We start from the raw sequence: 72,089 nt of genomic DNA, 5'->3' as shown, positions 1-72,089 counted from the left end.
TTTATTTAATCCTACGTCTTCTCCCTGTCTTAGCATTTTTGGCAAGCACAGCCGAATCTACTGTTTCATGAATTACATTTTTAAAGGATCAGAATCCGAAATACTTTAATAATCCCCGAGGGGGAATTAAGATTTTCAGATTAATCCCATTCAAGAGCAGACCAACATTACAGGATTGCTGATGGGTCTGCCAACTTCCGGTGAGAAAAGAAAATATTCAGTCTAAGCCTGGGCCCCTGGAGAGGGGGTCCAGACTGAGGCCAAGGAAAAACAAACTAGCCTTAGCACACATGAACATGTGATGCAACCAGCCACTTCTACACACAGCCACAAAAGGAAAAAAACAACAACAAAAATATATACACTGTGGTGGCCTCTGCGGTGTTCCACGCCATCGTCTGCTGGGGTGGGGGGAGCATGGCCAGTGACAGGAGCAGACCCAACAAAGCAACCAAGAGAGCCGACCCCACCCTCTGCTGCTCACCAACTCTCGGCCAGTGTCCAGTCCGCATGGATGAGCAAAGATACGTCCAAGGAGACCGAGGTGTCCGATACCTGCTCATTCAGCCAAGACACTGTGAAGCTTGTCCGTCCCAGCTCCGCAGCCCTGTCTCTTCATCCGCATCTCCTCCAGTCTCTCCAAACGGGCTCTGGTGTGGCATAGACCCAGCAGCTGGTCTCAATGACCAAAAGGATCCCGGGAGGCAGATCCAGAAGTTCACAAAAAAGCACCGCAGAAGTCCCAAAAGTCCCAAAGGGTCCCGAACCAAAAGGCAAAAACAAAACACATGCAAACAAGAGGGAAACATCAGGAACACAAAAGGATGAGCTCCTGCCACCAGCAGCCACTACAGCAGCGCCATCTTGGAAAAAAAAAGCAAAAGTTCCTTTACAAAATGATGGGTATGACATTTTAAAAAGAATACTACTGTTGGTAAAAATAAAATACAAGTTAAGCAACTAAAACAGTGACCACAACAGCGAAGGAGGCCAGCAGAGCACTCAGCAAAACGGCAGCTGCTTTCACGTCTTGTTCTGCAACACAAGAAGAGTGCATCTTAGGACTGCAACACAACCTTACACAATAAAGTAACCAACAGTTGGATTCAGCGCGCCTTGCTTGCCCCTTGGAGTCCGCGGGACAAAACCATTCACACTCTGAAGTTATTATCGCAGAAGCCAAATTCTAACTTCAGACTAATACCAAGAGAGCAAAGCAGTTTGATGACGGCAGCGAGTCGGACCGCAACAGGAAGTAGCAAGAACACAGCGAGAGGAAAGGGTTCAACTTTCTGCTCTTCTTTGTTGCGTCTTCAAACCGAATGAAATCTGAACATCGTGCAGGTGTTGATTTTATTGAAGTCGGACGAAGTGAACATGTGAGTAAAGGAGGAGGAAGACGCAGAGCTTAATAAAGCCCAGCCCTTCTCGCTGTCTCATGCAAGTTTGTTCTCTTCCTGTGTTTAACATGCACGTCTTCTGATAGAGAGAGCAAAGAACAGTTTTGTTTTATTTTTGTTTTAAAGTGCAACGACAATAAAGCTATCCTAATCTAGTTCTGCTTCCTCCTCATGCTTTGTCAACACCTCCACCATCAACCTGAGAACCAACGTCCTGTGTGGTGGACCTTTGTGTACTGCATAACAGGCCCTTTTTTCCCCCCCTGAAAAGTGTGAGTTTAACAAAAGACCAAAAACAAATGTCCACTGCAGAGGACGTAATGTAATACTTGGATTGTTTTACTCCACATATTGACACGCTCTATTTGTTTTGTGTTGTTCAGGCATGTAAATGTTTTTTTTTGTATTTCTGAGATTTATCCATCTATCTTCAACCGCTTATCCCATACTTGCAAACCTTGAGACTTCCAAATTCGGAAGATTTGGGGGGGGGGGTATATTTATAGCTAGAATTCACTGAAATTTAAGTATTTCATATATATATATATATATAAAATAAATACTTAACTTAACAGAAATGAAAATTAAAAAAAATGGCCCGAAAGGTGTTGTTTGATTTGCAGTTAAGAATTGGAAATAGAATGAACGGAAGGTACACGAACCACAATAAATATAAGTGTTTAATATAAATATAAACATGAATAAACGTTAAACGCAAATGTTAATCTAAATGTTAAATCTCGAAGTGAAATCTAAATGATAAAATCCAGCTCTCAATGTTAAATCCAAACATTAAATCTAAATATGAAATCCAAGTGTTAAATCTACATCTAAATGTTATTACATTGAAATGTTAAAGGCCTACTGAAATGATTTTTTTAAATTTAAACGGGGATAGCAGATCCATTCTATGTGTCATACTTGATCATTTTGCGATATTGCCGTATTTTTGCTGAAAGGATTTAGTAGAGAACATCGACGATAAAGTTCTCAACTTTTGGTCGCTGATAAAAAAAGCCTTACCTGTACCGGAAGTAGCGTGACGTCACAGGTTGAAAGGCTCCTCACATTTCCCCATTGTTTACACCAGCAGCAAAAGAGATTCGGACCGAGGAAGCGACGATTACCCCATTAATTTGAGCCAGGATGAAAGATTTGTGGATGACGAACGTGTGAGTGAAGGACTAGAGTGCAGTGCAGGACGCATCTTTTTTCGCTCTGACTTAGGTATAAGCTGGCTCATTGGATTCCACACTTTCTCCTTTTTCTATTGTGGATCACGGATTTGTATTTTAAACCACCTCGGATACTATATCCTCTTGAAAATGAGAGTCGAGAATGCGAAATGGACATTCACAGTGTCTTTTATCTCCACGACAATACATCGGCGAATGCAGATAGAAACAGAAGAAATAAACCCCTGACTGGAAGGATAGACAGAAAATCAACAATACTATTAAACCATGGAACTGTAACTACACGGTTAATGCTTTCCAGCTTGGTGAAGCTTAACAATGCTGTTGTTAAGGACGCCATTGAAGCTAACTTAGCAAAGGGGCCTCACTGAGCTATGATAAAAACATTAGCGCTCCACCTACGCCAGCCAGCCCTCATCTGCTCATCAACACCCGTGCTCACCTGCGTTCCAGCGATCGACGGAAGGACGAAGGACTTCACCCGATCATCCGTGCGGTCGGCGGCTAGCGTTGGCGGCTAGCGTCGGATAGCGCCTCTGCTATCCAAGTCAAAGTCCTCCTGGTTGTGTTGCTACAGCCAGCCGCTAATACACCGATCCCACCTGCAACTTTCTTCTTTCCAGTCTTCATTGTTCATTAAACAAATTGCAAAAGATTCACCAACACAGATGTCCAGAATACTGTGGAATTTTGAGATGAAAACAGAGCTTTTTTGTATTGGATTCAATGGTGTACCAATACTTCCGGTTCAACGATTGACGTCACGCGCATACGTCATCATACATAGACGTTTTCAACCGGAAGTTTAGCGGGAAATTTAAAATTGCACTTTATAAGTCAACCCGGCCGTATTGGCATGTGTTGCAATGTTAAGATTTCATCATTGATATATAAACTATCAGACTGCGTGGTCGGTAGTAGTGGCTTTCAGTAGGCCTTTAAAGCCCCACTTAAGAACTTTAAGTTTTGCTTGATTTTGGCGGCGCCACTGGACCAAAGCGGTAGTGTTTTGGCTAAAGGAAGACCACATTTTCCACGGGGGCAAGCGCATAGCTTCGTAAATTGTCATAAACGTACATACAAACTGACACGATAATACCACAATGACTCAGTATGACTGATCAGTTTGAGAATCACTGGTCTAAACCTATTTATTAACCTTTAAGAAAGACCAACAATTGAATAAAATAAATAACATGAGTAAATGTTTAATACATACGTGTGTCCACATGAGTTCCTTGTCTGAACAGGATCTGTCCACACGTGGTTACGGCACAGTAGTATGTTCCGGTGTCAGAAGAGTTGAGTACGGTCAGAGAGAGATGGTAGACGCAGCTTCTTAGGTCTTGTTCATCATCACTGTCGGAGTAAATGATGTGTGGATCAGACTCTCCCGATCCTGACTTCAACCAGTAGACGCTGCTTTGGTTCGGACATTGGCGGAAATTTTCTTTGCTCTCAGCGAGGACGGAACACTGGATGGTCACAGACTCGCCTCCTTTGACCGACTTGCTTTGCGGAATTTGTCTCACCTGGAAGGACTTGCGTCTGGGGTCTGTGAGAGTCACAAAGAGGCATTAACATGTTTGATTCAGAAGCCCTTTTATCGATAAACAGTCCACATACAGTTGTGGTCAAAAGTTTACATACACTTGTAAAGAACATAATGTCATGGCTGTCTTGAGTTTCCAATCATTTCTACAACTCTTATTTTTTTGTGGTAGAGTGATTGGAGCCATACTTGCCAACCCTCCCGAATTTTCCGGGAGACTCCTGAATTTCAGTGCCTCTCCCTAAAATCTCCCGGGACAACAATTCTCCTGATTTCCACCCAGACAACAATATTGGGGGCGTGCCTTAAAAGCACTGCCTTTAGCGTCCTCTCATCTGAAAAGGAGACTATTATATATGTCTCCGTTATCCATAGGTTTATCTATAACCCATAACACGGTGGCCGAATGGATATAGTCACTCATGAACGGTCAGAAAAGCACAAGGCAGCGGCAACGCAGTATTATGGGCCACCTTGCAAGCAACATCCCGTTCTCATTTTCAACAAATCCGTGAAGGATATGATCCCGGATTCAGAGATCGCTCGCCAGTACTCAAATGGTAGAACAAAGTCTACTCAAATAGTGAAAGGTAAGTGTTTTTTTTTTTTAAGTAAGCAGCAAGTACAGTACAGTTAGTAGAACAGTTAGTAGAACAACTGTGTTTCCATTACTCTGTACTGTACAGCCCTTACCTTTGGGCTGGTACCGAGGGCGACTGTGTTGACCAGTTTGACGCGTGTAAATGATAGAATGTCCAGTACTGTAGAACTGTGTTTGGATATGACAATCCGTTTATTCCAGCTATCTAAATTAAATCAAATGTAAGTTATATAACATAAAGTATGCTAACTTTGAATGGCACATTGTCACAGCATTGTCACGGCAAGACACGACACGTCACGTCACAAACACGAACACGACCACAACCACGACCACGACCACGGTCGAAAACTGTTTGTCCTCCAATCGCCCTGCCCATGCTCACACCTGAACCCAATTTAAAGGAGGCTACCATGGTAACCGCACCATGGCAACAGTCCCCTCCCTGTCAACACTTCCTGGTTCTTAACAGGAAGTGGGCGGAGCAATCTGCCGCAAAGGAACTTCATCATGCTGAACCCAACAATCAATTAGAGAAAATAAAAACAAAAACATTATAAACAAATAAGGAATTTTGGCTCCAACACTCCGGCCCCCAATTGAGAAGGGCAGGATGCCATGAACAATTCAAAATAAATAAAAATGGAGCCATAAATATAAACAAATAACCATCTTTGAGTTAGAGTTTTTTTCAGTTTTGATTTTAGCAGAACACACCAATCCTTTTTTATCTGGATAAGTCTCCATGACTCTTCCAAGTAACCAAGAGTCACGTGGAGCGGTGTTGTCTGCGATCAGTACAAAATGTCATTTGGGACGAGACTTCTTCTCTGTTTGCTCCACCTCTGCCGCTCCTGTAGCAAAGGTAAATACTCTCTTAACCAGCGTTTCCAGCATAGGTCAGAGATGTATTGGACTTGTCTTCTTTTTTAGTGCAGCTTTAATGCGCATCATTTCCTGATCCACTTTGTCACTTAGTGATTTCCTCGTTTGACTCATCTCCAATAGAGTCATTTTCAGGATCCAGGCGACTGACCTCTCAGGGTCCTCCGCTGCGATCCCATACTCCAACATATCAGCTGGCCATTCTTCCTCTGTTTCTTCCGAAACATTTCCTGATCCACTTCAACTCCTCTTGAGGCTTTGTCTGCAGGAATTTGAGTGGTATTAATGTACCGCCATTGTGTGACATCAGAAATCTTGCGTCTTTCCCTCCTTTTCCGACCAAGTATGCGTTGCCTAGCAGCGTACTTTTTGTTGGGCAGAGACACATCATCTTTTTTAAAGGGAAGTTCCAAATTGTTGTGTCCATTTTGAAGCTTGCACGGTTTAGTCATGACCTTCATGAACTTCATGTCATCTCTAGAAATGTCTTCTGGTGACCTGTCGTGTAAATCATGGTTGTATTGATTTTGCAGCAGCTCCTCTTGCTTCGTTATGGAGGTCCTGTTAACAGTAGTAGTGGAGCAGCCAATCTTACTCCTCTTCTTACTGTAATCAGGAAGGCCATTGATGACCCACCCCAATAGGGTCTTAACGGCATATGGTCCATTTCCATGACTGTTCACCACTTCCCAGGGTTCAAGCAGTTTAGACGCATTGGTCCCAATCACTAGCTCTACATCGGCTTGAATGCAAGGAAGAGTGACGCCATCCAAGTATGGCCATTTAGCCAACTCCTCTTTATTGATGTTTGTAGTTATGGGCATCCTTTTTTGGGTGTAGACCTTGGGAAGGTCGTAGAACTGTTGCCCAGTAAGGCTTGAAATCTTTAAGTCTGTCAGCATGTAACTGGAAATTGATGTTTTTGGGCCCATGGTTAGGAGATTGATTTGAGTTTTTCTTCCTTTCAAGTTGAGCTTGGTCATCAAATTTTCAGAACAAAATGTATCTGTGCTGCCCGGATCCAAGAATGCATAGGTTTTTATGACTGGGTGTCCTTTGCTGGACTTTATCTGTACAGGCAGAATTGACAGAATCCTATTTCCAGCCCCCGTTTGTTCACATGTTTGCAGCGATACTTGTGCATTGCTCACAGATAGTCCTCTTGCCTTATTTTGGTTTGGAATTATGTTGCTTGCTCTTTCCTTCTGACCAATATGAAGCAGACTTGGATGATTTTTCTTGCATATCTTGCAGGTCAAGCGCTTATCACAATGCCTGCTAAGATGTCCAACATGAAGACACCCAAAACAGATTCCTTTCTGTCTAATGAAAGTTAACTTCTCTCTGTGGGTCTTCTCCTCCAACTGAGGACACTGGTCAAGAGCATGATTTTTAGAGCAGCAAACACAGGCGTTTGTGGTATGAGCAGGTGCACTTTGCTTTGGAGCAGGTTTGAATCTGGTTTTATTTTCCGCATCAGGGGTTTCGATTTTAATGGTTGTGGCAAAACTGCTACCTTGGAATTTAGGTTTACCTTGTGATTTCATTCCTTTTACAGGGTTACTTCCTGTACTTTGTGGTGCATTCTGGATGTCTCCAAAGACTGGGTCTGAGACAATTTTGACCTGTCGCTCAATAAATGCTACAATGTCTGAGAACTGAGGTCTGCGATGGTGGTTTTCTAATATGTTGCATGCAGAGACTCTCCAGCTTTCTCGCAGTCTGTACGGCAGCTTGGAGATCACAGTTTTCATGTGAGCGGACATATTAAGTTCCTGCATATACTGCACGTTTTCCATGGCAGTGCAACATTCTCGAAGGTACAGTGAGTAGGCTTGCAGAGCTCGTACATCTTCAGACTTCACCACAGGCCAGTTGAACACTTTCTCCATGTAAGCTGCTGTTATCTGGTATTGGTCACCAAAGTGTTTTTCCAATAAAAACTTTGCCATCTCATAGCCTCTTTCTGGGGGCATGTGTTGACAGCTACGTACCAGTTCTTTAGGTTGACCCCTAGTGTACATTTCCAGATAGTACAAACAGTCTCCTTTGTTGCTTGTGTTTTTCTCAACGCATTGCACAAATGCTCTGACAAAGGTTCTGTACAGTAATGGATCACCGTCAAAATAGGGAATCTCCCTTGGTGGGAGTAGATGAGAAGTTTGCAACGACATTTGCAATGTTGCAATCTCATTTTGCCTGTGCAATAAATCAATTACAGTAGGGTTGCCATTGGTTGGAGGGAAAATGTTAGTTTGCTGTACAGGGGGGTCCATGTGGGTTATAGGGCTGTGGTCCTGCACTGTATTCCAAGAGACCTGCTGCTGCTTTGGTAAAGAAGGTGGTGGTTGCAGTTGTACCTGTATGGGTTTAGGGTGTGAAAGCATGGACTGTTGCTCTTGCCAAAAGGTGGGTGGTTGGATGGGAAGTGGTGTCCTATATTGTAGTTGCCATGCTGTTATTTGTTGTTGCTCAGATGGATGGTGTATAGACTGTTTTGGAGGTGGTGGTGAAGCTTGGCTTGATTGCTGCTGTGTGAGGGGTTGATAGTCCTTAGCCTGGGGGTTGAGAGTGACTGGTGCTGTAGCCTGGGGGTTGAGAGTGACTGGTGGTTCCTTGGTTCTCTGTAAGTAGGAGCTCATGCCATCAGATGCTGTATGGGAGGAAGCATGAAGGCTGGGAGCTTTTAAAACTGCTAATTTCGCATCAGCAGCTGCCAATTGAACATCCAGATCCATCTTTTCCTTTTTCTTTCTGATTCTTTCCTCCTCCCTTTTGATCTGTTCTTCCTCCTCTTCCAATGCATGTTTTTCCTTTAGAGCTGCAGAGCGGACAGCGAGGGCAGCCCTTTCGGCCTCTGCCTGTCTGCGAGCTGAGGAGGTGCTTGACCGACTAGAACCAGAGTGTGTGTGACTCCCATGTGATTTGTGACTTATAACATTAGAAATTAGAATTAGAATTAAAATTAGAATATAACATTTCAATTACAAGGTGGTGTTTTATGATTCCTTGTGCAAGCCCGTTCGTGGGTGAGGTTTGATTTGAACAAATGCAAATTAATAATTGCGGGTTTTGATTTTTGGTGTTTTGACTGACATTAACAAGGTTTCCATATATTTGATTTGATTTTGAATTTGTGGGTTGTGTATAATCATGGATCCTGGAAAAGGCAAACATGATGCTTTGGAAATGCATGATCATGCGTTAATGGAGGAGATAAAGTTAACGCATTCAATTGGTGACACAATTAAAGGTCAAATGGAACCCTCACAGGCTGAATTGTCAGAAATGACTGAAAATCAGTCACAGCCTGCAGACATGGAAAATCAGGTGGACCCAAATCAAACATCTGCTGTAAAAAAATGCACAGTGAAAATGACACCAAAAGCTCTACTGATGAGAATTGAAACACTTCAGAAGGAGAGAAGATCCAAATTAAACAAGGCAAGCAAAATGCAGAAACAAATCATGGAGAGGATGGAAATTGGAGAGGACAAAATGGAAGTGCAATCGTCTTTCACCAAATATCTCAATGTTGTAAGGGAAGCTGCAAGTGCACACCAATCCCTCCTACCAATTCTACCTACAGAGGACCAAATCAAAAACGACATATGGTACAAAGCCAAATTGATCAATGTACATGAATTTATTGAGCATGTTAACACCTGGATGAGAACACCAACCCTGGAAAATATTGAGGATTTGGAAAACGAAATTAATCCAACTGACAGCATTTCTAATGTTATAAGTCACACATCACATGGGAGTCACACACACTCTGGTTCTAGTCGGTCAAGCACCTCCTCAGCTCGCAGACAGGCAGAGGCCGAAAGGGCTGCCCTCGCTGTCCGCTCTGCAGCTCTAAAGGAAAAACATGCATTGGAAGAGGAGGAAGAACAGATCAAAAGGGAGGAGGAAAGAATCAGAAAGAAAAAGGAAAAGATGGATCTGGATGTTCAATTGGCAGCTGCTGATGCAAAATTAGCAGTTTTAAAAGCTCCCAGCCTTCATGCTTCCTCCCATACAGCATCTGATGGCATGAGCTCCTACTTACAGAGAACCAAGGAACCACCAGTCACTCTCAACCCCCAGGCTAAGGACTATCAACCCCTCACACAGCAGCAATCTGCCGCAAAGGAACTTCATCATGCTGAACCCAACAATCAATTAGAGAAAATAAAAACAAAAACAATATAAACAAATAAGGAATTTTGGCTCCAACAACTGTGTTTCCATTACTCTGTACTGTACTCTATATATATATTTATATACAAAACAAATACTTTAATTTCATGGAATTCTAGCTATAAATATACTCCTCCCCCCCAACAAATATGTGCTCCAATCACTCTATCACAAACAAATAAGAGTTGTAGAAATGATTAGGAAACTCAGGACAGCCATGACATTATGTCCTTCACAAGTGTATATTGTACTGTATATTCACCTTTCACCACCAGATGCGTGCCACCGGTGAACACCATGTTGTATGAGGTCCCAGCTTGGCAGGTGTACATCGCTTCATCGTCTTTGTGTACGTTTGTGATGTTTAAAACGTACATGTCACCCGTACGCGCGCTCACAAATCTTCCGTCCTTGAACGGTCCTCAAAGGGACATTTCCCCGAAATACCCCTCCACAATGGTTTGGACCATTGAGCCGAATTTCATCTTGTACCAGTAAAATATGTCACCTCTATCGTCGTGGCGCGGGCATGCCAAAGTGACGTTAACGCCATCTTCCACCAGGCTCAGTGTTATCGGAACGTAGGATTGACTCAGAACTGAAGAAAAAGACAGAAGAAGAGTAAATATGCAGGAAAAAGTGGAAAATACAAAACGGAGGTACCTAAACTCACCCAATGCGCCGAGAAGCACAAGTGCAGTCAGCTCCGCCATCGTTGTGATCGTCTTTCCACTAAGTCTCGAGGAGGTTTGCAAGTCAGAGACAATGGTGTTAGGCTGAAATGCGAAAAATGTATTTCCGCTGCATTTTTTTTTTCAAACTACTGACCCATTTTTACCAAGCGTACGTGACTAGACGCTCACTTGTGAGTCTAAAACCAACAAACAAAAACAACTATCCTGAGATGCAAGAAAAGTGCAGGTCGAAGTATTTTGTGCATGGATATAAAAATGTATTTTCTTCTCTTTGAATGTTGACTACGTAATTTGTCTATTCAGAAGTTGGCCTGCTTTTACCCTTTTGTTCGTGTTGTTTTCATTTTTCAAGCAATTTTCACAGGTTGAATTAATACACTGCAAAAACTGAACTCTAAGTAAGATTAAATATCTAAAATAAGGATGATATTTGCTTATTTTCTGTCTGATAAGATACTTCTTCTCACTAAGCAGATTTTATGTTAGAGTGTTTTACTTGTTTTAAGTGTTTTGGTCCTAAATGATCTCAGTAAGATATTACAGCTTGTAGCTGAGATTTGATGACCTATATTGAGTAAAACATGCTTGAAACTAGAATATCAAGTGTTGCAAAGCTGTGTCATCAACACTCACAAGTATAAAACTGCTTTTTCAAAGTAATAATTTCTTATTTCAAGCATTAACAAAAAAATCATGACTTTGACACAATTGTGTCTCATAATTAAAACAGATGACAGCCAAATGGACTTTGCTGTTTTATTTTCAATGAAACAAGAGAGAATACGTACTCATATAGTAGTACAGTTGGCACAGTACAGTAAAGGGACAGTTAATATTTAAACATTTAACATGTGACATTTTAAACTATTTTGAACAGAAATAGTTCATGCACATTCAGGTAAATTATTCCAAATTACAAAAGCCAAAAAGTGCAAAAACAATAATGTTCGTGTTGTGAATGACTGCTGGGCCCCAACATTAGGTACACCTGCAGACTGCAGCACGTATTTCATATTTCAGTCTTTCACAACTCCTCCAACACAAACATTATTGTTTTTGCACTTTTTGACTTCTTATTAAATAACTTTTTTTAAATAGATTCAATCTTGTACGTGGAAAGTTTAAGTGTGGGCTTTAGTCGATATAACACTCCCGTCAGGGGGTGCATTCTACGGCGGGGGTGCATTATCCGGCACAACACCACCAGGAGGCGGGATTACTGCGAGCCTCAGCCATTGCGTCTTCGCAGCTGTTTTATGATTGCTCAGCACACGAAATACTTTACACACTTACAGTTGTTGACAAAATACACTGTACATTGTATACCTCAGCTAACTAAACTATGGAAATGTATAATATAGTTCATATAGTAATATGGTCTCACTGCACAGCAGGCCAGCAGTTAGCCGAGTCATTGCGCAATCCATGGTGAGGCTCAACTCAGTGACGTGCCTCAACTGGCTGATGACTCACAACAAGTCTCTTCTCAGTATTTGAACGGCAAATGTGAAAATTCAGTGATTTTGAATAAAAATAATCTAAAACTGGTGAAGTTAAATAGAAGAAAACTGTATAGTATAATCACTGGATACATATAACAATTTAAATTTTTTTTTTTCTTTCTACATTTTTTTTCTTTCCATGATGGCACGTGAGGCCCCGCCTCACCTGCCTCCCCTGACTGCACATCACTGATATATATATATATATATATACATATATATAGCGGCTAGTAGACCCTGAGAGTAACAAGCGGTTGCCTTTCCATTAAGAAAAATAAACTAGTTTTTAGTGTAAGTTTGCTGGTTTCAAGAAATGTAATGCCGGGCGCATATCATTATGTCAAGATAATGGCACAAGCATTTATTTCATTTAAGAATATTTTTCAACATATTGAGAAAAAAGGTCTCATTTTTTTTTTCTATCAAGAAAAGTGCACTTGTTATTAGTGAGAATATACTTATTTTAAGGTATTTTTGGGTTCATTGAGGTTAGCTAATTTTACTTGTTTTGGAAAGTCTTGACAAGCCAAATTTATAAGCTCCATGAAGACGGACACATTGGTTTTCACGATCAAAAAGGTCTCATACATAAAGTGCATGTAAACAACACTGCATTATTTCAGTGACAGAAATTCAGATCCACGATGGGCTCAGAGGGACACTGTCTGACACAAAAACACACACACGCACGCTGCCTGATTGGCAACCAGGACAAACCTAGTTGTTTTTTCTCTCCCTCCCTCGTGAGTCCATTTTCTTTTGAATTATTAAAGAATAGGGCAGCACGGTGGTAGAGGGGTTAGTGCATCTGCCTCACAATATGAAGGTCCTGAGAAGTCCTGAGTTCAATCCCGGCTCGGGATCTTTTTGTGTGGAGTTTGCATGTTCTCCCCGTGACTGCGTGGGTTCCCTGCGGGTACTCCGGCTTCCTCCCACCTCCAAAGACATGCACCTGGGGATAAGTTGATTGGCAACACTAAATTGGCCCTAGTGTGTGAATGTGAGTGTGAATGTTGTCTGTTTATCTGTGTTGGCCCTGTGATGAGGTGGCGACTTGTCCAGGGTGTACCCCGCCTTCCGCCCGAATGCAGCTGAGATAGGCTACAGCGACCCCCAACGGTAGAAAATGGATGGATGGATTATTAAAGAATATTATTTTTGGGGGCTATGGGATGCTGTGCGGTGGGGGATGACGACGGAACGCTGCCGCCCGCCTCCATCTTCAGTGGGTTTTCCGACCAACCTCTCCTGCAATGGGTCAGACAACGCCATTTGCTAGACTTCCAGCCCAGCAGCCTTCCAGATCTTCAGGACAGTCGCTCGCTTGCCTCCCGTCATCCTCGTCTGCTGCAGAGGCTCCCGCCTGGCGCCCATACTCCTCATTTTTGTAAGTCGCATTGGTGGCCGGCTCATGGACATCCACCTCGCCAGCTGCAGCGGCTTTACGTTCGGCGCCATCACCTGAATTGTGCCCGGTATCTTCAGTGTCACTGGGTCTCCGGCTCCCATGACGTCATAGCTGCTTTTCCCTTTGCGCGTGTCCACCGTGCCTGGGACTTTTGCGGGGACTCACTGTCAGCACCGGACTCTACTCCGCTGGCTTCAAGGTCACGTGGCCGACATGCTGGCCAAGCATTAAGGCCGCAGTTTTGCAACCCGCCACCAACGTTCTCCCACGCCCTCCATTTTTTGGACTTTCACATCTGGATTCTGTTTTGTTTGGGGGGGCATATTGTCACAGCCTAGTGACGGTTTTGGACTTATGTTGTTTTTTTTCTGTGTGTGTTTTTGTAAGTTCCTGTCCTGTGCTCTCATTTTGGTACATTCACTTCCTCATGCCGTACACAGGCGTCTACACTGCTGCCTGATTGGCAACCAGGACACACCTGCAACCGGTTGCCAATCAGTCTCCTATTTAGGTCAGGCGCTGTCTCCTTTTCCCTGTGGTACGTTTCTGCACTCCACCTGAGCTTAGAACATCTGGAAGGAAAGGATACACACGTGCGGATGTTGTTTCTGGACTCCAGAATCCCGCGAACCTAGTGAGCAAACTGGCCCCCCTTGGATTCAGTACCCCACCATGCAACTGGCTGCTTGACTTCCTCACAGACAGACCCCAGTCAGTGAGAGTGGGCAACAACACCTCCAGTGCCATCTCCCTGAACTCCCCCCAGGGCTGCGTCCTGAGTCCACTGCTGTTCACACTGATGACCCATGACTGCTGCGCCAGGTCCACTACTAACCACATTGTGAAATATGCAGACGACACAACAGTAGTGGGCCTTATCCGTGACAACAACGACATGGACTACAGGGAGGAGGTGAAACATCTGGTTGACTAATGCAGAACCAACAACCTGGTCCTGAACGTCGACAAGACCAAGGAGATCATCGTCGACTTCAGGAGGCACCAGTCCAGCCACACTCCACTCTTCATCAACGGCACAGCAGTGGAGATGGTGAGCAGCACCAAGTTCCTGGGGGTGCAGATAACTGTCAATCTAACCTGATCCCTACACACCGGAGCTCATATAAGAAGAGCTCAGCAGCGCATGCACTTTTTGCGTCGGATGAAAAGAACACAGCTCCCTCCCCCCATTCCCACCACATTCTACAGAGGCACTACAGAGAGCCTACTGCATCTCTGTCTGGACCGGAGTGCAGTGCCTCAGACTGAAAGACTCTGCAGAGAGCGGTGAAGACGGCAGAAAAGGTCATCAGGACTCCTCTTCCTCCTATCCAGGAGATCGCAAAAAGCCGCTGCCTGACCAGTGCTCAGAAAATCTGTAGAGACTCCTCCCACCCCCACCAAGGACTGTTTTCACTGCTGGACTCTAGAAAGAGGTTCCGCAGCCTCCGTAGCAGAACCTCCAGGTTCTGTAACAGCTTCTTCCCTCAGGCCATAAGACTCTTGAACACATCATCATTGTTGGGGACAAGTGTTGTAAATTAGCTTTGGCTACAAACACTGTGATGCATGCATCGGATAACTGTTTCAGATGTCTATGTTTTTGTATCTGTCCCTATTTCAAATAAACCTCTATAATAATAATAATAATATTCCCCTCAATTCCCCCAAAAACCAGATTAACTCGCTGGACTATAAAGACAATGTAACATACATCCGTAACAGTGGATGCATATGCAAAAGTGCAATATATTTATCTGTACAGTAATCTATCTGTTCATATTTGCACCTTCTTTTGTAAATGCAAACACTCTGCACCTCTTTGTTCTTTGAGCTAACACAAATAAATGTTGATCTTATCTGTACTGTAAAGTTCAAATTTGAATGACAATAAAGGAAGTCTAAGTCTAAGTCTAATTTGCTCTGCCTGGCTGTGCCTATTGCTTCAAACAAAAAAGTCCCGTGTCTTGTACAATTCTGCTTGCACTTGCCTTCTTTTGTCCTTTTTTCATTCCTAGTTGTTTTTCCTCAACTCCTTCTAGAATGCATTTATTATATTTTGATGTATTAAAGAATATTATTGGCAATTGTTGGCAATAGCGTGTTGTTGGCTGCATCTTGGGGTCACGTTGCTCAAGCTGCCTTCCACGCTTCAAATCCCGACACACCAACTTACTGACACCAATGCTGCTTTGAAATGGTTGTGGTTGTGGTTTCTCTTTTGAAAAAAAAAGAAAAAACTCAAAGAAGCACAATCTTCAACTTCATGCAATAACCAAAAAAATGAAGTATGAAAAAAGTTCCTTCCTGTCAAGTGTGCAACAATGTCATACACGATTGTTGCAATGACTCCACAGAGCAAGAATACTGCAAAATGTCAGTACTTTTTATTTACTGTTTGCAGTATGAAGTATCATCAACATACACATGATATTGATTTTGGAACTAAACAGGGTGGACATTTATGTTTCAAATCAGCACAAAAGTACAATAAAAAATATTGCAAAATCTGGGTTAAATTTTACATTTTTGGACAAATCTGTAATTGCAGATGCACACATTGCAATATTCACACAGGTGCTTGTGTTCAGTCCCAAATTTGACAGAAGACAGTGACTGTAGAACAGCTTAGAGTAGCCTACCTGAGCGCGGTATTCGTCATCCTCCTCCTTCTTTACTGAACGTGTCTTCTTTGGCGCGTCCTGTTGGGGCCTGTTAGTGGTGGTGGATTTCCGTTCCGTTCTGTGCGGCGTTGGCCGTTTAGTTGTTCGATGGCCGTGTCGATCGTCTTTGACTTTGGGGCTTTGTTGTGTGCATTTTGTTGCGACTTCTCCATAATAAGTGTGAATGCATTTTGATTTACTGTGAACAGTTTATTTGGTCCACCATAACCCCTTTGGCAATTTAATTGGACTAATGCAGTGGTCGGCAACCCAAAATGTTGAAAAAGCCATATTGGACCAAAAATACAAAATCAAAATCCTTCTAGAGCTGCAAAAAAGTAAACGCCTTACATAAGTCTTACAATGCAGGCAACACATGATGTAAGTGTTTATATTGGTGGGCGGTCGAGGGTGGAGTCGGCTCTCTTGGTTGCTTTGTTGGGTCTGCTCCACCCCAGCAGCCGATGGCGTAGAACACCGCAGAGGCCACAAGGCGTATATGTTTTTTTGTTTTACTTTTGTGGCTGTGTGTAGAAGTGGTTGGTTGCATCAGCTCTGCTCTTCTAATGTCTTTAATTTCCTTTGTGTTATTTGATGTTACCCTCTTAAACACATGTTTATGTGTGATTGCTATGAGGTTTTTTTTCCCTTGGCCTCAGTCTGGACCCCCTCTCCAGCGGCACAGGCTTGGACTGAATTTTTTTTTTTTTCTCAAAATTAGCCAAAAAGGAGTGGCAGCTACATGTAAACAAACTACGGTGCGTTGAAGGGCCGCCCAAATTAGTAGGACAAAAAGGCTGCTCGCCAAATCCTCTCATCAGTGAAGCATGTTTATTATAAACAGTGGAATTTCTGCCAATTATGAATGTGTGTGTCACGTTTGCTCTCTTACAAAAACAATATTAAAACAAAAATTATATTTTTTCCACCATCTTTTCCATTTCCACACATTTTTGAAAAAGCTCCAGGGAGCCACGAGGGCGGCGCTAAAGAGCAAATTTAGTTTATGAACCCTTAAATATCTATTAGTAGCCGCAGCATTGTATAAAGTGCAGGGTTCAAATCGTGAAAACAAAATAGCAGCCTATAACCTGAAAATATAGTAAATTTTGGATTATCTTCATCAACAAGTCTTGCATCTCTCAGCTCACTGCGCCAAGTCTTACAGAAAGTCAATACAACTCTTAAGATAATACTTTGGTAAATCAGAGCAGGAGGATTTACTTTTGAAGACGCACGTCAGCGTACGTGCTGAATTCCTCTGCTGCCCTCCTATTTGTCTGCCTCGCTCTGCCAGTTTTCTTGGTAACAATGGTCGGCACGGAATAAACCAAAGAGTCCTCGTCTCTCTAAAGAAACAAATCATGTAAGACATTACAAGAAAAAGAAAACAAAGATGCAGAACTTTTCTACAAACTTTTTCTTACCTGCTGGACGCGACTGAATGTTTCATCGAGTGTTTGTGGACCAGCTAAAAAAAATTGAAAATAAATCATAGAAAAGACCAACCTATTGATGATTCCTAATGTGCTGTTTTCTTACCTTTGCAGGAAAAACTGTTTTTTGTCCTGATCTTGTTGATGAGGAAGGCTGACATGATGAAACTTAAGGCCAAAGCAGCACTCAAGATGATTATAACATACTTGTATGAATCAGAGCTGCCACCATCTAGATTGTTATGATAAAAAACACTAGTGAAAAAACACTTTTAATGAATCTATCAATACAAATCAATTCATATTTACCTTTAGTGTTGACTTTTATTGGATTTCCCATGAAAATCCTCCCACATGTGACCACAGCACACAAGTAAGTTCCAGCATCAGAGGAGTTGACGTTCTTTGAGAAAGTGTGGACACATTTCTGTGTGGACTTATCTTTGATCTTCTTGCATTCCTTATGAGCGTAAACAAAGCTGGGATGGACACTTTCTGGTCCAGTTCTGAACCAGGACACTTTGTGTCCATCCTGACAGGTTTCATTCCCAGAGTGGGAGAGGACTGAGCACTGCAACTTCACAGGCGGTCCTGGTTGGACTTCAGAGACAACAGACACGGAGGGTTCTGGTTCTGGGAAGAGTGCAAGACAAATTGAAGTCTTTCAGCACTGTGTGACTTTGATTCCACAGATCGACATTCACTTCTGTTGAAATCTTGAAGGTAAAAAATACTGTGATGTGTTAATGCAGAGGTTACATTTCTTGTAGTGCATGTAAAAACATGTTCATCACAATAAAATATTGTTAATTTCGACATTTGTAAGCCGAATTATTGGATGAGTAGTCCAGTTAACATTGTTATCTATAAACAGATGTTATGTAAAAATTAAAACATGTCAAATTGTTCATTTAAACTGTTTTCTAATTATTTGTTGTCATATTTACCTGTTACCTGAAGGAACGTTCCTTTCAAAAACATCATGGTATACATATATTGTTGTACATTTAAACAATAGTAGATCGCAGAATCACTTTTCTCTACTTGACTAATTTGCAGTACAAATTTTCCTTGCTCTTTTTTGGCTGTGATGCGATGTCCAGTATTTGATGTTCCATGTTCAGCAGAGCTGTAAGATGCCATTGTAGCTAAAATATCAGGAAAGGTTCCAGAAACAAATCGGATCCAAAATAAGATGTTCTGAGTTTTAATATCCTCGAAGGAACATATCAGACTGACATTTTGTCCAGGTCCAACAGTCAGAGTGGAAAAGTTGTAAGCACCTGTACATGCTGAAGAGAAAAAAAGAAAAGAAGACATATTAATAAGAGTCATGTACAGTATGAACATGTCTCCATTGGAACTGAGCATGGACTTACCTCCACTTTGGAGCAGGAGCAGCAGATGAAGCACGATCCACATGTTCTCCTCTCGTTGGACCAAGTGAACATCAGACCATCCAGACAGCATCTTAATATTATTGACATGAATCACATCATACCAAATGGGAGGGAACTATTTTGCTGCCATCTCATTGGCTCATCAGTGCCGCCTCTACCTCAGTGGAAATATGTCCACCCAAACGTCTCTTTGTATCTTTTTCTCACAGTGGTTCTATTTGTTTCCTACTTTTAATAACCATGCAGTATTTTTGTAGCAAAGGAAACCTTTTTTGTCCCTGCATATTTTATGAATATCAATATATTATTATTCTATAGCATCTGTGCTGGATTTTGCTAAAACTAGATTTAATTTATTTCATTTTTAATGGCAACCAAAAAAAAAGTTTTTTATTGTCCTTCCATGCCGAATGGAAATAATATTGCATTTCCATTCTGCATCCCAGAATATTTTGGTTGGCTGTTGTGATGGTGCATCTGGAATGATCCAAAATTGCATGTAATAATGCATGAAAATGAATGTTGCAAGACATTTTTCATATAAGATATATATTATTAATACAACAAAACAATATCAAACAAATCATTTAAATGTTTTATTCAGCCTATTAAGTCATCCAGCAGCTTTAAAATTATAATTAGATGTTTTTTGAATAGGCAATGTCTAATATTTCTATTTTTGACAGTACTGCTTCCTGCCGCCTCCAAAGACATGCACCTGGGGATAGGTTGATTGGCAACACTAAATTGGCCCTGGTGTGTGAATGCCCGAGAGGGACAAGCGGTAGAAAAAGGATGGATATGTTGACACACACACAAAAGACGGAGGATTTTATCTTTGTTTGTTTGTCTTTGCAGCACGATTGCCTCCTTTCTCACGCCCATTTGCACTAACATTTCAAACGTGCAAAGTAAAAAGGCAAAACAGCGGCAGCAGAACAGTTTCAGTCTTGATAAATCACACAGCGTGTTGGAAATGATTCCATTTGCATCTCCTCTTTCCAGTATTGTGGGCATTGTGATAATCAGCAAATATTCTGCATATTCATGAAGACAAACACGTCAAATGCTCATTTAAGAGACACAATCCTGTACGTTCCAATTTAGTAGATCAGCTTTGTGTGTGTTATCACGTTTTCACCTGTTTTAATACACGCACACTTCTAGTAGATCAGTCTCACGCTGTAACTCTTCCTTAAAAGTTGACTTGCATAAATAAATGAGCTACTCTCAAACAAACACTGTTGAAGTTGAAACTTGTTGTGGTTAACCTTTAAAATAAAAAAGTGTGAACTCAGACGGAGTTTTTCTTCCTGTCCAAGTGTGCGACAACTTCATACACGATTGCTGCAACGACTGCAAACAGGAAGAATACTAAAAAATGTTCAGTACTTTTTATTTGCAGTTTGCAGTGAGAAGTGTTGCATTATCATCAGCATAAACTTGTAGCTTCATTAGTGGCGTTAGAAATGAACATGGTGGATATTTATTTTGGCAGTCAGCACAAAAGTACAACGTTTTTCAGTAGTTTTTATAGGCTTACTACTTGCATCTTTTACCACATTACATTTGCTGTTACTTGCTTCAGGTTACTTTATAAATCATGAGAATGTGAAACATTTTTTTTTAAAGTTGTGCAAAAAAAAAAAAGAAAAAAGAAAGACATCAATTGTACATAAATATTCACAGCCTTTGCCAGGAAGCTCGAAAGTGACCTCAGGTGCATCCTGTTTTAACTGATCATCCTTGAGATGTTCCTGCAGCTTAATTGGAGCCCACCTGTGATAAATTCAGTTGGTTGGACATGATTTGGACAGGCACACACCTGTCTATATATAAAGTCTCATGTTTGTCAATACATGGCAGTGCACAAACCAAGCATGAAGTCGCATGAATTGTTTGTAGACCTCCGAGACAGGATTGTCTCGAGGCACAAATCTGGAGAAGTGTACAAAAAATATATATTTTCTGCATTGAAGGTCCCAATGAGCACAATGGCCTCCACCATTCATAAATGGAAGACGTTTGGAACCACCAGGACTCTATTCTTAGAGCTGGCTTAACTGAGCGATCAAAAAAGAAGGGCTTTAGTCAGGGAGGTGACCAAGAACCCCAAGGTCACTTCTATCAGACCTACAGAATTCCTCTGTGTAAAGATGAGAACCTTCCAGAAGGACAACCATCTCTGCAGCAAACCACCAATAAGGCCTGTATGGTCAAGTGGCCAAACGGAAACCATTTATTTTCAGAACGTTTGCCAAAATGCACCTGAAAGACTCTCAGACCATCAGAAACTAAATTCTCTGGTCTAATGAGACAAAGATTAAACTCTTTGGCGTGAATATCAGGCATCATGTTTGGAGGAAACCAGGTGCCACTCATCACCAGGCATGTACCATCCCTACAGTCAAGCATGGGGGTGGCAGAATCATGATATGGGGATGTTTTTCAGCGGCAGAAACTGGGAGACTAATCAAGATAGAGGGAAAGATGAATATAAAGAGACATCTTGGATAAAAATGTGCCTCAGAGCGCTCTTGAAATCAGATTGAAACGACGGTTCATCGTTCAGCAGGACAACGACGCTTAGCACTTTGCCAAAATATCAAAAGAATGGCTTCAGAACAACTCTATAAACGTCCTTCAGCGGCCCAGCCTGAACACAGACCTGAATCTGATTGAACATCTCTGGAGGGATCTGAAAATGGCTGCACATCATCTATCAACTAAACATTCAGTACAGACACAAACACATACTACCATTTTACCATATTTTCTGTGTTTAATAAAAAAATAAAAGCTTAATTAGATCAATTACAGTAATACATTTCATACCATGTCTTTGCAGTGGAACTTCTGACGGCTAACAACTAAAAGGTCTGACAATTTTAATAATTTTTGGTCCGTCTTCAACTTAGGATTTTCATAGACAAACTTGATTTGTTAGATTTTTCCCATAGTCAGTGATTAGTCGAATCTATGATATTGTGTTTTTTTAAGGGAGACATAAACAAATTGCGATTTATGTATTGATACTGACTAGTCACTAGGTATCAGTAACGTCACAAGAATGTAGATCTAGGTGTTAGGGTGATTCTTCCGAAGTAAATAATACAAATATATATACAAGGAATACAGTCTTTCATTAAGCAAACAAAAGTGAGGTCTTAAAAAGGCTAAATCACTTCAAAAATAACAAATCAATAAGGCAGAGATTGAACGGTGTGAATGGTGCAGCGTTGAGAAGACATCTAACTTAACTAAATGAAGGACGTATAAGTTGTGAAAAAAGTTCCCTTACACAACCCTGCGGAAGGATCTCTACCTTAGCCAGGGGAGAGTTACACCTCTGGGGGAGGAAGCACTTAAATACCTGTTTTGTGTTAAAATGTATTTATGGGAAAAATTCTAATCACTTATTCAGTTCAAAATGACAACTGCACATAATTCAAACATACGTATATACTTTTTTTTGCAAAACCTATCCCAATGGAAGGGTCAGCCTCTAAAAAGAGTTTTGATATAAATCTTTTTTGTTAATGTCAATGAAAATGAAATAAATTAACTCATGTTTTAGCAAAATCCAGTACAGATGCTTCTTAACTTATTAGTTTATTGATGTGCTCAAATCTGCAAAGACAAAACAGTTGCTTGCATAGTTATTACAAGTAAAATGGTTGATGGTCCGTATTTAAATAGCTTTTTACTAAATCTGGAATGATACCAAACGCGGTTTACATTATGCATTTTAAAGGGCTTTATGAATAAAGTTGGTATGGTATGGTATCACATTCACCGTTCCCACCCGAGTACACAAAAAGAACCACTGTGAGAAGATGAAACAAAGAGACCGGAAAGTTTGGTTGGACATATTTCCACTGAGGTAGAGGCGGCACCGATGAGCCAATGAGATAGCAGCAAAATAGTTCCCTCCCATTTGGTATGATGTGGTTCCTGTCAATAATCTTAAGATGCTGTCTAGACGGTCTGATGTTCACTTGGTCAAACGAGAGGAGAAAATGTGGATCGTGCTTCATCTGCTGCTCCTGCTCCAAAGTGGAGGTAAGTCCATGCTCAGTTCCAATGGAGACATGTTCATACTGTACATGACTCTTATTAATATGTCTTCTTTTTCTCTTCTGCATGTACAGGTGCTTACAACTTTTCCACTCAGACTGTTGGACCTGGACAAAGTGTCTCTCTGACATGTTCCTACGAGGATTATGGAAATATAAATTACTTATTTTGGATCCGATTGGTTTCTGCAAACTTTCCTGAAGTTTTAGCTAAAACGGCACCTTACAGTTCCGGCTCTGTTGAATATGGAACATCAAATACTGGACATCGCATCACAGCCAAAAAGGAACAAGGAGAATTTGTCCTGCAAATTAGTCAAGTAGAGAAAAGTGATACGGCGATCTACTACTGTTTAAAAGCAAAACTAGGTCAACTCCTGTTTTTAAATGGAACATTCCTTCAGGTCACAGGTAAATATGACAACAAATAATTAGAAGACAATTTGAATAATACATTCTCCATACTTTGTGACATACCTTCTGTTTATAGATAATGATTTTAACTTGACCAATAATGCAGTCTTCAAATGTCCAAATGAACAAATAATATTTTATTGTGATGAACATGTTTTTACACGCACTACAAGAAATGTAACCTCTGCATTAACACATCAGTATATTTTAACTTCAAGATTTCAACAGAAGTGAATGTCGATCTGTGGAATCAAAGTCACAGAGTGCTGAAAGTCTTCAATTTGTCTTGCACTCTTCCCAGAACCAGAACCCTCCGTGTCTGTTGTCTCTGAAGTCCAACCAGGACCGCCTGTGAAGTTGCAGTGCTCAGTCCTCTCCCACTCTGGGAATGACATCTGTCAAGATGGACCCAAAGTGTCCTGGTTCAGAACTGGACCAGAAAGTGTCCATCCCAGCTTTGTTTACGCTCATAAGGAATGCAAGAAGATCAAAAATAAGTCCACACAGAAATGTGTCCACACTTTCTCAAAGAACGTCAACTCCTCTGATGCTGGAACTTACTTGTGTGCTGTGGTCACATGTGGGAGGATTTTCATGGGAAATCCAATAAAAGTCATCATTGAAGGTAAGAATTTATTCATCTGTATCGACAAATTCATCATTAGTGTTTGTTACTAAAAATATCGACTGTTTTTTAATCACAACCATTCAGATTCCAGCAGCTCTGATTCATCCAAGTATGTTATCTTTGTCTTGAGTGCTGCTTTGGCCTTAAGTTTCATCATGTCAGCCTTCCTCATCAACATGATCAGGACAAAAAACAGTTTTTGCTGCAAAGGTAAGAAAAATAAATCATCATCAGGTTGTTCTTTTATGCTTTTTCTTAAATTTTTCAGCTGGTCCACAAACACTCGATGAAATGTTCAGTCGCGTCCAGCAGGTAAAAGGAAGATTGTAAAAAAGTTCTGTGCATCTTTGCTTGGTTTTCAGCTTCTTCTCATGTCTCACATGACTTGTTTCCTCAGAGAGACGAGGACTCTTTGGTTTATTCCATGCCGACCATTGTCTCCAGGAAAACTGGCAGAGCGAGGCAGACAAATACGAGGGCAGCAGAGGAATTCAGCACGTACTCTGACGTGCGTCTTCAAAACTAAATCATCACGACATAAAATTAAAATGTGTTCTAATACACATTCTGTTACTTTTACACATTGTTTGTCAATCTTTTTAGAAAACTCTGGGTATGCACAGGGTCTTAAAGGCCCTCTTTACACTGCACACTAAATCTGATTTGTTTTGCCCTCAAGTAACTCACATTGGATTTTAAACGCTCCAAAGTGCTTCAAATCTGATATTTTGACATCAGATTCAGGCCACATCAGTTCAAATCCCATTGGAATCTGATCTTTTCAAATGTGACTTCAGTCCAAACGGCAATGCGACCTGAATGCGACCCATATGTGACTTTTTCGTCAGCATTGGGCGAGCAGCCTGCCAACGGATGTGGATACGTCATCACAACATCCGGTTTCGGTGAGCCAAGTCTTTATTCATTCGCCAAATTTTTGATACATCACTAGTCAATAGTGCGCAAATAATAGGCTATATGTAATATATGTATATATATTTAAACTCCGAAGAAATAGTGATTGTTAAACGACCGGAATTGACGCTGTGGCGTATTTTCTTACACTTTACGTACATTGCGGAAGTTGTTTACATAAGTGAGTTGAAAAATAAAGCTAACGTAGATCCACGCTGATGTCTGAGTTGCCTCTACTCAACAGTCTTAAAAACATTAGAACCCTCCCAAATATATTACATAATTCCTTCATCCATTATTTTACTTTCATTTATTTACACGTAAAAAAAAAAACACTCGTTTTTAAGGTGTGGCGACTTTTATTTTATTTTGTAATAGCAGTGATAATAGTGACTTCTTCATTCATTCATGGAATCCGGTTAACTTAATTTTTTTACTTTATCGAGCTGCACTTGTAGTAACAGACAGCTTCATAACAATATGTAATATGTACAATATACACACTGCAAGTATATATATCATGTAGTAACAGACACCTTCATAACAGTATGTAATATGTACAATATACACACTGCAAGTATATATATCATGTAGTAACAGACACCTTCATAACAGTATGTAATATGTACAATATACACACTGCAAGTATATATATCATGTAGTAACAGACACCTTCATAACAGTATGTAATATGTACAATATGCACACTGCAACCATTTTAAGAAGGGACTAAAAACCAACCTTTTTAGCACAGCTTTTATCTAATTTCTCTGCCTTCTTGTTTTTAAATGCACTGCTTGCCTATCTGTTTTATCCAGTGCTTTCATGCTCTTATTTCATCTATGTTTCTGTTTTATCTAGTGTTTATCTAGTGTGTGTCATGATTCATTTCTATTTTAATTTTTTATTATATATTCTTACTTTATATTTTTATTTTTAATACTTTGTAGCACTTTGAGATTTTAACAAATGTAAAGTGTGTAACAAATGCAACTAATTATTATTATTATTATTATTAAGTATATATTTTTAATGTAGTAACAGACATCTTCATAACATTATGTAATATGTACAATATACACACTGCAAGTATATATATAATGTGGTAACAGACACCTTCATAACAATATGTAATATGTACAATATACCCACTGCAAGTATATATATCATGTAGTAACAGACACCTTCATAACAATATGTAGTATGTTTTATAAACACACTGCAATAACAATGTTATTTAACAGGTTACGGAACGTAAAGAAGTATTGTTGACATTTTTTTGAATGCATTTTGGGTGATTTAGTGGTAGAATTGATTGCGTCCATTAGCTCCCCACAAAAAACAAGCCGATTTTTATATGTTAGAAAGCGGGGAAAAAACAACACTTTTGACTTCTTGTCTCTCATAATGATTGGGAACGATGGGCAAAATTTGTACTAAAATGTGCAGTTCCCCTTTAAAATGCATGCTCAAATCGGGAACCTTAGCCAGATTATTGTCAACACCGTTGCTATGACTAAGAATTTATTTGAAGTTGTAGACTGCTTTGTCCTGTCTTTTGTCACAACTTTTGACCTCCTGCTTATTGGGTACTTTTTGCACCGTGATTCAATGTCACCCTGCCTGAATCCTGCCTTGCTCGCTGGATTTTATTTTTCCCTAAAATGTCAGGACCTCGCCCACTCCCTCACTCCATAGATACTCACCTCCAGTCTATTAACTACACTGAGCTGTCTGCTCATCTGCTCATTGCCAATCAGACTCTGCTATTCCACACTCTACACTCACCTGTGACTCATCACCAAACATCTGTATATATACCCTCTTCTTTGAAAGACTTTAGCCTGACCACACGGTCCTGTCCGTTTGTAGCATTTAACTTCAGTCTTTGTTGCTGAACTATTTTTGCCTTTGATTAGGTTGTTGCCTACTCCCTTGTACCTTTCCTTGAACTACAATAAAACCTTTGAAACCTGCCCCTGCATCCAAGAATGTCATTACACAACAGCATTCAAAGTTTGACTTTTTTGGGCCTAATGTGTTATGACTCAAGCACCTGCCGCCACACTGAGTGTGTCCTGCGTTCCAGTGCCAGAACGTAGATACTTGTACCTGTACAGTAAGCCTTACACGTCTCTAGCCTTCCTCGCCTATGTGCTTCCTCGCTCTCTGTGTTTCCCCTCCTCTGTGCTCATCGTGTCTTGTCCTGTGTCGTCATCCTGCAGCTCTGCGTCATTCCCTGGTTTCGAGTTGTGTGTCTCGTCTCCCCGGATTCCCTCTGGACTTCCTACTGCCTCCCCGGATCTCCACCTCTCGCCTGCCCCCTGGACAACTACGCCTCGCTCCATCCCCTGACCACTGGAAGGGGATGGAGGCAGGCTCAGAGATCCGGTAACACTCAACATTTATTCGCATCACATAGTCACACCACACGGATTTGGATTAATTACACACATCATTCTTTTGTATTAAGAATGATGTGTGCCGTCTCCTTCTCCGCTGTACCGTTACATAATGTGTCTTTGTGAAACTGATGTTCATAAAGATGCGCCAATGTTACCTTGTCATGTGACGCGTCATGAGTTAGTTAACTGATTTTGCTTTGATTTTGGAGCAAAACCTATTCCAAAGGGACGCCCTTTTGGCTGAAAGGCCTTTTAAAGGAGTGTTAAAATAATGGGTGGATGTTTACTGGTTTTCAAATTTAAATGATTTCATTTTGTTACCAAAGAAAATGAAATGAACTTATTTTTTTAATTTTTTTAGCAAAATCTAGCATAAATATCACATAGATTTTTGGTTTATTGCAGGCCTGGGCATTCATTTTGACTCGGGGGCCAAATTTAGAGAAAAAAATGTGTCTGGGGGCCGGTATATCTATTTTTAGGAAAACTAATACAAAACCTCACAATAAAGTCTGATTGAATGCTAAAAATGTTATGACAGACCGCCTTAAAAACGGAATGGAATGTTATTTTTTTCTATGAACGATAAAACCCTGAATATTGACAACGTATGAACGTCACACCCCTTCTCAATCGACATATTTTACAATCAAGCCAAATGCAACAAAAATGCAACAAACACAGCGAAATATGAAGGTGAAGGGTAAAAAAACAAAATCATCTACAATCTGATACATCTGATATATCACTAAGCTTTAGAACTTTCTTGTAAAAATCTCCTTCCACGTCTGTCCCTGACACCCGCATTTCAGGCTGGCCGCTCTGGAAACACTCTGTGGAAACGCTCCCCACCCACACTGCTTGGTGCCTCGTCTGACCTGCTGTGACGTAGATTACCATAGTATACGGTATACGGGTATTATTATAGTACCGCGATACTAATGAATCTTATTCGGTACCTAAAAAGGATCGGTCCGCCACACCCTAAGATTTTTTGGTAAAATAAAGCCAATAATGCAATTTTTTCTGGTCCCCTTTATTTAGAAAAGTATAGAAAAGTACCGAAAAGTATCAAAATCATCAAGGTATCAGGACAACACTAGTCACTAAAATATCATGCAAAAGCGCAGATTCCAACCATTGAAATACGTTGTATAGTTCAAGACTCATGGTAATTTGAAAACATCACTGCACATCATAATGGCAGCTACACTTTCCATCTTAAAGATCTAAAAAAAATATTTGGGAATGTCCGGCGGGCCAGATTGAAAAGCTTAACGGGCCGCATGTGGCCTCTGGGCCTTAATTTGCCCAGGTCTGGTTTATTGACAGACAAAAATCTGCAAAGACAAATAAGGTTTTTCTTTGCCACGGAAAGACTGCATAGTTAACAAACCTGCACTACCACGAGCTAATGCAACAAAATGTTGTTATCTGTACTGTGAAGTTTGAATTTGAATGACAATGAAGGAAGTCTAAGTGTAAACGTAGTGAACCAAAAAAAACACACTTTGAAAATATAGCACAAACAGACTGGAAAGTTTGGTTGACATATTTCCTCTGAGGTAGAGGTGACACAGATGGCGGCCAATGAGGTCGCTGTGAAATAACTCCCTCCCATTTGGTATGATGTGGTTCATGTCAATAATCTTAAGATGCTGTCTAGATGGTCTGATGTTCACTTGGTCAAACGAGAGGAGAAAATGTGGATCGTGCTTCATCTGCTGCTCCTGCTCCAAAGTGGAGGTAAGTCCATGCTCAGTTCCAATGGAGACATGTTCATACTGTACATGACTCTTATTAATATGTCTTCTTTTTCTCTTCAGCATGTACAGGTGCTTACACCTTTTCCACACAGACTGTTGGACTTGGACAAAATGCCTCTTTAACATGTGTCCTGGAGAAAAATTCAGAGTACGAATATTTATTTTGGCTCCGACTTGCTTCCGGAAACTTTCCTGAAGCTTTAGTCGCACTGTCATATATAGAGTTCGGTCCTGATAAACATGGAACATTAAAGACTGGACCTCGCATCACAGCCAAAAAAGAACAAGAAACTTTTGATCTACAAATGAATCAAGTGGAGAAAAGTGATACGGCGATCTACTATTGTTTAAGAATACATTTAGGTAACTGGATGTTTTTGAATGGGATATTTCTTCAAGTTACAGGTAAATATAACAGAGACAATACAACAATTGTTCATACTTTAAGTGTTATTCATACCGTCTGATAACGATGGTAACTTGACTGGTCACAGAGTGCTGAAAGACTTCAATTTGTCTTGCACTCTTCCCAGAACCAGAACCCTTCGTATCTGTTGTCTCTGAAGTCCAACCTGGACCACCTGTGAAGTTGCAGTGCTCAGTCCTCTCCCACTCTGGGAATGAAACCTGTCAGGATGGACCCAAAGTGTCCTGGTTCAGAACTGGACCAGGCAGTGTCCATCCCAGCTTTGTTTTCACTCATGACGAATGCAAGAAGATCAAGGATAACTCCACGCAGAAATGCTTCCACACTTTCTCAAAGACCCTCAGCTCCTCCGATGCTGGGATTTACATGTGTGCCCTGGTCACATGTGGGAGGATTTTCATGGGAAATCCAGTAGAAGTCATTATTAAAGGTAAATGGTCATCAGTATGGACAAATTCAAAGTGTTGGATCCTATAAAAATTTACTTCGGCATTTCACAACCAGGACCCCCAAGAGATCTGTTTTGGAGTGTTTTGAGTGTTGCTTCGGCCTTAAGTTTCATCATGTCAGCCTTCCTCATCCACAAGATCAGGACAAAGAAATGTTGTTGCTGCAAAGGTAACTGAAAATGCACATTATCTGACTGAACTATTAAGCTTTGTCTCCAATTTTCAGCTGGTCCACAAATACTCGATGAAACGTCCAGTTGCGTCCAGCAGGTAAGAAGGAAATGTTGTGCACTTTGCTTCGTTTTTCTTTTTAATGTCACACATGACTTGTCTACCGTAGAGAGACGAGGACTCTTTGGTTTACACCGTGCCGACCATCGTCACCAGGAAAACTGCCAAGGCGAGGCAGACAAAAGAAAAAGCAGCAGAGGAAATGACCACCTACGCTGACGTGTGTTTTCGAAACTGACATCCTCATGTCACAAAATCCAAATGTTTTAATACTGCAAAGAGGCTCATGAAATTAGTTCGTATTGATCTGCGTTCACAGCGACCATAAGCTAAATGAAAAGGTACCGTATTTTTCAGACTGTAAGGCGCACTTAAAATCCTTTCATTTTCTCAAAACTCGACAATGCGCCTTATGTGCAGAACAATTTTGGTCGTGCTTACCGACCTCGAAGCTATTTTATTTGGTACATGGTGAAATGATAAGTGGGACCAGTAGATGGCAGTCACACAAAAGAGATACGTGTAGACTGCAATGTGACTCAAGTAAGCACAAACATTTTATATGTTCCATTGAAAATAGAGAACATTACACACGGTTTTTAAATATCCATCAAAATCCCGGACGAGCCCCCAATTTATGTTACATTCACAGATGGCTCTGAGTCTAGGGATTGTAGGAGAACGCAACATAAAGCAGCTTCAACATACAAATGTTATTATGGTGTGTGTATAATGTAATACATATTATCTGGTGTTTTGTATGACAATATTATGCAAAAGCAACTTTTCTTACCTTCTGGTACCTGCTGATGTGTATTTGGGATCTGCATGAATTCTGAAAAATTGCGCGCTTCCGTCTTTGTAGTCCGTGCCGACAACGTAGTCAATAAGCTTCTTCTTTTTCTCTATCTTCTTGTCATGGGACATTTGTCCTCTGCTGTTGCCATTTCTAATATAAAGTAGTGTAAAGTTCTTACTTATATCTGTCAGTAAACAGTAAAGCCATGAAAGCACTAAAACATACCGGTGTAGTGAGTTTACATTATTCACTCAAGGAACTTTATCTATTAGAGAGTTCCAGTCGGACGTTTTTCCGGCTTTGTTATTGCACTCGTGAGCCACGGGTGAGAAGATGCTGCTTCGTTGTTGATTGAAGTAAAGACTGAATGTCATTAAAACAGTTACCTCCATCTTTTGACACTTCTTCCACTCCCGTCCTTGCACGCTACACCGCTACAACAAAGATGACGGGGAGAAGACGCTGTCGAAGGTGAGCCACGTAAATAAGACCGCCCACAAAACGGTGCATCCTAAAGCGACTGTCAGAAAGCTGCTTAAATATGGATTATAAAACATCATCTAGGCAACATTTTGACCAAAGAACCACCATTACATGTTATGTAGACCACAAGGAAGTCTTTTACATTTAGAAAAAAATAATAATAATATGACCCCTTTAGTGCGCCCTATATATGAAAATAGACCCGACCCGCTCATTGGCAGTGCGCCTTTTGGTCTGGAAAATACGGTACTTGGCCTTTACGTTAAAAATTTATTTTTGTCATGTGACCTAAGGCAGCACAGTAAAGAACATATGCATAAAGTAAGTACTTGATTGCATAACATATTACATGACATAACTCAAATATTCCAAACAAGAACGCCGTCTTCAGGTAGAAAATGTAGGCTATTTTCATATTTTATATTGGTGTGCGTAGAGTTCACATTTTAGCTCAAGTGGTACACTCGTTGTGGTGCACACCAGGGTTCAGATAACTGCACTGAACCAGGTTTGTTTGGTCAAGTGCGATTATATGTACCAGGATCACAAACACACCAAAAGTGCTTTTAACCCAACCAAACGTGACATGTTTGAACGTACCTTTAACTACCATTGGCACTCATTGAAATACTTGGAAATACACATTTTGAAAGTGTAGATTTTTACCCCTCCTCCCACTTTTTACAATGATGTTTTATAATATTTGGTGGAACATCAAACCTGGCGCAGGAAATGTAACGTGTGGAAAGGAGTGAGTCAATAAATGAAAACAATTAAAACGTTGTTTTTATTGTCCATTTTGTAATGAGGTCTAAGTAATTGTTTACCATACACTTGCACAGGAAGAAAAGGATGATGTGCAGCCATTTTTTTTTAGTCAGACGGCCGGAAGAGTGTGTGTGTGTGTGTGTGTGTGTGTGTGTGTGTGTGTGTGTGTGTGTGTGTGTGTGTGTGTGTGTGCGTGCGTGTGTGTGTGTGTGTGCGTGCGTGCGTGCGTGCGTGCGTGCGTGTGTGTGTGTGTGTGTGTGTGTGTGTGTGTGTGTGTGTAAGAGGGAGAAACATTTTCATACTTCTATATGTGTTTACACGCATGTGTGGTTGCAGTGTGTGTGAGTGAGAAGCTGATGAAAAATGAAACTGTGAGTGTCCTTGTTCATAGGTCGCAGTAGGCCCCTATATTTTTTTTGGACCACGCTAGATGCTTAGCAGTGTACTTTATACTGTGCTTGGAACAGCAGTATTTTAAGATGGATTATTATTTTTTATATGTTTTTTATCTATCTATTATTGCCCAAGAAATTATGCTCATGCTGGACTTGTATGCAGTGGGTCATAAAATAATTTATATATATATATATATATATATATATATATATATATATATATATATATATATATATATATATATATATATATATATATATATATATATATATATATGTATATATATACACACACACACACACACACACGCATAAATACATATAAACACATATGCACATACAGTGTAAATACATATATAGCGTATATATATATACACACACAAATATGTATACTGTATACGTGCATATATACATATATACTGCATATACATATATATAGATGTACACACGCATAAACACATAGAAAAACATATGCACATACAGTATATACATATATAGCGTACATATATATATATATATATATACAGGTATATATATATATACATACAGGTATTGAAAAGGGGATTTTTTTTTAACTTTGTGGTCTACATAACATGTAATGGTGGTGCTTTTGGTAAAAAAATGTTGCATAGATGATGTTTTACAGACCTTCTTCAAGCCACTTTCTAAACGTCTCTTCAGGATGGTCGGTCTTATTTACGTGCCGAGGCCTTCCTCAATCAACTGTGTCTCCTCCCTGTCAGAAATGTTGTAGTTTTTAGCGCTTCCATATGGGGTCTACTGACAGAACTATACTCTTAATTTGTATTAGAAGTGAGAACAGCGGCTGACACGTGCATGTACGAGCCAGTGTGCCCCGCAACAAGTGGATAGGGAAATTAAAGGAACTTACTGACTTCAACTTTGGACTACAACTCACGCAAAGCTCAAAGCACTTACTAATGTTTTAAATTCCAAACCGCTCATTTGGAAGAAGGCAAGTTTGTTTTATAAACATCTCTGCCATGCCTCCATGGTTTGATTTCAAATTTTTGGGACTTATGGAAATGCCAAATACACAAAAACAGAACAAACAGGTATGAAATGTGGTTTTGGATAATAGGACCCCTTAAAGACAAATGAATGGTTTATTATCTTCATACAGTCGTGGTGTTTGGTAATGGTTTAGTAAACATGGTTGTCAAAGTTACATTGAAGTGCATCACATGTTTACACTCGCACAACTCAACACGTCCAAAACAAAGAAGAAGAAGCAGAGTTTATTTAATCCTACGTCTTCTCCCTGTCTTAGCATTTTTGGCAAGCACAGCCGAATCTACTGTTTCATGAATTACATTTTTAAAGGATCAGAATCCGAAATACTTTAATAATCCCAGAGGGGGAATTAAGATTTTCAGATTAATCCCATTCAAGAGCAGACCAACATTACAGGATCGCTGACGGGTCTGCCAACTTCCGGTGAGAAAATAAAATATTCAGTCTAAGCCTGGGCCCCTGGAGAGGGGGTCCAGACTGAGGCCAAGGAAAAACAAAAACTCATAGCCTTAGCACACATGAACATGTGATGCAACCAGCCACTTCTACACACAGCCACAAAAGGAAAAAAACAACAACAAAAACATATACACTGTGGTGGCCTCTGCGGTGTTCCACGCCATCGTCTGCTGGGGTGGGGGGAGCATGGCCAGAGACAGGAGCAGACCCAACAAAGCAAACAAGAGAGCAGACTCCACCCTCGGCCGCCCACCAACTCTCGGCCAGTGTCCAGTCCGCATGGATGAGCAAAGATACGTCCAAGGAGACCGAGGTGTCCGATACCTGCTCATTCAGCCAAGACACTGTGAAGCTTGTCCGTCCCAGCTCCGCAGCCCTGTCTCTTCATCCGCATCTCCTCCAGTCTCTCCAAACGGACTCAGGTGTGGCATAGACCCAGCAGCTGGTCTCAGTGACCAAAAGGCTCCCCGGGAGGTAGATCCAGAAGTTCACAAAAAAGCACCGCAGAAGTCCCAAAAGTCCCAAAGGGTCCCGAACCAAAAGGCAAAAACAAAACACATGCAAACAAGAGGGAAACATCAGGAACACAAAAGGATGAGCTCCTGCCACCAGCAGCCACCACAGCAGCGCCATCTTGGGGGAAAAAAAGCAAACGTTCCTTTACAAAATGATGGGTATGACAATTTAAAAAGAATACTATTGTTGGTAAAAATAAAATACAAGTTAAGCAACTAAAACAGTGACCACAACAGCGAAGGAGGCCAGCAGAGCACTCAGCAAAACGGCAGCTGCTTTCACGTCTTGTTCTGCAACACAAGAAGAGTGCATCTTAGGACTGCAACACAACCTTACACAATAAAGTAACCAACAGTTGGATTCGGTGCGCCTTGCTTGCCCCTTGGAGTCCGCGGGACAAAACCATTCACACTCTGAAGTTATTATCGCAGAAGCCAAATTCTAACTTCAGACTAATACCAAGAGAGCAAAGCAGTTTGATGACGGCAGCGAGTCGGACCGCAACAGGAAGTAGCAAGAACACAGCGAGAGGAAAGGGTTCAACTTTCTGCTCTTCTTTGTTGCGTCTTCAAACCGAATGAAATCTGAACATCGTGCAGGTGTTGATTTTATTGAAGTCGGACGAAGTGAACATGTGAGTAAAGGAGGAGGAAGACGCAGAGCTTAATAAAGCCCAGCCCTTCTCGCTGTCTCATGCAAGTTTGTTCACTTCCTGTGTTTAACATGCTCGTCTTCTGATTGAGAGAGCAAAGAACAGTTTTGTTTTATTTTTGTTTTAAAGTGCACTGACAATAAAGCTATCCTAATCTAGTTCTGCTTCCTCATCATGCTTTGTCAACACCTCCACCATCAACCTGAGAACCAACGTCCTGTGTGGTGGACCTTTGTGTACTGCATAACAGGCCCTTTTTTCCCCCCCTGAAAAGTGCGAGTTTAACAAAAGACCAAAAACAAATGTCCACTGCAGAGGACGTAATGTAATACTTGGATTGTTTTACTCCACATATTGACACGCTCTATTTGTTTTGTGTTGTTCAGGCATGTAAATGTTTTTTTTGTATTTCTGAGATTTATCCATCTATCTTCAACCGCTTATCCCATACTTGCCAACCTTGAGACTTCCAAATTCGGAAGATTTGTGGGGGGGGGGGGGGGGGGGGGGAGTATATTTATAGCTAGAATTCACTGAAATTTAAGTATTTCATATATATATATATATATATAAAATAAATACTTAACTTAACAGAAATGAAAATTAAAAAAAATGGCCCGAAAGGTGTTGTTTGATTTGCAGTTAAGAATTGGAAATAGAATGAACGGAAGGTACACGAACCACAATAAATATAAGTGTTTAATATAAATATAAACATGAATAAACGTTAAACGCAAATGTTAATCTAAATGTTAAATCTCGAAGTGAAATCTAAATGATAAAATCCAGCTCTCAATGGTAAATCCAAACATTAAATCTAAATATGACATCCAAGTGTTAAATCTACATCTAAATGTTATTACATTGAAATGTTAAAGGCCTACTGAAATGATTTTTTTTTTATTTAAACGGGGATAGCAGATCCATTCTATGTGTCATACTTGATCATTTCGCGATATTGCCGTATTTTTGCTGAAAGGATTTAGTAGAGAACATCGACGATAAAGTTCGCAACTTTTGGTCGCTGATAAAAAAAGCCTTGCCTGTACCGGAAGTAGCGTGACGTCACAGGTTGAAAGGCTCCTCACATTTCCCCATTGTTTACACCAGCAGCGAGAGCGATTCGGACCGAGGAAGCGACGATTACCCCATTAATTTGAGCCAGGATGAAAGATTTGTGGATGACGAACGTGAGAGTGAAGACTAGAGTGCAGTGCAGGACGCATCTTTTTTCGCTCTGACTTAGGTATAAGCTGGCTCATTGGATTCCACACTTTCTCCTTTTTCTATTGTGGATCACGGATTTGTATTTTAAACCACCTCGGATACTATATCCTCTTGAAAATGAGAGTCGAGAATGCGAAATGGACATTCACAGTGACTTTTATCTCCACGACAATACATCGGCGAATGCAGATAGAAACAGAAGAAATAAACCCCTGACTGGAAGGATAGACAGAAAATCAACAATACTATTAAACCATGGAACTGTAACTACACTGTTTTTCTCGTGCCTTGTCCTCTGCCGGGTGCGTCTGTCTGCGGCCTGCTGCTGGCCCTTGTGGGCGGCACGGTGGGCCAGGCTCTGGGGTTCCTGTCGCTGTCCGGCTTGGCTGCGTGGGGGCGGTGGCCCCTGGTTCCCTGGGCACCACACCTACTGTTTGTGGGATGGGTTCTCGGGGAGGCTGGGGCCGTACTCTGGCTCCCGCACACACTGGGAGTCAAATGTATTGTACATGCAAATTCACATATACTCACACACATACATACAGACATACATAGGTACCTACGCTCCCACATACATATACAAATAAATACAGTACATATTTACACACTCAAAGTTCATACATCCACACGCACATTCATTATACAAACATACTGTATACACATACTGTACATATACATTCACTGTAAAAACATACATATACACATACTGTACATATACATTCACTGTACAAACACACACATACACATACTACACATACATTCACTGTACAAACACACACATACATATACTGTACATATACATTCACTGTACAAACACACACATACATATACTGTACATATACATTCACTGTACAAACACACATTTACACATACTGTACATATACATTCACTGTTCAAACACACATACTGTATACACATACTGTACATATACATTCGCTGTACACACATATACACATACTGTACATATACATTCACTGTACAAGTACACATACTGTACATATACAAGTACATATGCACACATACACTCATGCACATAATCACGTTTCATCAAACATATATTAACGTTGTTGCCCTAGGGTAAACTGGGTATAACACATGGCACACTGACAAAGCTTAACCTATTGTTACTATAACAATCTACAAGGTTAAGGTTGCTTCTCTTTCTTCCCCTCCATTTTTCTGCATTCTTTCGTATCTCAAGTTATCATTACGTATATGTATTGTTGCATTTGAACAATTGTATTGTTGATAATAAAGGTAAAGAACTGGTATTGTTTATTATCAATAGCACTATTTCTATTGGTATTCATATTGCTCCATTTTTAGTGTAATAATGCTCATTGTCATTTCTGTAATTTTTTTTTTTTTTTTTTTTAATTTTCGCTAACTGCTTATTTGCTATTACTTTTACCATCATATTTGTACATGTCGTATTTGCTGATGTTGCTCTGTTGTTGTTGTTGTTGTTGTGTTTGCTGTTGTTGTTTTTGTCTCTCTGTCTAATCCCCCTCTTGTCCCCACAATTCCCCCCTCTGTCTTCCTTTTTCTCTCTTTCTATCCCCTCCTGCTCCGGCCCGGCTGCACCAAATGATAATATAAATACATTTAATAAAGTCAAAATACAAGTAAGGCAACAAGAGAAGTATCCTACACTTCTCTTTTGTAAAGTAAATCTGAACAGCCGATATGGGCATCTACATCTACTATATGATTTGCCCGAGAAGCTGGGCAGGACATTAAAAAAAAAAAAAAAAAAAAATTGCAAAAGATTCACCAACACAGATGTCCAGAATACTGTGGAATTTTGAGATGAAAACAGAGTTTTTTTGTGTTGGATTCAATGGTGTACCAATACTTCCGGTTCAACGATTGACGTCACGCGCATACGTCATCATACATAGACGTTTTCAACCGGAAGTTTAGCGGGAAATTTCAAATTGCACTTTATAAGTCAACCCGGCCGTATTGGCATGTGTTGCAATGTTAAGATTTCATCATTGATGTATAAACTATCAGACTGCGTGGTCGGTAGTAGTGGCTTTCAGTAGGCCTTTAAAGCCCCACTTAAGAACTTTAAGTTTTGCTTGATTTTGGCGGCGCCACTGGACCAAAGCGGTAGTGTTTTGGCTGAAGGAAGACCACATTTTCCACGGGGGCAAGCGCATAGCTTCGTAAATCGTCATAAACGTACATACAAACTGACACGATAATACCACAATGACTCAGTATGACTGATCAGTTGGAGAATCACTGGTCTAAACCTATTTGTTAACCTTTAAAAAAGACCAACAATTGATTAAAATAAATAACATGAGTAAATGTTTAATACATACGTGTGTCCACATGAGTTCCTTGTCCGAATAGGATCTGTCCACACGTGGCTACGGCACAGTAGTATGTTCCGGTATCAGAGGAGTTGAGTACGGTCAGAGAGAGATGGTAGACGCAGCTTCTTGGGTCTTGTTCATCATCACTGTCGGAGTAAATGATGTGTGGATCAGACTCTCCCGATCCTGACTTCAACCAGTAGACGCTGCTTTGGTTCGGACATTGGCGGAAATATTCTTTGCTCTCAGCTAGGACGGAACACTGGATGGTCACAGACTCGCCTCCTTTGACCGACTTGCTTTGCGGAATTTGTCTCACCTGGAAGGACTTGCGTCTGGGGTCTGTGAGAGTCACAAAGAGGCATTAACATGTTTGATTCAGAAGCCCTTTTATCGATAAACAGTCCACATATAGTTGTGGTCAAAAGTTTACATACACTTGTAAATAACATAATGTCATGGCTGTCTTGAGTTTCCAATCATTTCTACAACTCTTATTTTTTTGTGGTAGGGTGATTGGAGCCATACTTGCCAACCCTCCCGAATTTTCCGGGAGACTCCCGAATTTCAGTGCCTCTCCCTAAAATCTCCCGGGACAACCATTCTCCCGAATTTCTCCCGATTTCCACCCAGACAACAATATTGGGGGCGTGCCTTAAAAGCACTGCCTTTAGCGTCCTCTCACCTGAAAAGGAGACTATTATATATGTCTCCGTTATCCATAGGTTTATCTATAACCCATAACACGGTGGCCGAATGGATATAGTCACTCATGAACGGTCAGAAAAGCACAAGGCAGCGGCAACGCAGAATTATGGGCCACCTTGCAAGCAACATCCCGTTTTCATTTGCGGATGTTTTCAACAAATCCGTGAAGGATATGATCCCGGATTCAGAGATCGCTCGCCAGTACTCAAATGGTAGAACAAAGGCTACTGAAATAGTGAAAGGTAAGTGTTATTTTTATTTTTTTTAAGTAAGCAGCAAGTACAGTACAGTTAGTAGAACAACTGTATTTTCATTACTCTGTACTGTACTATATATATATATATATATATATATATATATATATATATATATATATATATATATATAAGAAATACTTTAATTTCAGGGAATTCTAGCTATAAATATACTCCTCCCCCCCAACAAATATGTGCTCCAATCACTCTATCACAAACAAACAAGAGTTGTAGAAATGATTGAAAACTCAAGACAGCCATGACATTATGTTCTTTACAAGTGTATATTGTACTGTATATTCACCTTTCACCACCAGATGCGTGCCACCGGTGAACACCATGTTGTATGAGGTCCCAGCTTGGCAGGTGTACATCGCTTCATCGTCTTTGTGTACGTTTGTGATGTTTAAAACGTACATGTCACCCGTACGCGCGCTCACAAATCTTCCGTCCTTGAACGGTCCTCGAAGGGACATTTCCCCGAAATACCCCTCCACAATGGTTTGGACCATTGAGCCGAATTTCATCTTGTACCAGTAAAATATGTCACCTCTATCGTCGTGGCGCGGGCATGCCAAAGTGACGTTAACGCCAACTTCCACTAGGCTCAGTGTTATCGGAATGTAGGATTGACTCAGAACTGAAGAAAAAGACAGAAGAAGAGTAAATATGCAGGAAAAAGTGGAAAATACAAAACGGAGGTGCCTAAACTCACCCAATGCGCCGAGAAGCACAAGTGCAGTCAGCTCCGCCATCGTTGTGATCGTCTTTCCACTAAGTCTCGAGGAGGTTTGCAAGTCAGAGACAATGGTGTTAGGCTGAAATGCGAAAAATTTATTTCCGCTGCATTTTTTTTTTCAAACTACTGAGCCATTTTTACCAAGCGTACGTGACTAGAAGCTCACTTGTGAGTCTAAAACAAACAAAAAAAACAACTATCCTGAGATGCAAGAAAAGTGCAGGTCGAAGTATTTTGTGCATGGATATAAAAATGTATTTTCTACACTTTGAATGTTGACTACGTAATTTGTCTATTCAGAAGTTGGCCTGCTTTTACCCTTTTGTTCGTGTTTTTTCATTTGTCAAGCAATTTTCACAGGTTGAATTAATATAGATGACAAAGGATTAAAACATTGAAACATAAGCTCCATGAAAACAGACACATTGGTTTTCACGACCAAAAAGGTCTCATACATAAAGTGCATGTAAACAACACTGCATTATTTCAGAGTGACAGAGATTCAGTTCCAACACGCACGCTGCCTGATTGGCAACCAGGACAAACCTAGTTGTTTTTTCTCCCCCTCCCTCGTGAGTGCATTTTCTTTTGAATTATTAAAGAATAGGGCAGCACGGTGGAACAGTGGTTAGTGCATCTTTCTCACAATACGGAGGTCCTGAGTAGTCCTGAGTTCAATCCCGGGCTCGGGATCTTTCTGTGTGGAGTTTGCATGTTCTCCCCGTGACTGCGTGGGTTCCCTCCGGGAACTCCGGCTTCCTCCCACCTCCAAAGACATGCACCTGGGGATAAGTTGATTGGCAACACTAAATTGGCCTGCCAGATCTCCAGGACAGTCGCTCGCTTGCCTGCCGTCATCCTCGTCTGCTGCAGAGGCTCCCGCCTGGCGCCCATACTCCTCATTTTTGTCAGTCGCAGGGTTGGCCGGCTCATGGACGTCCACCTCGCCAGCTGCAGCTGCTTTACGCTCGGCACCATCACCTGAATTGTGCCGGTATCTTCAGGGACACTAGGTCTCCGGCTCCCATGACGTCATCGCTGCTTTTCCATTTGCGCGTGTCCACCGTGCCTGTCAGCACCGGACTCTACTCCGCTGGATTCAAGGTCACGTGGCCGACATGCCGGCCAAGCATTAAGGCCGCAGTTTTGCGACCCCGCCACCAACGTTCTCCCACCGCCCTCCCACCGCCCTCCATTTTTTTTGGTACATTCACTTCCTCGTGCCATGCACAGGCGTCTACCCTGCTGCCTGATTGGCAACCAGGACCCACCTGCAATCGGTTGCCAAACAGTCTCCTATTTAGGTCAGGCGCTGTCTCATTCTTCCTGTGGTTCATTTCTGCACTCCACCTGAGATTACAAAATCTGGAAGGAAAGGATACACACGTGCGGATGTTGTTTCTGGACTTCAGAATCCCGCGAACCTAGTGAGCAAACTGGCCCCCCTTGGATTCAGTACCCCACCATGCAACTGGCTGCTGGGCAACAACACCTCCAGTGAGAGTGGGCAACAACACCTCCAGTGCCATCTCCCTGAGCTCCCCCCAGGGCTGCGTCCTGAGTCCGCTGCTGTTCACACTGATGACCCATGACTGCTGCGGCAGGTCCACTACTAACCACATTGTGAAGTATGCAGACGACACAACAGTAGTGGGCCTTATCCATGACAACAACGACATGGACTACAGGGAGGAGGTGAAACATCTGGTTGACTGGTGCAGAACCAACAACCTGGTCCTGAACGTCGACAAGACCAAGGAGATCATTGTCGACTTCAGGAGGCACCAGTCCAGCCACACTCCACTCTTCATCAACGGCACAGCAGTGGAGATGGTGAGCAGCACCAAGTTCCTGGGGGTGCAGATAACTGTCAATCTAACCTGATCCCTCATAAAAAAAGAGCTCAGCAGCGCATGCACTTTTTGCGTCGGATGAAAAGAACACAGCTCCCTCCCCCCATTCCCACCACATTCTACAGAGGCACTATAGAGAGCCTACTGCATCTCTGTCTGGACCGGAGTGCAGTGCCTCAGACTGAAAGTCTCTGCAGAGAGTGGTGAGGACGGCGGAAAAGGTCATCAGGACTCCTCTTACTCCTATCCAGGAGATCGCAAAAATCCGCTGCCTGACCAGTGCTCAGAAAATCTGTAGAGACTCCTCCCACCCCCACCAAGGACTGTTTTCACTGCTGGACTCCAGAAAGAGGTTCCGCAGCCTCCGTAGCAGAACCTCCAGGTTCTGTAACAGCTTCTTCCCTCAGGCCATAAGACTCTTGAACACATCATAATATTCCCCTCAATTCCCCCAAAAAACTGATTAACTCGATGGACTATAAAGACAATGTAACATACATCCGTAACAGTGGATGCATATGCAAAAGTACAATATATTTATCTGTACAGTAATCTATCTATTTATATATGCTCCTTCTTTTGTAAATGCAAACACTCTGCACCTCTTTGTTCTTTGAGCTAACACAAATAAATGTTGATCTTATCTGTACTGTAAAGTTCAAATTTGCTCTGCCTGGCTGTGCCTATTGCTTTAAACAAAGAAGTCCGTGTCTTGTACAATTCCGTTTGCACTTGCCTTCTTTTGTCCTGTTTTCATTGCGAGTTGTTTTTCCTCAACTCCTTCTAGAATGCATTTATTATATTTTGATGTATCAAAGAATATTATTGGCAATTGTTGGCAATAGCGTGTTGTTGGCTGCATCTTGGGGTCACGTTGCTCAAGCTGCCTTCCACGCTTCAAATCCCGACACACCAACTTACTGACACCAATGCTGCTTTGAAATGGTTGTGGTTGTGGTTTCTCTTTTGAAAAAAACAAAAACAAAACTCAAAGAAGCACAATCTTCAACTTCGTGCAATATCCAAAAAAATGAAGTATGAAAAAAGTTCCTTCCTGTCAAGTGTGCAACAATGTCATACACGATTGTTGCAATGACTCCACAGAGCAAGAATACTGCAAAATGTCAGTACTTTTTATTTACTGTTTGCAGTATGAAGTATCATCAACATACACATGATATTGATTTTGGAACTAAACAGGGTGGACATTTATGTTTCAAATCAGCACAAAAGTACCATAAAAAATATTGTAAAATCCGGGCTAAATTTTAAATTTTTGGACAAATCTGTAATTGCAGATGCACACATTGCAATATTTACACAGGTGCTTGTGTTCAGTCCCAAATTTGACAGAAGACAGTGACTGTAGAACAGCTTAGAGTAGCCTACCTGAGCGCGGTATCCGTCCTTCTCCTCCTTCTTTACTGAACGTGTCTTCTTTGGCGCGTCCTGTTGGGGCCTGTTAGTGGTGGTGGATTTCCGTTCCGTTCTGTGCGGCGTTGGCCGTTTAGTTGTTCGATGGCCGTGTCGATCGTCTTTGACTTTGGAGCTTTGTTGTGTGCATTTTGTTGCGACTTCTCCATAATAAGTGTGAATGCATTTTGATTTACTGTGAACAGTTTATTTGGTCCACCATAACCCCTTTGGCAATTTCATTGGACTAATGCAGTGGTCGGCAACCCAAAATGTTGAAAAAGCCATATTGGACCAAAAATACAAAATAAAAATCCTTCTAGAGCTGCAAAAAAGTAAACGCCTTACATAAGTCTTACAATGCAGGCAACACATGATGTAAGTGTTTATATTGGTGGGCGGTCGAGGGTGGAGTCGGCTCTCTTGGTTGCTTTGTTGGGTCTGCTCCACCCCAGCAGCCGATGGCGTAGAACACCGCAGAGGCCACAAAAGTGTATATATTTTTTTGTTCTACTTTCGTGGCTGTGTGTAGAAGTGGTTGGTTGCATAAGCTCTGCTCTTCTAATGTCTTTAATTTCCTTTGTGTTATTTGATGATACCCTCTTAAACACATGTTTATGTGTGATGGCTATGAGGTTTTTTTCCCTTGGCCTCAGTCTGGACCCCCTCTCCAGCGGCCCAGGCTTACACTGAATTTTTTTTTCTTCTCAAAATGAGCCAAAAAAGAGTGGCAGCTACATGTAAACAAACTACAGTGTGTTGAAGGGCCGCCCAAATTAGTAGGACAAAACGTTGCTCGCCAAATCCTCTCATCAGTGAAGCATGTTTAATATAAACAGTGGGATTTCTGGCAATTAGGAAGGTGTGTGTGTCATTTTTGCTCTCTAACGAAAACAATATTAAAACAAAAATTATATTTTTTCCACCATCTTTTCCATTTTCACACATTTTTGAAAAAGCCCCAGGGAGCCACGAGGGCGGCGCTAAAGAGCAAATTTAGTTTATGAACCCTTAAATATCTATTAGAGGCCGCAGCATTGTATAAAGCGCAGGGTTCAAATCGTGAAAACAAAATAGCAGCCTATAACCTGAAAATATAGTACATTTTGGATTATCTTCATCAACAGGTCTTGCATCTCTCAGCACACTGCGCCAAGTCTTACAGAAAGTCAATACAACTCTTAAGATAATACTTTGGTAAATCAGAGCAGGAGGATTTACTTTTGAAGACGCACGTCAGCGTACGTGCTGAATTCCTCTGCTGCCCTCCTATTTGTCTGCCTCGCTCTGCCAGTTTTCTTGGTAACAATGGTCGGCACGGAATAAACCAAAGAGTCCTCGTCTCTCTAAAGAAACAAATCATGTAAGACATGGCAAGAAAAAGAAAACAAAGATGCAGAACTTTTCTACAAACTTTTTCTTACCTGCTGGACGCGACTGAATGTTTCATCGAGTGTTTGTGGCCCAACTAAAAAAAATTGAAAATAAATCATAGAAAAGACCAACCTATTGATGATTCCTAATGTGCTGTTTTCTTACCTTTGCAGGAAAAACTGTTTTTTGTCCTGATCTTGTTGATGAGGAAGGCTGACATGATGAAACTTAAGGCCAAAGCAGCACTCAAGACGATTATAACATACTTGTATGAAGCAGAGCTGCCACCATCTAGATTGTTATGATAAAAAACACTAGTGAAAAAACACTTTTAATGAATCTATCAATACAAATCAATTAATATTTACCTTTAGTGTTGACTTTTATTGGATTTCCCATGAAAATCCTCCCACATGTGACCACAGCACACAAGTAAGTTCCAGCATCAGAGGAGTTGACGTTCTTTGAGAAAGTGTGGACACATTTCTGTGTGGACTTATCTTTGATCTTCTTGCATTCCTTATGAGCGTAAACAAAGCTGGGATGGACACTTTCTGGTCCAGTTCTGAACCAGGACACTTTGTGTCCATCCTGACAGGTTTCATTCCCAGAGTGGGAGAGGACTGAGCACTGCAACTTCACAGGCGGTCCTGGTTGGACTTCAGAGACAACAGACACGGAGGGTTCTGGTTCTGGGAAGAGTGCAAGACAAATTGAAGTCTTTCAGCACTCTGTGACTTTGATTCCACAGATCGACATTCACTTCTGTTGAAATCTTGAAGGTAAAAAATACTGTGATGTGTTAATGCAGAGGTTACATTTCTTGTAGTGCATGTAAAAACATGTTCATCACAATAAAATATTTGTTCATTTAAAGTTAACATTGTTATCTATAAACAGATGTTATGTAACAATTAAAATATGTACAATTGTTAATTTAAACTGTTTTCTAATTATTTGTTGTCATATTTACCTGTGACCTGAAGGAATGTTCCTTTCAAAAACGAGAATTGACCAAAGTTCACTTTTAAACAGTAGTAGATCGCCGTATCACTTTTCTCTACTTGACTAATTTGCAGAAGAAATGTTCCTTGTTCTTTTTTGGCTGTGATGCGATGTCCAGTATTAGATGTTCCATTTTCAACAGGTCCTGAATCGTAAGATGCCATTGTAGCTAAAATTTCAGGATAGGTTCCAGAAACAAGTCGGATCCAAATTAAGCGTTCAATATTCTCAGTTGTCCCGCGGGGACATGTCAGAGAGACATTTTGTCCAGGTCCAAGAGTCTGAGTGGAAAAGTTGTAAGCACCTGTACATGCTGAAGAGGAAAAGCAGACATATTAATAAGAGTCATGTACAGTATGAACATGTCTCCATTGGAACTGAGCATGGACTTACCTCCACTTTGGAGCAGGAGCAGCAGATGAAGCACGATCCACATTTTCTCCTCTCGTTGGACCAAGTGAACATCAGACCATCTAGACAGCATCTTTCAGTTATTGACTTGAACCACATCTTACCAAATGGGAGGGCACTATTTTGCTGCTATCTCATTGGTCGTCACGTGTCTCTACCTCAGTGGAAATATGTCCAACCAAACTTTCCAGTCTGTTGGTACCATCTTCTCAAGGTGGTTCTTTTTCTTTACTACTTTCAATAACTATGCAGCATTTATGTGGCAAAGAAAACATTTTACAATCATGTTTTTGTCACATAATTAAATTTTCCTGAGGGAACTCTCCTGAAGGAATCAATAAAGTACTATCTATCTATACATTTCCAGCCAAAAAAAAGTTCCACATCCTTTGAATTTCGGATATTTAGAACACAAACTGTGATGACATTCAGAATTGTAAGACTTTTGGGGTGAAGAACTTCAAAGGTTCCACTCCAAGTATAACAAACTACTGTTTCACGATTTAATTCCATCTCGATTCAGTCTATAAACGTCGCCTGATGCGTGGTGTATTTATTTATCAATTTATTGATTTTTACTAAATAGCACAGAGGCAAAAAAACATTGGCATTACCAGCTGTGGCTGTAGGCAACCTCTGTGTCCTTTTTTAAAATCACCTCCACAAGGTCGCGTTGAGAACCATGCGTGTTACATTTGCACTACTGTTGTTTACACAGAACTCATGAGCGGTATTCATAATCAGTTTGCTCCTTGCTAGTATTACAACCAGTGGTCTGAAAACTACTTTAAAAAAATATTTAATTATAGTTACTTGTTACTTACCAAAAAAGTAATTGAATACAAACATAATTACTCTTAAATTCATGTAATTAATTACTAGGGAAAGTAATTTGTACGTTATTTAAAAAAAATAACAAATAAATATCAGGCATATGCATTTGAGGTATGTTTAATATAAGAGTACAGTGTGCGGAGTCTGTGCTTTTAAAAGGCGGGGCTTGTTGCCTTGTGTTACCTCTGCTTAATAAAAAGATTGAATGTCCTTGCATGGCTGTCATATCTTCTTGTCAAAAAACGGGGTATTGTTTGGATGGCAAGTTGGTCACTTCAATCCTTTATTCAATGTTGAATATTCCCATTGTGTGCGTGCGTTGTTGTCTGCTCTGTCACAGTGCGATGGTGCCTCTTCCTGTTTGATATCAAGTTCATTTTAGTGCGGTGCTGCTTGTTGTCGACATAAAACCACATCGAAAGCAGCGTGCCACGTTACATCACGTTACGCCAATATTACGAACACTGCAACGTCGTCTTTTTTAAATTGTAACAACCTACTGAAATGCAGAATAAAATGTGATATGATCTCTAATCCCGTGGCGAGAGTCCATGCTTCATTATTATTTAGAGTTACTTTGTATTTGGTTAATTGTGGACTGTTCCAAATCATGTCGCCGTCTTAGAACATATTCATTGACGTGCACACGTCAGTCTTTATGGTAACGTTTAGGTTGTGGTTTTAATTAGTCCAAACACGCATGCAGTTACAGTGAGGTGCATCACATATTACCAATTTCTCATTACAAATCCAAAAAGGAGTAGGAAGAAACAGAGCTTATTTGATCCTACCGCCATTAACCCCGTTTAATGTCTATTGCTTACATGTTTGTCCGTTCCCGACCTGTGCTCAATTTTCAACACAAACATTAAATGAATGAATTAATAAATAAATAAATACATTTTTAGGGAACACTATTTTTTGGGTTAGTGTTATATATATATATATATATATATATATATATATATATATATATATATATATATATATATATATATATATATATATATATATATATATATATATATATATTTATATATATATATATATATATATATATATATATATATATATATATATATATATGTATTGTGGAGAATGCATATATGTTTAAGAGTGCTTTCTGTATTCATAGTCATGTTTAAATCAGCTAGTGTTTTTCCATTTGTACTCTTTCTATGTTTTATCTTATGTCCGCAAGTAAACTATGTGTGTTACCTTGAAGGCTTGCACTGTAGTAGATGGAATACTCCCTTTTGTCTTATCTGTAGTAGAACAATGAGGCTGTGTTCCTTTCCGGACAGGTGGGGGCTTTTTTCGTGTGCAAGAAGTTGGCTCTTTCGTTTGAGTGTTAGAACAACTTGAGAAGCCGGTATGAATGTATTGGTCTGGGCTGTTCTCCTGAAGCTTCAGTAAAACTTGATAATATTCCTATTCTCTCTTGATGGTCCTTCTTGCTCAGAATATATGTCATCGAAAGAACTTGGGATTGACTAGTGACATAAATTACCTGGGAGGAAAAGTTGGTCGACGCAACAATATATATATATATATATATATATATATATATATATATATATATATATATATATATATATATATATATATATATATATATATATATATATATATATATACCCGTTTTTACATTTTGTAGATGAAATCTATTTTTGTCAAGCACCACAAAACAATCACCCACTTCCTCAAAATCAGCCTCTCAATCACAAACACTCTCTCACACACACACACACACACACACACACACACACACACACACACACACACACACACACACACACACACACACACACACACACACACAACACACACACACACACACACACACACACACACACACACACACACACACACACACACACACACACACACACACACACACACACACACACACTCTTCAGGCCTACTGACACAAATGCAGCATGGAAAATTTCTACTTGTTGTGGTTGACCTTTGAAAAAATAAAGTGCGACCATATTTATTCCCCTGCTCAAGCATGCACGATTGTTGCAATGACTCCACAAAGCAGGATTACTAAAGAAATGCTTTTTATTGACCGTTTGCAGTTATTACCATTGCATTATCATATGTATACACATGCATGTTGGAAGTAAACAAAGTGGACAAAGATACAATAAAACATATTTTTGTTCAAGTCTCTACTTTATGCATATGTTCTTCACTGCACCGCCAAAATGTCAAAATAAAACAGTGTGAACTCCAAGAAAACTGCAGTATATTTTTGGGATTTTTGGTTCCAGACCAGAGCACCGAACCACACGTGCAAATGCAGCCTAGTGCAACTTTTAATCTACGATCATTTCCAGAGTCTCTTTGCTGTGTCAGATCACTTTTTAATTTTGCATCGTGAGAACTGAGTCACAAAGATAGACGTCGGCGTACGTGCTGAATTCCTGTGCTGCCCTCGTATTTGTCTGCCTCGCTTTGCCGGCTTTCCTGGTGACGATGGTCGGCACGGCATAAACCAAAGAGCCCTCGTCTCTCTGAGGAAACAGGTCATGTGGGACATGAGAAGAAGAAGCAAAAATGCACAGACATTTTCTACGGACGTCCTTCTTACCTGCTGGACACGACTGGATGTTTCATCGAGTGTTTGTAGACCAGCTGAAAAGTTAAGCATGAAAGAGCCATCCAATAATGTCTACTGAGGATGATTAATAATGAGTATTTTCTCTTACCTTTGTGGCAAAACCACTTTTTCGTCCTAATCCTGTGGATGAGGAAGGCAGACATGATGAAACCTAAGGCCAAAGCAGCACTCAAGAAACCCAACAGCAGACCTTCAGATTGTCCTGGTTTCGGTAAGTGTGGATAAAAAGTCACATTTATTCCTTTGATTCCGCACAAAAAGTTCTGCAATGTGTTAATGTGGAGGTTACAGTTCTTTTTGTGCATATACAAATACGTTCATTTGAATATTTGAGGGCAGCGTCATCGGACGAGTGCTGAATTTGTAGGTTTACCGCCTTCCAAAGACCATGATTTGGTACTTAGTGAGGAAAACCTTGTTGGCAAACACAGACGTCATACTTTTTATTTGTAGTTGGTCAGCAGGGTTGCACACATCTAAGAAAGGATTTGATCCACTCTTCTTTACAAATCCTGAAGGTTTTTCCTGTGGGATTAAAGCCCCTAAACTAACCAGGCCAATCCAAGATCTTAGCACTCATTAGTTGTCCTGTCCGTATGTGTTTGTTCATTGTTATACTAGAAGACCAATCCCTTGGCGTTCTGGCTGAGGTCAAGAGGTTCTCATCTAAGATTTTACGGTACATGGCCGTGTTCAGCAGTCCCTCAATGTGGGGAAATCTCCCTGGACATACTTTTAGCAGAGAAACAAACCCTAAGCCGGACATTAGCAATGGAGTTTTAGGGTTAATATTCAGTATTTCTCGGTCTGCAAACAGTCAATGTCAAAATGGTCAAATTTGGTCTCATCTGACCACAACACATGTGTCCTTAGGATCAGGGGGACCGACATGTTGAAAAGACAAACTGGAAATTGTGATGTATCATGTTGTATCCATGCATGTTCGAAATAAACTCAAACTCAACTCAACTCAACTCAACTCAACTCAACTCAACTCAACTCAACTCAACTCAACTCAACTCAACTCAACTCAACTCAACTCAACTCAACATGGGAGAGAAGTCTTAGTCCTCTTGGTGACTTGGTGGTCCCAACTTCATTGACATCATTAACAGCCTCCTTCAGTGAATCTTTCTCACAAACACAATCCTTACAGGTCAAATCAGTTTCAGCAGGGAGTCCCAGACTCCTGGTCTCGTACCAGCTCTTCCAATTCCACTGGAGAGAACCTGAGATGTTCCAAGCCTACTGAGAGACACTATCCCTCCAGTGTATCCTATAATTTTACTATGGGGCTTCAATTCAGCAGGGCATGCCTGGAACACCTCACTAAGGAGGTGCCGAGGTGGCACACATGTATGCTCTCTATGCGAAGGAGAAGTTACTCTACTCTGAGCTCCTTCAAAGTGACCAGGCTCCTCACCCCATTTCTGATTTATTGTCAGCTTCTTGCTGGGTTTGAATTCTTGCTGGTAGGTAGAAGATCAAATATATATTTCCTTCAATTAATCAATATCAAACACATTTATTCCCTTTATTTAAAGTATTTTTCTTAATATGCTGTCCTAAAGCATAGCTATTGTGGAAATTCTCACCTGTGATATGAAGATATGTTTCATTTAAAAAGGTCATGTTAATTCTGTTCACTTTCAAGCAGTAGTAGGAAGCCGTGTCACTTTTCTGTAAATCACTAATTTCCAGAACAAAAGTTCCTGGTTCTCTTCTGGTCGTGAAGCGCTGCCGTTGGATCAATGTCTCGGGTTCAACAGAATCAGGTCCTGGATCTAAAGATGGCTTTGCGGCTAACATTTCAGGAGTGGTTCCAGAAATCAGTCGGATCCAAAAAAAGTATTCAAGTTCGTGAGTTTTCTCACGGGGGCATATCAGACTGACATTTTGTCCAGGTCCAAGAGTCTGAGAGGAAAAAGTGTAAGCACCTGTACATGCTGAAGAGAAAAAAGAAAACATATTAATAAGAGTCATGTACAGTATGAACATGTCTCCATTGGAACTGAGCATGGACTTACCTCCACTTTGGAGCAGGAGCAGCAGATGAAGCACGATCCACATTTTCTCCTCTCGTTGGACCAAGTGAACATCAGACCATCTAGACAGCATCTTAATATTATTGACATGAAACACATCATACCAAATGGGAGGGAACTATTTTGCTGCTATCTCATTGGCTCATCTGTGCCGCCTCTACCTCAGTGGAAATATGTCCACCCAAACTTTCCAGTCCCTTTGTATCAGTCTCTGGCTAGTGCAAAGTAAAACTACAGAACTTTTTTTTTGTCTTACCACTCTCGAGTCGCAAGGTTGAGCCGGGGCAGATTTTTCAGCGTTTTTTGTGCAGCTACCAGCCGAAATCAACGCTTTTCTCCTGACAGAGCTGATCGACACACAGTGGAAATGGGACCCTTTTAACAGATGTGACATAAATTCTAAATGGCCTCGATTTACAGCTCCAAGGGAAAGGAAGTTCAGTCTCCCATGTTAAAGCATTTGAGGTTCTTGCTGGACAAGTGCAAAAACAAGACTTCACCCATCTCCCTGCTACTCGAAGCCTCTCAGCTGAGAAACCAGCTGTACCGTTTCCAACCGAGAAATGCAAGGCTCTGCCATACCTTAATTTTGCCTATCATTCACAATCATGACTGATGTTTTTTAAATTTTTTTTATGCATTTTAACTCGTAATTAAACGCAAATAAAAGTCCGAAGCCAATAGAGAGTCCTTTGTTAAAACCCAATAAAAACCTCCAAAAAGCGCAGACAATACTCCATTTACATTTCGTGACTGGAATATTAACCAAGTATTAGCGATATTGTTACTATAAGCGCTAACGCAGACTAACTATTTATAGCGCCGTCGTGATCAGGAGCTTGTGTGCCAATGTTGACATCATCGACTGATCAGCTGCCTCCTCGTTTCTTTGCTCGTCAAACTTTATCCTAGATCATAAATCATGCCTCTCACCTGGATAGTAGAAGGATGAGGACGTACTCCGACAAGTTGGTACCCTTTTCTCACAATTATGAGTCATTCTTCATCTAAATGGGAATATATATAACATCCTAGCAGTCGGCATTTAAACGACAGCAGACATTGTACAGTGAGTGATGTTTTATTATGTTTGTTGGCTCTCATGAAGTCTGAAGTGAGTTTTAATCAGTGTTTGTTAGAAACAAAAGTGAATGTCGTGCTGCATTTTTTAAATTAATGCACCGCGTATGCTTAAAATGATCAAAATACGTAAATATTAAATGTTATTATAAATGTGCCTGTTACTACATTACATATACACTTATATAATGTGTATAAAACCATAATGGAGGTGTTTGGATGTTTTTTTAAGGGTTTTAGAGGCAGAGCAGAGCAACTCTTATAGGCTCCATTGTAAGCGGAAATTTGATCGCATTTATTTACAAGTTAGAATGCATTTAAAAGAAAAAGGTTGCCATGTCTTTCAAAATAATTGTGAACAAAAGACAATTCTAAAAAAAAAATTTGCAGTTCCCCTTTAACGTTTTTTTCCGGGGGCCGCATTGGATTAAAAAAAAAAATAAATAAATAAATAAACAAATAGAAAGTCTTCATGTGTTTATTTGAAGTACCACAGATACTCCTTTTATTCGACACACGCCAATGCTGGGTAACAAAGAGGTAATGCGATTTTGTAACAGGTACAGGTGAGTAAACGATTGGTAGGTATTTTGTCTTTACAAGTAGTGAAATAATATTAAAACAGAATAAAAAGTAAGAATCAGGCACTTTTGTCTTGTTGAGCTGATTTTGTATTGTATGTATAAAGGTGAGTTAACAATAGTCAAGTATTTTGTCGAACTAATTGTGCTAACAGGTACAGCCGTGGTCAAAAGTTTACATACACTTGTAAAGAACATAATGTCATGGCTGTCTTGAGTTTCCAATCATTTCTACAACTCTTATTTTTGTGTGATAGAGTGATTGGAGCACATACTTGTTGGTCACAAAAAACATTCATGAAGTTTGGTTCTTTTATGAATTTATTATGGGTCTACTGAAAATGTGAGCAAATCTGCTGGGTCAAAAGTATACAGAATCAGAAATACTTTAATAATAATCCCAGAGGGGAAATTAAGATTTTCAGCACAATCCCATTCAAGATCAGACAAACATTACATGGAGACAGAACAGGATCGCTGACGGGTCTGCCAACTTCTGGCGCCCCTCACAAAAAAGGTCAGAAACAGGTGAGAGAAAAAAAAATTCAGTCTAAGCCTGGGTCCCTGGAGAGGCGGACCAGACTGAGGCCAAGAGGAAAAAAAAACCCATAGCCATAGCACACATAAGCATGTGTGTAAGAGGGAAACATCAAATAACACAAAGGACATTAAAGACATTAAAAGAGCAGAGCTGATGCAACCAGCCACTTCTACACACAGCCACAAAAGTAAAACAACAACAAAAAATAAACATATACACTGTGGTGGCCTCTGCAGTGTTCCACACCATCGTCTGCTGGGGTGGGGGGAGCATGGCCAGAGACAGGAGCAGACCCAACAAAGCAACCAAGAAAGCCGACTCCACCCTCGGCCAGTGTCCAGTCCGCATGGATGAGCGAGGATACGTCCAAGGAGACCGAGGAGTCCGATACCTGCTCATTCAGCCATATATATGCTCCCAAAAACTGTCTGTCTTCATTGTATGCTTTTTTATGTTGTGGTAGGTCTGGTGTGGGAGGGAAGCGTAGGACTCTATGAGACAGTTGGGGGTGAAAGCATCTTTCATCGCAGGCCTGAAACTCAGCCAGTTGAAATTGAAGAGAGGGCAGGGTGTCAATAATGTCGGCAGCAAAAGGGTTTTAGAATAAGCGACTTTCTTTAATGTGAGCTTGAAGCTCACGAAAGCGATCTCTGCTCTCAGCATTTCCAGTTGTGTTGACATGATATATAAAATAAACACAATTGTGAAATGACTAGTCTGGCCTTAGCTTTGAAAAAAATAAACTAGTTGACTAGACTGGTCTAAAAGTTTCAACACAAATAAAAATGATAATCATACCTCCTCAGACAATAATGTCTTCTGTGCTTGAACCCAGATTTAAGCCCCTCCTCCCATTTCCTGCCCTTAAACGCTCTTCTGAGTAAACAAGCCGAGTGGTTGGTCAAAGGCCCGCCACAGCTTCCGTCTGTCATGTCGCTGTTAGACGCGCTTAATAGCATCAAAACATGTGCAGTTCTTTCATCGTTTGTGGCTTCACACACGACATGCATCAGTTAACATTTCACTTTTTATTTTCTACTTCAAGTCATCCCAGGGGCTCGCTAAACATCTGAAAAAGTATATTGCAATGCGAAAATATTTCCATAATTATATATTATGAGTCTATGCCTTAAATCAGGGGTGTCAAACGTACGGCCCGAGGGCCGGATCAGGCCCGCGAACAACTTTTATCCGGCCCGCGGGATGAGTTTGCTAAGTATAAAAATTAACCTCAAATTTTTGAATGAAAGAAACCGCTGTCCTAAATGTGTCCACTGGATGTCGCTATAGCAATTCTTTGTATCTTTGCATCTACATATGTACAAAATAAACTACATGATTAGTACACCAGTCGAGGAAAATGATCCAACTACATAAATTACATCCTTTAATTTGATTTTGATATAATTTTTGTATCTAGATAGATTGAAAATTAACACCAATGAGTTGACTGATGAACAGTATCACATCATTTATTCATAAAACATAAATAACGACAAGTAAATCATATATACTATTAACCGGAACAGGTAATTGTAAAAAAAAAACAAAAAACAACAACATAATGATTTGTGCAATTTTAGAATGTGCTTGTTCTGTTTTTAAACAAAGAAAACAATCTGAAAGCATTTAAGTCCCATCTTAAAACTCATTTGTATACTCTAGGCTTTAAATAGACCCCCTTTTTAGACCAGTTGATCTGCCGTTTCTTTTCTTTTCTCCTCTGCCCCCCTCTCCCTTGTGGAGGACACAGGTCCGGTGGCCATGGATGAAGTGCTGGCTGTCCAGAGTCGGGACCCGGGGTGGACCGCTCGCCTGTGGGTTAGGGCAGGGGTGTCCAAAGTGCGGCCCGGGGGCCATTTGCGGCCCACAGCTATTTGTTTACCGGCCCGCCATACATTCTGGAAATACTATTGTAAAAATAAAAAAGACCATTAAAAAAAGTGGAATGAGGTGAAATTTAATGAGAAAAAGTTGCAATGTTGACACAAAAGCTGCCATGCAGGCTGTTTTTTTTTTCTTTTGTCTCTCTTTCTTTTTCTTTTTTTGCCATTGCTCAAAAAAAAAAATAATGACAAAAAAATTCATGATATAATGAATTATTTTCAGGGCTCCAATTACTTCAAATATTTCACTTTAAAATGTTTTATGTGGTGTATAAAAACATCAACGTTTTCTTTGACAAAAGCGCATAAAACAAACAAAATAATAGTTCCAGCATAAAATCGACAGATATATCTGAAGTTGATCTTGTAACTTAAGTGTTGAAAGTAAAAGAAAAACCTAATAAAAATGTATCACTTTATGAGTGGGGCACCTTTTGGATCCAAAATATATTTAGTGATTTTTTATTTATCTTTTCACTGTGATTACTCAAAAATATGAAATAATTAAAATCCATGGTGTCCTGCATTATTGATCTTTTAGGGCTCTAATTACTAAATACTGCATATTTCAGTTTTACTATAAAAAAACTAAGTTGTTTTTGACAGAAAAGCCATAAAACATTTGTTTTAATTTGTATTACTTTATATCAACTTGAAGTTGACATAGAGATTTACTGTAAGCGTTAAATAATTTAAAAAAAATAATAATCTGACTTATTTTTAACATTTTAATGACTGAGACCCTTTATGGTCCCCGGGACCCCTAAAGGTAAAATAAATAAAAATCCATATATTTTGCTATGGTTTGAAAATGAAAAATATCAAAATGGCCCCCACATGCTTTAATTTTTCCGTGTGCGGACCTCAGTGGAAAAAGTTTGGACACCCCTGGTCTAAATTAACTAAAAATATCAAAATAATACAGGAATAGTGTCTACTAGCGGAGTCCAAACCAATCAGAGCGCCCTGTTCAGTATCGTGTTCACTGATTGGCTCAGCCCTAAGCAGCAATCCTACAGTATGTTGGATTCAATGAGTGAACATGTTTTTAATACTGTAACTATGAAAATACTCGATTTATATTTAACAGTTTCTACTTTGCAGAAATCCCTTTAATGCAAGCATGTTTGGAACCAATAAACCACTGTAAATTTGGGATGTTTTTTTTTTAATGAAAAGTGGTGATAAAAAATGTTGGTGGTACGGTTTCTAAATATAATGATGAACATATCAATAACAAATTTTTATTTTTAAAAAAATAATATTTCAAATAAATTTGATGATGAAACTTTAATTTGTATATCAATTAGCTTATTGAAAAAACAGTTCTGTTAATTAAAAAACATTATATATATTTTTTTAAATAATGAAGTGATGAAATAAAAAAAATAAAAAATTAAAATGTGATGATAAAACATATTTATTATAATTTTTACAAAATGCACTGTCATTGTTTTATTTCCACAAAGCTGTTTAGTCCCAAAACATGTTGCTTTCTTCACTTACAGTATACCACTGTGAAATACCAAATATGTCTTTTTAAACATTAACATAGTCTGGAAGCGAGTCCTGAGTCTTTTTGTCGGTGTGAACCCTCCGTCTCGCCACCGCGTCCCTCGTTCCTGTTTCCATCGTGGTAAAAACCACAGTGGTGTTCAGGTAAGCGTCTTTGTCGCTCTGTGGGTAAAAAGACGCTAAAAAGAAGAAACAAATAACATATTTGAAAGGGAAATAACAACATTGGCTTTTTGCTTTGCAAAGAAACGGAGCCAGTAAGAAAACACGAGTCAGGATGAGTGTAGGGTTGTACGGTATACTGGTATTAGTATAGTATCACGATTCTAATGAAATATATTTGGTACTATACTGCCTCTAAAAAGTACCGATCCCCCATCCCCCCGCACCCCCCGTCTTTGTCACGTCGTGTCATTGCTGGTTTACGAGCAGAGGAGCATGTTCGGCAGCGCACACACACACACCTGCCTTAGTTTTGCAATTAGTGTTCCCACCAGGTGTTTTGGTTAATCACTCCCCTTTATAGTTTCCTGTCAGCCAGCATTAGATGCTGGGTCAATGTTTGCAATAGGCAACAGTTACGTTCTCCTGGTTTTTCTTTCCTCCTCGCTCTAGTGATTTTTGTACCTACTAGCTTTCCTCGTTTTTTCACCCATGGTGACATTTTGGTTTTGTTTAGCTCCACGCTTGCTAGCCTCCTCAGTTTTATATTTTTGTCCTGCGTTTCATTTATTAAAAACTTTAATCTTACCTGCACGCTACTCCTGCTTGTTTCCTGCGTTGGAGGGGAACACGACAATCGCAGCCATGCGTTGAAGACGTAACAAATAATTGACCTCTATTATCAACAATACAGTTGTTCAAATGCAACAATACAAACATTTGTTTCATGACATTCGTAGATGAAGTATCATTAACATGTCTCCTATGTGGAAAAAAATACTTTTTGCACAATGCATTTTCTAGCATATACTAATCCATATTCACAGTCAGTGCCTGCAGTGAAGAAGGACAAAAAGTGGTTTCCATCTACAAAACCCAAAACCAGTGAAGTTGCCACGTTGTGTATTTCCTAAATAAAAACAGAATACAATGATTTGCAAATCCTTACTGGCAGCAACATATTGCAAAAAAGTTGGCACAGGGGCATTTTTACCACTGTGTTACATGGCCTCTCCTTTTAACAACACTCAGTAGACGTTTGAGAACTGAGGAGACAAATTTTTGAGGCTTTTCAAGTGGAAATCTTTCCCATTCTTGCTTGATGTACAGCTTAAGTTGTTCAACAGTCCGGGGGTCTCTGTTGTCGTATTTTAGGCTTCATAATGCGCCACACATTTTCAATGGGAGACAAGTCTGGACTACAGGCAGGCCAGTCTAGTACCCGCACTCTTTTACTATGAAGCCACGCTGTTTTAACACGTGGCTTGGCATTGTCTTGCTGAAATAAGCAGGGGCGTCCATGATAACGTTGCTTGGATGGCAACATATGTTGCTCCAAAACCTGTATGTACCTTTCAGCATTAATGGTGCCTTCACAGATGTGTAAGTTACCCATGTCTTGGGCACTAATACACCCCCATACCATCACAGATGCTGGCTTTTCAACTTTGCGCCTATAACAATCCGGATGGTTCTAATCCTCTTTGTTCCGGAGGACACGACGTCCACAGTTTCCAAAAACAAGTTGAAATGTGGACTCCTCAGACCACAGAGCACTTTTCCACTTTGCATCAGCCCATCTTAGGTGAGCTCGGGCCAGGCGAAGCCGGCGGCGTTTCTGGGTGTTGTTGATAAATGGCTTTCACTTTGCATAGTAGAGTTTTAACTCGCACTTACAGATGTAGCGACCAACTGTAGTTACTGACAGTGGTTTTCTGAAATGTTCCTGAGCCCATGTGGTGATATCCTTTACACACTGATGTTGCTTTTTGATGCAGTACCACCTGAGGGATCCAAGGTCACAGGCATTCAATGTTACGTGCAGTGATTTCTCTAGATTCTCTGAACCTTTTGATGATATTACGGACCGTAGATGGTGAAATCCATAAATTCCTTGCAATAACTCGTTGAAAAATGATGTTCTTAAACTGTTGGACAATTTGCTCACGCATTTGTTGACAAAGTGGTGACCCTCGCACAATCCTTGTTTGTGATTGACTGAGCATTTCATGGAATCTACTTTTATACCCAATCATGGCACCCACCTGTTCCCAATTAGCTTGTTCACCTGTGGGATGTTCCAAATAAGTGTTTGATGAGCATTACTCAACGTTCTGTCTTTTTTGCCACTTGTGCCAGCTTTTTTGAAACATGTTGCAGGCATCAAATTCAAATTGAGCTAATATTGTGTGGACCAGCTAAAAACAATTTAAAATAAATCATAGAAGAGAGCAACTTATTGATGATTCCTAATGTGTTGTTTTCTTACCTTTGCAGGAAAAACAGTTTTTTGTCCAGATCTTGTTGATGAGGAAGGCTGACATGATGAAACTTAAGGCCAAAGCAGGACTCAAGACGATTATAACATACTTGTTTGAATCAGAGCTGCCACAATCTAGATTGTTAAGATAAAAAACACTTGTGAAAAAACACTTATGATGAATCCGTCAATACTAATGAATTAATATTTACCTTGGGTGTTGTTGACTTTCATTGGAGTTCCCATGAAAATCCTCCCACATGTGACCACAGCACACAAGTAAGTTCCAGCATCAGAGGAGTTGACGTTCTTTGACAAAGTGTGGACACATTTCGGTGTGGACTTATCTTCGATCTTCTTGCATTCGTCATGAGTGTAAACAAAGCTGGGATGGACACTTTCTGGTCCAGTTCTGAACCAGGACACTTTGTGTCCATCCTGACAGATGTCATTCCCAGAGTGGGAGAGGACTGAGCACTGCAACTTCACAGGCGGTCCTGGTTGGACTTCAGAGACAACAGACACGGAGGGTTCTGGTTCTGGGAAGAGTTCAAGACAAATTGAAGTCTTTCAGCACTCTGTGACTTTGATTCCACAGATCGACATTCACTTCTGTTGAAATCTTGAAGGTAAAAAATACTGTGATGTGTTAATGCAGAGGTTACATTTCTTGTAGTGCATGTAAAAACATGTTCATCACAATAAAATATGATTTGTTCATTTGGACATTTGAAGACTGCATTATTGGAAGAGTAGTCAAGTTAACATCATTATCTATAAACATATGTTATGTAACAATTAAATATGTAAAATTGTTCATTTGAACTGTTTTCTAATTATTTCTTGTCATATTTACCTGTGACATGAAGAAATATCCCATTAAAAAATGTAATTATGTTCAAATATGAATTTACTTTAAGACAGTAGTAGATCGCTGTATCACTTTTCTCTACTTGACTAATTTGCAGGACAACTGTTCCTTGTTCTTTTGTGACTGTGATGCGATGTCCAGTAGTTGATGTTCCATGTTTAACAGAGCCTGACATGTCAAATGTTATCCAACACAAAAATTCAGGTGAGTTTCCAGCAACGAGCCGAACCCAAAATAAGTGGTTCCAAGTTTCAACTTTGCCGTGTGGACATATCAGAGAGACATTTTGTCCAGGTCCAACAGTTTGAGAGGAAAAGGTGTAAGCACCTGTACATGCTGAAGAGAAAAAAGAAGACATATTAATAAGAGTCATGTACAGTATGAACATGTCTCCATTGGAACTGAGCATGGACTTACCTCCACTTTGGAGCAGGAGCAGCAGATGAAGCACGATCCACATTTTCTCCTCTCGTTGGACCAAGTGAACATCAGACCATCTAGACAGCATCTTAATATTATTGACATGAAACACATCATACCAAATGGGAGGGAACTATTTTGCTGCTATCTCATTGGCTCATCAGTGCCGCCTCTACCTCAGTGGAAATATGTCCAACCAAACTTTCCAGTCCCTTTGTATCAGTCTCTGGCTAGTACAAAGTAAAACTACAGAACTTTTTTTTTGTCTTACCACTCTCGAGTCGCAAGGTTGAGCCGGGGCAGATTTTTCAGTGTTTTTTGAGCAGCTACCCGCCAAAATCAACGCTTTTCTCCTGACAGAGCTGATCGACACACAGTGGAAATGGGACTTTTTTAACAGATGTGACATCAATTCTAAATGGCCTCGATTTACAGCTCCAAGGGAAAGGAAATTCAGTCTCCCATGTTAAAGCATTTGAGGTTCTTGCTGGACAAGTGCAAAAACAAGACTTCACCCATCTCCCTGCTACTCGAAGCCTCTCAGCTGAGAAACCAGCTGTACCGTTTCCAACCGAGAAATGCAAGGCTCTGCCATACCTTAATTTTGCCTATCATTCACAATCATGACGGATGTTTTTTTTTTTTAATGCATTATAACTCGTAAATAAACGCAAATAAATGTCCGAAGCCAATAGAGAGTCCTTTGTTAAAACCCAATAAAAAACATCCAAAAAGCGCAGACAATACTCCATTTACATTTCGTGACTGGAATATTAACCAAGTATTAGCGATATTGTTACTATAAGCGCTAACGCAGACAAACTATTTATAGCGCCGTCGTGGTCAGGAGCTTGCGTGCCAATGTTGACATCATCGACTGATCAGCTGCCTCCTCGTTTCCTTGCTCGTCAAACTTTATCCTAGATCATAAATCATGCCTCTCACCTGGATAGTAGAAGGATGAGGACGTATTCCGACAAGTTGGTAACCTTTTCTCACAATTATGAGTCATTCTTCATCTAAATGGGAATATATATAACATCCTAGCAGTCTGCATTTTAACGACAGCAGACATTGTACAGTGAGTGATGTTTTATTATGTTTGTTGGCTCTCATGAAGTCTGAAGTGAGTTTTAATCAGTGTTTGTTAGAAACAAAAGTGAATTGAGGGGGCTGGCTGGCGTTGGCTTGACGGTGGGTTTGGGGGCTGGCGTGCGGACGGGGTGCATTGACTTCTTCCCCAGTTGGGGGGCACCATCCCCTGGCCGGAACTCGTATGGGTGCGTTGCTGTGTGGATGGCCGGGATGCGGTGTTTGCATTGGGCATGGGGCTGTGCAGTTTTTCTGCGTTTGGTTGCTGGTATGGGCTCTGCGGGGTTGGGTTGGGGCGGGCGGGGGCTGGCTTTGTTTGGCCGGGGGTGGGCTCGCGTGACGTCACGCTAAAGTGGTCTGGTGTGGGTCACGGGCCGTGGGGGGGGCGGCTTCCTGGCCATAGTTCCTGGTTGTCGGCCGCATGGACTGGGGGGGATGTCCGGGCCCTCTACTCCTCCTACTTATAGCACACACAGTCACACAAATATAGGACTTTGGGGGATTGTCCTGCGGGGAGGCATGGCGGGGGGTTGAGGATGCCTCCTATGGGGCTCCGGTCCTCCTGTCTTGTCCCCTGCTCGGCCATCCCTCAATCTTAGCTGCATATTAGACACTTAGGATTTGGAGGGCTCGGCTTGGTTGGGACCCACCAAGACCTTGATGCCCCCCAATTTTAATCGCATTATTAGTTCCCACAAGCATACATATCTCACTCACGCTACAGTACACGCATCAATAGGGACTGGAGGTCGGCTGTAATGGCTGACCTCCTAATTTTAACTACACAGTAGACACTCTGGGGGCCTTGTACACATGCATGTGGGGGGGTTGGGGTTCGGCGCACCCCTCATTGCCTCGTCGGCCGGCGCGGATTCCGGGGACTGCGTTCTGGTGGCCTGCCAGGCTTTTATTAATTTATTATTATTATTATTTTTTTTTTTTTATGTGTATATATGTGTATGTATATATATATATATATATATATATATATATATATGTGTGTATGTGTGTATGTGTGTATGTATGTATGTGTATGTGTATGTATGTGTATGTATATATGTATATATATATATTTATTTATTTTTATTTTATTTTATTTTTTATTTGTGTCGCGGGTCTCGCTTCCTGTTGGGTGGGGTCCGTGCCCGTGTGGCCCGACCTTGCGCTGTGGGGTCTCTGTTGGCGACTTGATGTGGTGGCGGCGCGGCGCCCGTGTCTGGTCTGGATACTGTGTCTCGGTTGTTTGGGCGGTGGTGTGTTTGTGCGGGTTTGGGTTGGGGTGGTGGGGTCTTTTGGCGGGGGGTGGGGGGGTGATGGTGTCTCTTGTTTGCGTGTTGGCGTTTGGGCTTGCTGGCGGGCTGGCGCTGGCTGGTATCTGTGATCCTGTTGGCGTGTGGTTGCCGGTCGCGGTTTATTTTTTGATCGCTTTGATTTGATTGGGTGGTGCTGGCTGTCTGTGGGTGTTGTGGCTGCTGTTTCTGCTGCCGTTTGTTTGTGGTGTGGGCGCCCGTGGCTGCTGGGTCTGGTGCAGGGGGGTGGCTGATGTTGTGACTGGTGGCAGCGCGCGCGCGTGGTGGTTGTCGGGGCTGACAAACTGTGTATATGTATGTGTATGTGTGTGTGTGTATGTATGTATGTATGTATATATATGTGTATGTGTATGCATGTGTATGTGTGTGTATGTGTACATGTGTATGTTTATGTGTATGTATATATATATGTATGTATATTTCTGGGGGTACGTTCTGGGCCTGCCTGTCGGGTGGGGGTCGGCGCCTCAGGCTACTGCATCCGGACTGCGTGTCTGGAGCTCCTGGGTCCCGCCGTCCATCCCTTCCGGGTGGCCGTCTTGGTTGGGGCCTGCTGGGTCTGGTCCCTGCGTCTACTGTGGTGGCTTGGTGCTGCAGGGTATTCCGAGGTGCTGCGAGTCGGCCAGTTGTTGGGGTAGCGACCTTGTGTGTCAGCATGTCTGTGATCTTCTTTTAATTCTTTTTTTATTTATTTATTTATTTATTTTTTTTATAAATAGATTTAATTATTTATGTATTTATTTATTTTTCCCCTTTTTTAAAAAAATACATTTTATTAATATTATTATTATTATTATTATGTATTTATTTATTTTATTTATTTCTTCCCCTACCTCGGGGGGGGACTCGGCGGGGCGGTTGCTGGTTGTTCCATCTCCATCGTTGGGGTCCCTGCGGGTGGGGTGGGTGGTTCCTGTGGCCCCGTGCTGGGTGGTCCTGTGGCGGCCGGTTTGGGTGGGGTGGCCGTGGGCTGGCCTCGCCGCGCTCTCCGGGGGGGGGGGGGGGGGGGGGGGGGGGGCTCGTGGGGGCCCTGTTGCCGGTGGGGCGGGGGCGGTCTTCCCGTCCGGTTGCGGGGGGTCTCCGGGCCCCTCGGGCGGGGCGTCCCGCCTTTCTGTCCGTGTGGGGTGTGGTCTCTCGCTGGCTTGGGGTCTGGCTTCCCCCTGTTTTTCTCGTGCCTTGTCCTCTGCCGGGTGCGTATGTCTGCGGCCTGCTGCTGGCTCTTGTGGGTGGCACGGTGGGCCAGGCTCTGGGGTTCCTGTCGCTGTCCGTCTTGGCTGCGTGGGGGCGGTGGCCCCTGGTTCCCTGGGCACCACACCTACTGTTTGTGGGATGGGTTCTCGGGGAGGCTGGGGCCGTACTCTGGCTCCCGCACACACTGGGAGTCAAATGTATTGTACATGCAAATTCACATATACTCACACACATACATACAGACATACATAGGTACCTACGCTCCCACATACATATACAAATAAATACAGTACATATTTACACACTCAAAGTTCGTACATCCACACGCACATTCATTATACAAACATACTGTATACACATGCTGTACATATACATTCACTGTAAAAACATACATATACACATACTGTACATATACATTCACTGTACAAACACACACATACACATACTACACATACATTCACTGTACAAACACACACATACATATACTGTACATATACATTCACTGTACAAACACACATTTACACATACTGTACATATACATTCACTGTTCAAACACACATACTGTATACACATACTGTACATATACATTCACTGTTCAAACACACATACTGTATACACATACTGTACATATACATTCGCTGTACACACATATACACATACTGTACATATACATTCACTGTACAAGCACACATACACATACTGTACATATACAAGTACATATGCACACATACACTCATGCACATAATCACGTTTCATCAAACATATATTAACGTTGTTGCCCTAGGGTAAACTGGGTATAACACATGGCACACTGACAAAGCTTAACCTATTGTTACTATAACAATCTACAAGGTTAAGGTTGCTTCTCTTTCTTCCCCTCCATTTTTCTGCATTCTTTCGTATCTCAAGTTATCATTACGTATATGTATTGTTGCATTTGAACAATTGTATTGTTGATAATAAAGGTAAAGTACTGGTATTGTTTATTATCAATAGCACTATTTCTATTGGTATTCATATTGCTCCATTTTTAGTGTAATAATGCTCATTGTCATTTCTGTATTTTTTTTTTTTTAATTTTCGCTAACTGCTTATTTGCTATTACCGTAATTTCCGGACTATAAGCCGCTACTTTTTCCCCTCGTTCTGGTCCCTGCGGCTTATACAAGGGTGCGGCTTATTTACGGCCTGTTCTTCTCCGACACCGACGAAGAGGATTTCGGTGGTTTTAGTACGCAGGAGGAAGACGATGACACAATGATTAAAGACTGACTTTTCATATACCGGTAGGCTGGTTATTTTGATAACGTACAGGTGAGCACTTTGTATTACTTTGCACTGTTGTATTATTTGTACTCTGCACGAATGCTGTTCGCCATGTCAAAGATGTGAAAGTTTGATTGAATGATTGAAAGATTTATTGTTAATAAATGGGACGCTTTGCGTTCCCAAACAGTCATCTCTGTCCCGACAATCCCCTCCGTGGTAGCAGGAACCCCTATATACTACGGTAATTACACATCAAAACCCTGCGGCTTATAGTCGGGTGCGGCTTATATATGGATCAATCTGTATGTTCCCCTAAATTTAGCTGGTGCGGCTTATAGTCAGGTGCGGCTTATAGTCCGGAAATTACGGTACTTTTACCATCATATTTGTACATGTCGTATTTGCTGATGTTGCTCTGTTGTTGTTGTTGTTGTGTTTGCTGTTGTTGTTTTTGTCTCTCTGTCTAATCCCCCTCTTGTCCCCACAATTCCCCCCTCTGTCTTCCTTTTTCTCTCTTTCCATCCCCTCCTGCTCTGGCCCGGCTGCACCAAATGATAATATAAATACATTTAATAAAGTCAAAATACAAGTAAGGCAACAAGAGAAGTATCCTACACTTCTCTTTTGTAAAGTAAATCTGAACAGCCGATATGGGCATCTACATCTGCTATATGATTTGCCCGAGAAGCTGGGCAGGACATTATAAAAAAAAAAAAAAAAAAAAAAAAGAAAAAAAAAAAAAAAAAGAAACAAAAGTGAATGTTGTGCTGCATTTTTTAAATTAATGCACCGCGTATGCTTAAAATGATCAAAATACGTACATATTAAATGTTATTATAAATGTGCCTGTTACTACATTACATATACACTTATATAATGTGTATAAAACCATAATGGAGGTGTTTGGATGTTTTTTTAAGGGTTATAGAGGCAGAACAGAGCAACACTTATAGGCTCCATTGTAAGTGGACATTTGATCGCAAAAGTCAGGAAAGTCACTTGGAGCCATTTCAAAGCAGCTTAAGGTCCCAAGAGCAACTGTGCAGACAAATGTTTGTAAGTATAAAGTGCATGGCACAGTTTTGTCACTGCCACGATCAGGAAGAAAACTCAAGCTATCACCTGCTGCTGAGATACAATTGGGTTAGAATGCATTTTAAAAAAAAAAAAGGTATTTCAAAATAATTTTGAACAAAAGACACATTTCTAAAAAAAAAAAAGTGTGTTCCCCTTTAACGTTTTTACCCGGGGGTCGCATTGGAATAAAATAACTAAATATATACACAAATATAAAGTCTTCATGTGTTTATTTGAAGTACCACATATACTCCTTTATTCGACACAAGCCGATGCCGGGTAACAAAGATGTGATGTGATTTTGTAACAGGTACAGGTGAGTAAACAGATGGTAGGTATTTTGTCTTTACAAGTAGTGAAATAATATTAAGACAGAATAAAAAGTAAGAATCAGTTATCTTGTTGAGCTGATTTTGTATCGTATGTATAAAGGTGAGTTAACAATAGTCAAGAATTTTGTCGAACTAATTGTGCTAACAGGTACAGTCGTGGTCAAAAGTTTACATACACTTGTAAAGAACATAATGTCATGGCTGTCTTGAGTTTCCAATCATTTCTACAACTCTTATTTTTGTGTGATAGAGTGATTGGAGCACATACTTGTTGGTCACAAAAAACCTTCATGAAGTTTGGTTCTTTTATGAATTTATTATGGGTCTACTGAAAATGTGAGCAAATCTGCTGGGTCAAAAGTATACAGAATCAGAAATACTTTAATAATAATCCCAGAGGGGAAATTAAGATTTTCAGCACAATCCCATTCAAGATCAGACAAACATTACAGGGAGACAGAACAGGATCGCTGACGGGTCTGCCAACTTCTGGCGCCCCTTACAAAAAAGGTCAGAAACAGGTGAGAGAAAAAAAAATCAGTCTAAGCCTGGGCCCCTGGAGAGGCGGTCCAGACTGAGGCCAAGGGGAAAAAAACCTATAGCCATAGCACACATAAGCATGTGTGTAAGAGGGAAACATCAAATAACACAAAGGACATTAAAGACATTAAAAGAGCAGAGCTGATGCAACCAGCCACTTCTACACACAGCCACAAAAGTAAAACAACAACAAAAAATAAACATATACACTGTGGTGGCCTCTGCGGTGTTCCACACCATCGTCTGCTGGGGTGGGGGGAGCATGGCCAGAGACAGGAGCAGACCCAACAAAGCAACCAAGAAAGCCGACTCCACCCTCGGCCAGTGTCCAGTCCGCATGGATGAGCGAGGATACGTCCAAGGAGACCGAGGAGTTCGATAAACACAATTGTGAAATGACTAGTCTGGCCTTAGCTTTGAAAAAAATAAACTAGTTGACTAGACTGGTGTAAAAGTTTCAACACAAATACAAATGATAATCATACCTCCTCAGACAATAATGTCTTCTGTGCTTGAACCCAGATTTAAGCCCCTCCTCCCATTTCCTGCCCTTAAACGCTCTTCTGAGTAAACAAGCCGAGTGGTTGGTCAAAGGCCCGCCACAGCTTCCGTCTGTCATGTCGCTGTTAGACGCGCTTAATAGCATCAAAACATGTGCAGTTCTTTCATCGTTTGTGGCTTCACACACGACATGCATCAGTTAACATTTCACTTTTTATTTTCTACTTCAAGTCATCCCAGGGGCTCGCTAAACATCTGAAAAAGTATATTGCAATGCGAAAATATTTCCATAATTATATATCATGAGTCAATGCCTTAAATCAGGGGTGTCAAACGTACGGCCCGAGGGCCGGATCAGGCCCGCGAACAACTTTTATCCGGCCCGCGGGATGAGTTTGCTAAGTATAAAAATTAACCTCAAATTTTTGAATGAAAGAAACAGCTGTCCTAAATGTGTCCACTGGATGTCGCTATAGCAATTCTTTGTATCTTTGCCTCTATATATGTACAAAATAAACCACATGATTAGTACATCAGTCGAGGAAAATGATCCAACTACATAAATTACATCCTTTAATTTGATTTTGATATAATTTTTGTATCTAGATAGATTGAAAATTAACACCAATGAGTTGACTGATGAACAGTATCACATCATTTATTCATAAAACATAAATAACGACAAGTAAATCATATATACTATTAACCGCAACAGGTAATTGTAAAAAAAACAAAAAACAACAGCATTATGATTTGTACAATTTCAGAATGTGCTTGTTCTATTTTTAAACAAAGAAAACAATCTGAAAGCATTTAAGTTCCATCTTAAAACTCATTTGTATACTCTAGCCTTTAAATAGACCCCCCTTTTAGACCAGTTGATCTGCCGTTTCTTTTCTTTTCTCCTCTGCCCCCCTCTTCCTTGTGGAGGACACAGGTCCGGTGGCCATGGATGAAGTGCTGGCTGTCCAGAGTCGGGACCCGGGGTGGACCGCTTGCCTGTGGGTTAGGGCAGGGGTGTCCAAAGTGCGGCCCGGGGGCCATTTGCGGCCTGCAGCTATTTGTTTACCGGCCCGCCATACATTCTGGAAATACTATTGTAAAAATAAAAAAGACCATTAAAAAAAGTGGAATGAGGTGAAATCTAATGAGAAAAAGTTGCAATGTTTACACAAAAGCTGCCATGCAGGCTGTTTTTTTTTCTTTTGTCTTTCTTTCTTTTTCTTTTTTTGCCATTGCTCAAAAAAAAAAATAATGACAAAAAAATCCATGTTATAATGAATTATTTTCAGGGCTCCAATTACTTCAAATATTTCACTTTAAAATGTTTTATGTGGTGTATAAAAACATCAACGTTTTCTTTGACAAAAGGGCATAAAACAAACAAAATAATAGTTCCAGCATAAAATCGACAGATATACCTGAAGTTGATCTTGTAACTTAAGTGTTGAAAGTAAAAGAAAAACCTAATAAAAATGTATCACTTTATGAGTGGGGCACCTTTTGGATCCCAAATATATTTAGTGATTTTTTATTTATCTTTTCACTGTGATTACTCAAAAATATGAAATAATTAAAATCCATGGTGTCCTGCATTATTGATCTTTTAGGGCTCTAATTACTAAATACTGCATATTTCAGTTTTACTATAAAAAAAACTAAGTTGTTTTTGACAGAAAAGCCATAAAACATTTGTTTTAATTTGTATTACTTTATATCAACTTGAAGTTGACATAGAGATTTACTGTAAGCGTTAAATAATTTAAAAAAAATAATAATCTGACTTATTTTTAACATTTTAATGACTGAGACCCTTTATGGTCCCCGGGACCCCTAAAGGTAAAATAAATAAAAATCCATATATTTTGTTATGGTTTGAAAATGAAAAATATCAAAATGGCCCCCACATGCTTTAATTTTTCCGTGTGCGGCCCTCAGTGGAAAAAGTTTGGACACCCCTGGTCTAAATTAACTAAAAATATCAAAATAATACAGGAATGGTGTCTACTAGCGGAGTCCAAACCAATCAGAGCACCCTGTTCAGTATCGTGTTCACTGATTGGCTCAGCCCTAAGCAGCAATCCTACAGTATGTTGGATTCAATGAGTGAACATGTTTTTAATACTGTAACTATGAAAATACTCGATTTATATTTAACAGTTTCTACTTTGCAGAAATCCCTTTAATGCAAGCATGTTTGGAACCAATAAACCACTGTAAATTTGGGATGTTATTTTTTTTAATGAAAAGTGGTGATAAAAAATGTTGGTGGTACGGTTTCTAAATATAATGATGAACATATCAATAACACATTTTTATTTTTTTAAAAATAATATTTCAAATAAATTTGATGATGAAACTTTAATTTTTATATCAATTAGCTTATTGAAAAAACAGTTCTGTTAATTAAAAAAACATTATATATTTTTTTTTAAATAATGAAGTGATGAAATAAAAAAAATAAAAAAATAAAATGTGATGATAAAACATATTTATTATAATTTTTCCAAAATGCACTGGCATTATTTTATTTCCACAAAGCTGTTTAGTCCCAAAACATGTTGCTTTCTTCACTTACAGTATACCACTGTGAAATACCAAATATGTCTTTTTAAACATTAACATAGTCTGCAAGCGAGTCCTGAGTCTTTTTGTCGGCGTGAACCCTCCGTCTCGCCACCGCGTCCCTCGTTCCTGTTTCCATCGTGGTAAAAACCACAGTGGTGTTCAGGTAAGCGTCTTTGTCGCTCTGTGGGTAAAAACACGCTAAAAAGAAGAAGAAAAGAACATATTTGAAAGGGAAATAACAACATTGGCTTTTTGCTTTGCAAAGAAACGGAGCCAGTAAGAAAACACGAGTCAGGATGAGTGTAGGGTTGTACGGTATACTGGTATTAGTATAGTACCACGATACTAATGAAATGTATTTGGTACTATACTGCCTCTAAAAAGTACCAATCCCCCATCCCCCCGCACCCCCCATCGTTGTCACGTCGTGTCATTGCTGGTTTACGAGCAGAGGAGCATGTTCGGCAGCGCACACACACGGAGTACTTACAAGCAGACACAGTGTGTACACAGAAAAGGGAGAACGGACACATTTTGGCTTAAAAAACGATAAAGGTGAAGTTATAACACTGAAACACCCTCAGGAAGAGATGCTTTAAGACATGGCTTGCCGCCGCCACCTGACTTGTCCCCGGTGGCTTCGGGGACACATGGCCTGGCGGCCCACCACCAAGTCCTCCCTCCACCCTCCCGTGACTTTGGACTTATTCTTTTTTTTTGGGGAGGAGGGGTT

General features: G+C 40.6%; 1 protein-coding gene across 1 annotated transcript; it reads right to left on the bottom strand.

The window, feature by feature from the left end:
* Positions 1-34,896: 34,896 nt before the first annotated feature.
* On the bottom strand, positions 34,897-45,456 carry LOC133644912 (uncharacterized). Its single transcript, XM_062039664.1, has 9 exons — positions 45,402-45,456; positions 45,287-45,330; positions 45,084-45,208; positions 41,762-41,946; positions 41,417-41,577; positions 40,573-40,675; positions 40,162-40,497; positions 38,902-39,237; positions 34,897-34,979 (listed from the first exon to the last, which is right to left on the bottom strand). The coding sequence occupies exons 1-9, from the start codon at positions 45,454-45,456 to the stop codon at positions 34,897-34,899; spliced, it is 1,428 nt and encodes a 475-aa protein (XP_061895648.1).
* Positions 45,457-72,089: the final 26,633 nt, after the last annotated feature.

The sequence above is a fragment of the Entelurus aequoreus genome, linkage group LG28 (genome assembly GCF_033978785.1).
Source record: "Entelurus aequoreus isolate RoL-2023_Sb linkage group LG28, RoL_Eaeq_v1.1, whole genome shotgun sequence".
Lineage (NCBI taxonomy): Eukaryota > Metazoa > Chordata > Actinopteri > Syngnathiformes > Syngnathidae > Entelurus > Entelurus aequoreus.
This window is presented reverse-complemented; position numbering and strand designations above follow the sequence as displayed.

Bases quoted from the DNA above. Each gene is read 5' to 3' on its own strand.
- LOC133644912 (XM_062039664.1), bottom strand. From the start codon at position 45,456: ATGTCAGCCTTCCTCATCAACAAGATCAGGACAAAAAACAGTTTTTCC. The intron at 41,947-45,083 runs GTAAATCCTCCT...TTGTAATCTCAG, and splicing joins GCTGACGTGCGTCTTCAAAA to GTGGAGTGCAGAAATGAACC. The intron at 39,238-40,161 runs GTGAATATACAG...TGACTCTCACAG, and splicing joins CACGCATCTGGTGGTGAAAG to ACCCCAGACGCAAGTCCTTC.